The sequence below is a fragment of the Micropterus dolomieu genome, linkage group LG10 (genome assembly GCF_021292245.1).
Source record: "Micropterus dolomieu isolate WLL.071019.BEF.003 ecotype Adirondacks linkage group LG10, ASM2129224v1, whole genome shotgun sequence".
Classification (NCBI taxonomy): domain Eukaryota; kingdom Metazoa; phylum Chordata; class Actinopteri; order Centrarchiformes; family Centrarchidae; genus Micropterus; species Micropterus dolomieu.
In genome coordinates this window covers 27066136-27122534 of record NC_060159.1, presented here as the reverse complement: position 1 = coordinate 27122534, position 56399 = coordinate 27066136, and the positions used below count along the sequence as shown (strand labels likewise).

Genomic DNA, 56399 nt, shown 5'->3' with positions numbered 1-56399 from the left:
AGTTGCTTTCCGATTCTCTTGTTGCCCATCCCAGCCTTGTGCAGATCAACAATCTTGTCCCTGATGTCCGTAGAAAGCTCTTTGGTCTTGCCCATGGTGGTGATGTTGGATGCTGGTTGTTTGGGTGTTGACAGGTGTCTTTTATACAGGTAACGAGGTGAGGCAGGTGTATTTGATGTAGATAATTGGTTGGGATTGGGGCTGTGTCTTAAAGAAAGACTAACTGGCTTGTAGGAGCCAGAATACTTGCTGTTTGGTAGGGGGTCATATACTTGTTTTTCCTCATCAGATGGTTATCAATTTTTATAAATTCATATGATGTGATTTTCTGGAATTTTCTTTGGGATTCTGTCTTTCACTGTTAGAATGTACATATGATTAAAATTGTAGATTGTTGCATTCTTTGTAAGTGGGCAAACCTGCAAAATCAGCAAGGGGTCAAATACTTATTTCCCCCACTGTATATGGTCCAGGAACCCAACCAGTACTTGGTTGTATTTTAGATCTGGTTCCAGGTTTATAAAAGTCTTGGCACAGAACATCTAGCATTTGTCTTCTTTTACTTCTCATGCTCACAGGGTTTAATGCAGACAAGCAACGGTGCGATGAAATGTAATCTCAGGATAAAAGAAGTCTTTAGTCTGCATGTAATTCCTCTGGCTGGTTGTGTTTCGCTGAACGGCTGCTCTGCCAGCTCTGCCAGCTCGACTCGGTGTGAGACACAATCCAGCTGTGTGTGTTTGTTTTCAGCCCTGTGCTACTGTACCAGTGGTTTTATAGATACGCTCTGGAGGTGGCTGATCTCCGCTTCATCAGCCAATGAAAACAATCATGGAAATCCGTGTGAATGCAGCTCTCTGCCTTTTACATTTGAACCCGTTCTGTTACGGTCACCCACACGCCCACGGTCAGCCTCCACTCTCACAATTTAGTGAAACGAGAAAAATGTTTTTAAATGCAAATGCCTATGCATGACGGGTGAGAGAAAAGCCTCCCCCTCCAGGGAGGAATTAGCTGGTAGAGATGCCATCAGCAACAGGAAATAGTTTCACATTGAAACAGAAATGAAATGGCTTTTTTTTGACCACAAGAACCTTTCCAGGAACCAGGGGCCTTTTTTGGAACCTGCATTAAATGAATATGAACCATTTTTTTAATTAAACTTCTTCCAAAGTGAAGAAAGTAAAAGGTTTGTGCACAAGGTCTTTTTTTGAGGCACATTTTATTCTTGGTGCACACTAGAGGATTTTCAAACCTCAACATATTTTAAAAACATGGGATACCATAGACATAACGACAGAATTAACTTTTTAATATTTTAATCTTAAAAATGCACACACCAGACGGTTCAGTCCAGACGCAGGATCGCGCACACTTGGGGCCCAATTTACTAACATCCCGAATAAAGAGCACTAAATTGCGTGTGCATTCTAAAATATTGCACGTGCAGTTTTAGTACCTGTTATGGATGATTTACTAAAAATTACTGTGTTGATGACAACAGGAGCAAACACAATGGAGGTGGCAGTATTTAAATGAGGGTGTGTTATAATGGTTTCCGCCATGGAGAGTCGGGAGGGAAAGCAGCCACTGCGTAAAAACCTTGGTTTGTTTCGTTCAGTGCGTCCCGAGTATGTGGAAATCGTCAGCCTGTCCGCCTCCCATAGCCGAGGTCGCTGGTTCGGGTCAGGGCCGTGCGGTCCGTTCTCAGGAGCAACTGTTACATTTATACTAAATGGTGTCAGAGTGGCGGTTCCGGGGACTTGATCAAACATGACTTAAGACTAGGGCTGGGCGATTTGGCCAAAAATGTTATCACGATAAAAACATTTCATATCGTGCAATATTGATAATTATCACAATATATGTCAAATCATTATTTCTTTCGAGTTTAAAGGCTGATTTTTGCTCCTGACTGAAAATTGAAGAAACCAGATGGTTTATTATGTGGTTAAATTATTCATTATGGTCAGAATGGGACAAACACTTGATGCCAAACAGTGGATCACTGAACAAATCTGAGAGAGAACATTCAAAACTATTATGATAAAATTTCTTTAACAAATATGATTAGTAAATCTTTTTTCAGTCCCATTTTTTCTCATCAAAATAAATATTTTAATATAAAAATTAAGTGCTAATTTGATTCAAGCGAATTAAACCAAATATTTATTGACGATATATTGAACATTTATTATATTGATATTTAAGAAAATTATATTGCGATAATTGGGCCAATAATCTATTCTGATCAGCCTCGGCTTGGGAACGCCCCTTTGATTGTCGAGACGGCGAATCCGACTCAAAATTAGCCCAGTTATCCTCTAGTGTGCGGCCAGCATTAGCCAGTTGTTGAAAAGGTGATGTCTGATCCCTGTTTTTTTTCCAAAACAAACAAAAATTCCCAATTTTGTTCTTTAAAAAAAAAAAAGACAAGCTCTGTAATGCTTTCTTTTTCACATCTGTCAGGATTAGTTCACTGGGTGTGAGAGAGAGCAGAGTGTGTGTGTTAGCTGAACTTGCTGATACAGCAGAGACACCAGGTGTAATAGAGCGAGTGCCCTTTTACAGAAGTCATTCTCTAATGTGCTGCAGAAGAACGCACACACACTCACACACACACTCGTCTAGCTGGCATGTTTTCTGCTCGCTGATGCCAGACGAGCTTCCACGCATGGCTGAGAAGTCGAATGTGTGTGTGAGGAAAATGAACGGAGGGGTGAAGAGGATAAATAAAAGAAGGATGTGAAGGGTTAAAACCGTTATAAAAGGAATCTATACAGAAGTGGAAGAACGTGGCCTGGTAGAGGCTGACGCTAGGAGGGCGCGTTGGTTGATTTTCATCCATCATTTGGGATTAAAGAGGCGGAGGAAGGGAAGAGGATGAGGAGGAAATGTAAACGGGAGGAGGAGGAGGAGGAAGCGTGCTGACGGTGGGAGAGGATTAATGTGCTGGTCAGTAAACATGAAGTGAAGCCAGGAAGAAACTCCCTCGGTGTGCTCCTTAATCTGTTCCCCGCAACAAAAAGTTGTTCAAACTGTTTCCCACCGAGCTCAGATTCCAAAATATACGTTTTAGTTTAGTTTACCCCTCGTGTTAGCCTTAAAGAGACTTCAGGAGGTGTTCTTTCAGCAGAGTCCCAGTCATATAATCATATTAAGCAAATGTATTTTCCAGACTGCGACCTTCATCCGTCCTCCTTTGTTTCAAGCATCATTATTAAAGTTCCAGTAAATGTTGTGACTGTAACTCCTGTCCCCTGAAGGAGAGCATCGAGATGCAGTTTATACCATGTACACTTATAAAACTAAGCCCTGAGATAATTTAATAAAGATCTGCGTGAAGTGGCTAAAATGTCACTATCTCACCAGTTAAAATGAATAAATATCAAAGTATAAATAGTCAGTATTTGTGTTGAGCTTAAAGATTCCTTTGAGTTTAACACGTAAGGGTCAGTAGATTCACTACATGAACAATTATCAGCGACTGAAAATTACTGTAAAGGATTAAAAATGTTCAGAATATTGACAAAATGCAAATGTGTGCTCGTCTCCACGCAACAACGAGATGACGTTACAGCCTCCTCATCGCTCCACACACGCCTGATGTTTTCAGCGCTTTACCTTGAGTCACTGCTTCATGCATATGTCAGCATTTGTTCCCTCAGTCTGTTTCCACTTGTTTTTTATTGATACATTTCCACCTCAACGAAAGCATAAAAACTTTTTTTGTGATAATCCCACTCTTAAAAATTTGCGTAAACAGACGGATGATAACGCGCTGTTTGACGGCAGGTTTTCCCACACATTAGTTCTCTCTGACTTTGGCATCTAATAAATAAATTAACCTCTCAGAAGCTGCTGGCTGTGAAATGAATGAGGAGGAGGAGGAACAGGGAGGAGGAGAAGGGAGGAGAACAGTTTAAAAGTTCTGCTGATTGTCGCAGTGTGTTGGCAGAACCTCTTCCCAGAAACACACCCACACACAGCAGAATGAAATAAAACCTTAACGTCTGAAGGAAGCCGTGTTCCTCTCTATTAAACTCTTCCTTCTTTCTCTCTCTCCACATGCCTCCACTCATCTTTGCTACTCTCTCCCTCTCTGGTTGTTTCAGGTGTTCTTAACCTTTCTGAAACGCCTTTTTGAGGTTAAAAATATTTAATCAGCAATCAGCGGCTTGGAAATCACGCATACGAGGTCGCATATCAAAAACCTTAAATCCACGTCACGCATACGAGGTCGCATATCAAAAACCTTAAATCCACATCACGCATGCGAGGTCGCATATCAAAAACCTTAAATCCACATCACGCATACGAGGTCGCATATCAAAAACCTTAAATCCACGTCACGCATACGAGGTCGCATATCAAAAACCTTAAATCCACGTCACGCATGCGAGGTCGCATATCAAAAACCTTAAATCCACGTCACGCATGCGAGGTCGCATATCAAAAACCTTAAATCCACGTCACGCATGCGAGGTCGCATATCAAAAACCTTAAATCCACGTCACGCATGCGAGGTCGCATATCAAAAACCTTAAATCCACGTCACGCATGCGAGGTCGCATATCAAAAACCTTAAATCCACATCACGCATACGAGGTCGCATATCAAAAACCTTAAATCCACATCACGCATACGAGGTCGCGTATCAAAAACCTTAAATCCACATCACGCATGCGAGGTCGCGTATCAAAAACCTTAAATCCACATCATGCATGCGAGGTCGCGTATCAAAAACCTTAAATCCACATCACGCATACGAGGTCGCATATCAAAAACCTTAAATCCACATCACGCATACGAGGTCGCATATCAAAAACCTTAAATCCACATCACGCATGCGAGGTCGCATATCAAAAACCTTAAATCCACATCACGCATGCGAGGTCGCATTAAAAAACCTTAAATCCAGATCACGCATGCGAGGTCGCATATCAAAAACCTTAAATCCACGTCACGCATGCGAGGTCGCATATCAAAAACCTTAAATCCACATCACGCATACGAGGTCGCATATCAAAAACCTTAAATCCACATCACGCATGCGAGGTCGCATATCAAAAACCTTAAATCCACATCACGCATGCGAGGTCGCATATCAAAAACCTTAAATCCACGCGTTCGGGGGATCGAGCTGAATCAAATGGTATAGGCCACGCCCATTTTCGCCTAGACTTTTTTCTTTCTTGCAAAATGGCGAAAACTGAAAAACCTATTTTAATTGATTCCTCTGAACCGGCAAGAACCGGCACCAAACTAGCCACCGACAATCTCTGGACCAAGCTGATAAAAGTTTGTAGAGGAAATTATGATCCGCGAAATAATGTCCCAATTTAAGCTAACAAATAATTGCGAAAAATGCAAAAAAACAGGAAGTGATGTCATATCTTAGGTTAGGAATAGCCGATCAACACCAAACTTGGGGAACTTATGTGACATGGCTTGCTGAGTGGCACTCGCCCTTAGTTAGTCGGATTGACATGAAAGTTGAGCCAAATTGTTCAGGATGCTCTCTTGACTCCAGGCACCAAAGTTGACCCTAATATGCCCATAGGTGGCGCTGTTTTTGCAGATTAAAGACGTTTTTAAAAATCCCATTGACTTACATTCATTTCAAGTCTGCTTGACACCAAATTTGGGGCTGTCTCTGGACCAAGCTGATAAGTTTGTAGAAGAAATTTTGATCTGCCACAAAATGTCCCAATTATAAGCTAACAAATGTTTGCGAAAAATGCTAAAAACAGGAAGTGATGTCATATCTTAGGTTTGCAATGGCCGATCTAAACCAAACTTGGGGACCTTATCTGGCACGCCCTCCCAAGGGGCTGTGTGAAATCAATCGGCCTCTAGCTGGCTCTAGCTTTCTCTTTCTATCTCCATAACTAAATGAATCACACTTTACAGCTTGGTGCAGAATAACACATTTGGGAATTTGGTATTAATATTGGATTTTCATGAAGTTTGGTTCAGACTTTTATGTTCCCTAAAGGATGAAGCTCACTGATGTTGGTGATTCCTGAATGTCCTCCCATCGCCGCCTGCAGGTTCACATCTGTGGAGTGAAAAATGTCAATGATTATTGAATGGATTCTCATTATATTTGTTTCAGGTTGAATTGTAGTCACTTTGGTGATCCCTTTACTTTCCTTATTGCACCACCATCATATCCTGATTTCAATTTCTCCAGTGTTTATGACCAAATTCCTGCAAAGCTAATGACATTACCACGTTACCAACTGTATTCTTATGTTTGACGCTAATTAGCAAATGTTTTCATGCTAACAGACTAAACTAAGATCTGGTATGGGTAGGTACAAGAAATGGAAATTAATTTGTTTTTTTTGAGGAACGCTAACTTTTCCCTTATCTTTTTAAAACTTTACTTTTACTTTTTAATCGAGTGTTTTGTAATCTCCGTTTAAAGCAACATTATGTAGTTTTTAATCTTAAAATACAGCTTTAAAATCATTTTGATGATGCACTGACTTGTAATAGGGTGAACAGCGTCTCTTATTATTGCCGCTCTGGGCCGTCATTGTGAGCACGTTAGCTCACATTAGCATTTAGCTGAAAGCACTGCTGTGCACATTCTCAGGTAGCAACTATGGCTGCAGTCTCTTCTTGTTCCGGAGTTCAGTTGCTCATAACAACATGTGTTAGGACGTGGTTTCAGTTTTTTAACACGGTTTAACGAGCTGCTTTTGACAGCTTGCGAGCTTGTTGTTCAATGGGTTGGAATAAATATAGAATTGATAATAGATCGGGTGTTTTAACAGTCCATATCGATCAATAAAAATGTTTTTATTTCAGATTTGGTTGAGGGATTATTAATATACATGCATGCACACATCCTCATCCTTTCTCTCAGTCTTACTCTCCCTTTTTCTTTCACTTCTATTACCTCTATATCTACTGAGACTTTTTGCACACAACCTCATTGTTTGCAGTTGAAGTGCCGACGAGCACAGCTGCTCAGAGGTCACCTGTGCGGGCTGTGGTTGCACTGGGCATGCTGGGTAAATCTCCGCCGCATCTGTCTCTGTCTACTTTTTAGGTGACGGCACGCTCAGAGTTTGGGATGTCAAGGGCGCCGTGTGTCGATTGGCGATTCCTGCACACAAGGCTGAGATCCTTAGCTGTGATTGGTGCAAATATGACCAGGTAATTGCTCACCTGATTTTGGCTTCAACAGGTTTATTTGAGTTTGAAAGGCATTTGGATTATTTTAGTTCACCACATGCATTCAACAAGCTGCATTCTTGATTTATTTCTGTTTAAAACGCTTTATTTTGGTTGTAAAACATTTAATTGGGTGTAAAAATAGTTACTGAGTATTCTAAATATAACTAACATGTAACAAACTGTATTCTGTGGTTTATTTATGTATTGATGGAACTATATTTAAGTATTATTTTATTTTTATAAAAGTGAATTGTGTTCTGTCTGCAGAATATTGTGGCCACAGGCTCAGTAGACTGCAGTGTGTGTGTGTGGGACATGAGGAATGTCCGGCAGCCTGTCAATCAACTGCTAGGCCACACCTATGCCATCCGCAGAGTTAAGGTACGCACACACACGACCTGGTTTCACATACGCCGCCAAATGTATTGTGACAACACAAAATGTGTGTGTGTTGGCAGAGATGCAGTGCATTGTCTGACAGCATCAAAACACCCACTTAAATGGACCTAATAAGACCACATGCACACGCACACACACACACGCACGCACACACGCACACATTAGACTTGTGAGCGTGTACAGCTGCAGAGGAGTCCCCAGACACATCACGCTTACTCAGATGAAACGCGTCACTTCACGCACACACAGACGTCACGAATACGCACGATTACAGACGTGCCCACACACAACCCCCACGCTGCCACACACACACACACACACACACACACACACACAATCAAGATCGAGGAACTGTCTTGCTCAAGCTGTGTTTTCCCGGGCAGCTGTCACTCTGTGTGTGTTTTGTTAGTGTTTGCCGATCTGTCTGCCCGTATCGATTTACCGGACGGAGCAGAGAGGAGGTGAACGGATTCATGATCAGCGGAAGAAGAAGAAATAAGCTGACTTTCCGTCCATACTGCCGAGTCGATTTTAAGATTTTAAGTTTTGGTCAATTATTACTCAAATTGTCACACCACAGTTTACAACTTTGATCTGCTGCACTGTGCACAAAGTGTTCCAGTGCAACCTGTGTACCGACGTTTCCTCTCCAGACAGAGTGGTTTAGATCAGTGGTTCTCAATCTGTGTCACGTCACGGACCCTAAACTGACACAAATTAGACCACGGACCTCCAGTTGATAAGATTTAGCTTTTTTTATATGCTTTATTACAGAAAGTGTAAGAAACCCAAGACCAAATTGGTCATATGTTTGGTCACTGTGTTACATTTAGATGGAATTATAGTGAAAATAAAACTTTCCCCCGTTTGCTGGGGACCCCCTGGAACCTCCTCAAGGACCCCTGGGGGTCCCTGCTTACTAATAATTTGGATAAACTGGAGGGATAGATTGTCAGACTGCTCATGTGGCTGCTCAACAAATGACCAGCTCCAACCTAGAAATGATGGACAAAAAAATAAAATATGGGATTTTACCTTTAAAGAAATACATATTCGATTTAATAACTTTATTTGTAAAGCACTTTTCAAAACCAAGTTACAAAGTGCTTACAGTAAAAACAAACATTTAGTTTATTAGTTACACCTAGCTTAAATCTAAATGTTTAAAGTTAAGCCAGACAGGGATCCAAAGAAAGATAAACTCGATATATTAGAGGGAAAATACTAAAAAATAAAGTCAGTGTTGAACTTTCCCAGTGTCAGACAGACGGCATTGACAGAAAGACGCAGTTAGTTCACCACAGCTGCTCAGACTCGTGTTATAGTTGTTGTTTTTGCTTCTGTAACAAAAGGTTTTTGCTGATGATACATAAAGCAGCTGCACGTTTGACTGAGAGACGGATAGAAAGAGAAGACAAGAGGCAGCACCAGAGTGGAACGGTGTTAAACGAGCCAGAGACTTGGCGTGAATCTGCCTGATAAGAGAGGTGAAACTGTCAGAAAGCAGAGAGCGGGAACAAATGAACGAATAAATTAATTTTAAGAGTGCTTAGCCGACAGCCAGTGAAATTACTCTCTGTGGACTCTTTTCAGTCTCTCTTTGTCTGCACAATCCTGTAACTGCTGAGCACAAAAAAACTCCTGCCTGAAGCTCTTTGTCACGTCACGTTTTTGAACATTCACACCTTTTTTACAAGATGAGGGAAAACCTCCAGCTCCAAACATGAAAGTGTTACTCAGCCAAAACATTTAGTCTTCTTTTTTCACTAGAATAATCAGTAAACAACGCCACAGGCCTTCTGCTTTGTAATTTCTCTCTTTACTGTGTAAAGTCTTTATTTCCATTTGCACTGTTTACTGTGGCTACTGTGTTATAAGTTAATTTTAGTTTTATTTTAATATAGGTTTAATGTATGTTTAATGTATGCATGTTTCGTATGCTACTGGATACTTGAATTTCCCTCGGGATAAATAAAGCATCTATCTGTAGTATCTATTTGTTATTTTATTTTGAAAGAATAGCTTGCTCGACATGAACAATTTTTACCTGTTTATTAAAGAGTTATGTGACGGTTTCTATGAGGTCATACGTTAACAACCAGGAAAATTACAGTTTTTATCAATGGAGTCTGGTGGCTTTGACGAGAGCAATGTAGTGACTGGTTTCTGGTTAAACAAAAAGGATCTTACTCTTTAAAAAAAGGTCCCTCTCTGCAGCGACCCTTTCCATTATGTTGTCAGACAGTTATTATAACAATCTGAGCCTGTCAGCCGCAAAAAACAAGCGCTTTAGTGGAGGTACTTTGCCCGCAAGCATGACGTGATAGCCCTGTTTCACTGCTGCCAACTGCAGCGTGCTCGATCAATACTGGACTAATTTCAAACCCAGACAGAAAAACATGGGAAAATGCCCTTAAATTGCAGCTCAACAGAAAACTCTTTAAGTGGGATGTTTTTTTGTGTGAACATCCCTGGATTTGTGAGGAACTTTGTTTTGTCTCATAATTTCATTTTTTATTTTTTATTTTTTTTCTAAACATGTCACAGTGTCCTATTCATGATGCTCTGTGTAAATTGTTCCTCACGTAATAAGGACAGAAGTTTTGTTAATGTTTGGTGAAAATGTAAATTACAAACATTCAGTATTATCTCATGAAAAGCAAGTGCAAAGTCGAGTCTGAAGCAGAATTGGACCAGAAGTCAAAGATGTCACCATTAGCTATAGAAACAGGCAGGTTAGCTTAGCGAAGACTGTAGCTGCTCTGCTTTAAATCCCTCCTTCATATCTTATAATCAGTTTTTGTTGCTTTAGGGAAGTCTCGATTCATATTAATATGAATATGCAATAACACTATGCTTTAATACATGTGCACAGGACTTCCTGGAAAGCAGTGTTGATGCTGAGTGGATCAGCCTGGTGAAATTAAGGAATTGAACCACATAGTTCAGCAAAGCAGCTTCTCTATTGGTTGACAGCTTCAGTGCAATTGTCAGAGTTTTAAAAAGCTTAACTTGGCGCGGTCGATCCGCTCATGCAGTGGTGAAAAGTCACCAAATACATTTACTCACGTCTCTCACACCACTGCTCCATCACCACTGCACATACAAGGAATGTGTTTTGGCGACTTGCACAACCTATATAAATATAAAGATCATTAAGTATTTACATGTGCAATAAAAGAATTGGTTGTGTGTTGGATTATTTTTACAGTATATTGCAGTATTTCTACTTTCACTTGAGTTCAGGATCTGAATACTTCCTCTGCTGCATTATTGAAAATGAAAAATGAATGACGCACAAACAAGTGACCCTCATATTGTTTTAAAAATTTGGAAATGTGAATGACTCTAAGAAACAATTTAAAAAATAATAAATTTAGCAATTCTAATCTTTCTTTCTTCCTCCTGCAGTTTTCTCCGTTCAGTAAAACGTTGTTGGCGTCCTGCTCGTACGACTTTACTGTCAGGTAAGGTCAACTCTGACACTTCTTTTTTGCATGTGTAGTGTTGCTCTAAATCTTTTTCATCCGGATCAAGAAGCACATTGTGAACCATATTTTTACAGGCGAATGTGTTTGCACAAAATAATTTATAGTAAACATTAGAGGAGAAACTCAAACAGTGTGGTCCAGGCAGGAACCCCGGGGGGCTTATTCAGACGTCTCTCGAGGGAAAATGAAGATGACATGCATGAACAAATATTCCTCATATTGATCTTGCTCTACAGCACTTCATTTATCTTGTAACTTTCAAAGGTCGTGACCTTTCTCTCACCTTCTTATGTGCATGATTAAATTAAAATGATCAGAATTCACTTAACACACTACTTTTCTGAACTGCAATACATAAAGTGAGAGTTAATAACAATCTGTGATCAATAATAATTTAGAAGAATTAATATCAAATAATTAATTTAATAGTAGACAATTAATTAATCGCCAGCTATTATGATAATCGATTAATTGGTTTGAGTCAATTTTAAAGAATTTAGTAAATTTTTTTATTCCAGCTTCTTAAATGTGAATATTTTCTGGTTTAATTTCTTCTCTATGCCAAGGACGTCTTCTTGGGCTTTGGAAAACATTGGCCGTGTTTCCATCCAATTGTCATGCGAATTTTAAGTGGACTTTTGAAATGTCGCTAAAAATAAAAAACGAAGAAAGAAATATGTGCGTTTCCATCTGCTGGTTCGGAGTGAATAAACCAGGCTGCGGCGAGCGTAGTTACGTCAGTAGTTGACGTTACACATGGCTGCAATAAACAAGACGTCTGGGTTCCAAACCAGAAACTGGAGAAAATGGAGAGAGGTCCTCAGGAATGTGTTTGACGCGGGCAAACTGCTACCAGCCATGTCTCCGCACGTTATGAGAATATCCGGTGTTACGCCAAGTTTCGCATGCCGGCCGAGAATTGCATGCACCTCCAAATAATGCTTTTAAACGCTATAATATCCTTTGTAGGGTTCATCAATGGTGATAAATGATTCCAAGTATGTATTTTATGAAAGTTTAGAGTCATTAATTCTTTATTACACTCAGTAGAAGCAGCATTCAGTGAGATGCAGCTAAAATATGCGGTGATAACCGCGTTTGATCAGTGTGCAGAGCAAAGTCTATGAAAAGGACATTTAAGAGGGGAATGCATAATTCAGCAGAACAGATGATGAAGGCTACCTGCCCAGATCTGCATCCACCTCTTTACTCAGCACAAATGAGCGTTAACAGCCGCAAGGTGCAGGAAATTCTCAGCAGGCGTGCAGAACTCTGCACAACTGGGCAAGACAGCAGAAACAGCTGATCAGACGTGACTTACAAGTTCGCTACATCAAAACTTATTTGTAAAAAGTGTTTCCATCTCCCATTTAGCGCATTTACTCTATTTTTTTTTTTTTTTGCAAAATTAAGGATTTTTTTCAGAGAATGTTGCCGTTTCCATCAACCTAACCCCCTAACCCTAACATATGTAATGATTCTGACAAAGACTAAACAACTAATCAATTAATTGAGAAAAGATTCGTCGACAATGAAAATCATCGTTAGTTGCAGCCCTACATATACACACTGCATTATCGAAATCAACATGTGAAGAATTAAAGGACCATGCCAGAGGATTTCACGTGTTGTAGACAGTTGTGTAAACATTGTGCAGACCATTGTGCAGAGTTTTCAAATCAAACTGCATCACGAAAGGCAGCAGCTAAAGGGTTCAGTATGCTTTAGACCAAATTTCAAATTCTGTTGGGCCTGATTTTAAAGCATTTTCTCACGAGTTGGGATCATTAGGATTTTACTGACACGCTTGTATTGGTAATCCTTGTTGATTCAGTTCTTCATCTATTGTCTTATCAGTCCTATTTATTACTAAATACTTTGCCTAAAAAAAGAATGTACTATTTTTTATTAACTAAATGTTGTTTCTAGAGCAGCAACAGGAGAATCGGTACAGCGGATGTGAAACTCGACAAAGTCGAGAAGGAAACGATACAGCTCACTCTTTAGCTACTTCCATACACTATATGTAGTATACTTTTGTTGTGATATATTTTAGATTATGTGCTGGACCACGTGGAGGTTGCTTCGGGGCCGGTTGTGGCCCACGGGCCGCCAGTTGACTAGGGCTGCTTTAGACAAACTGCTTTTGTAAGACGTGTTGTACAAATAGGGATAAAAAATGCACAAATTCAGACTGTCTCTCTTCAAAGAGGTTTAGTGTTGCACTCATTCATTCATTCACATGAAAAGTGACAGAAATGGTTAAAGAATGAAAACAGAGAGCTTAATACTGCAGAATACTGCATGACGTGGGCGTGACTTTCACATAATTTAATTTAGTCTATGGAATGTCAGGAAGTAGTGAAAAATGCCCTGCGCGTCGTCTTGAAATGGCTTCTTTTGTCAGACCAAGCGTTCAAAACTCAAAGATATTCATTTTACAATAATGTAAAAAGAGAGAACAGCATTGAATCCTTGTATTTGAGAAGTATTTGGCATTTATAGACACATTTGACTGTTTGAAACCAACTTTTCCTGCTGGTTAAAAGACAGTAGCGGCGCATGTGGTCTCCAGCACCGAGTCGTATTTCTGCTTACGCTCCTTTTCTTTCAATTAGCAAGCAAAGTGGATGGATGGTGTCATGAGTAAGGACACTGTGATAATGTGCGATAAAGTTAACTGGTGTGCGAGGCGGAAAGACAGAAAGATGGAGACGAGATGAGCTGTTTCTTTATTGAGCTGCAGAGGATGAGTCAATAAAATCTGTAATATCCAGCAAGACTGCCTCTCTCTCTCTCTCTCTCTCTCTCTCTCTCTCTCTCTCTCTCTCTCTCTGTGTGTTTCAGTTTTATTTAACATAAAGTTTAGTCTCTAAAACTGCTGACGATTCATTTTTCCCTGTCTGTTTGTCTCAGAGGTTTCAATGATAGATGAATACATTTACAGATTACAGATAGATGAATGATAGAGAGAGACGGTCACTGAGAAATTGAGCAGCGCTAAAATAACTAACTGATTAATTGATTAGTCAATCAACAAGAATATCAATCATTCCAGATCCTTTCTCTGTAAATTTAATATCTTTGGTTGGTCAGGCTTCGTCTTTAAACTTAATTTAAAGACGTGACTTTAGGCTCTGGGAAAAACGTGATCGACATTTTTCTCTACTTTATGGTCAATAAAGAAAATAATCATTATCGCAGACCTTCTATGGAGTAATAATGGGTGGAGTTGGGGCTTCTGGAAGTTTTATCCTAATTGAAAATTTGCATTTGCTGAGGGGGATCACGAAATGATTAGAGATGAACGCAAAGAAAACATTTCTGCAACACAAGATTACATTTACTTTTTCAGACTTTCAGACTTTAATCTTTGCTTTTTCCTTCCGAATTACTGGATTGTTTTACTTTAAATTAATCAAATTAAACAAGAGAAAAAACTGCTCATTTGGCTGAAGTGATCAGAGCTGGTAGACATATGGAACATCGCAAAAACATGTTGTAACGTCTTTAACTTACTCAATTCAACGTCCACTGCAGCTGATGTGACACTTTACGAATGAAGATTGGTGGCAATCTAAAAGACGGGTGACGCTAAAATAAACGAGAGAGGGAGAGAAGGAAGGCTGAAAGATAAATGTGGTGAGAGCTGGCTCTGTGCCCAAAGCTTGTGTTTTATTGATCCGTGCTTTCATTGGCTGAAATACTCTATGCTGAGTACTGATTTCATTATAGGCTGCCCTGACACACACACACAGGCAGACTTTTCCCTGAGGCTGCTAAAATCGCCTTTTTAAGGTAAGAAAATAGCCTTTATAATAATAATCCATTGAAAGAAGCCCGGAGGCTGCAAACAAAGTCAAAAGTTTGCGAGAATAAAACTAATACATAAAAATAATTCATGACAATACACTTTTGGAGGTTTGCTGAATACAAATGTTATTTTTCAGCTCTCCCTCTCACCGACACAGTTAAACACATTCTCAACTGTTACCTGTCCGTCACAGAGAAGTCTGAACTCGAGGTGAAGGTCTGGAGGATGAAGCTACCGATGCCCCCATAAGTCCACGGCTCTCTGTGCAACGTACGATTATCCGCCAGTCTCATTAACTGAACAGTGGTCAGAATCAAAACAGCATAGGTCGAGATATCTTGTCTGTAGTACGGGTCAAGATCTCACGAAAGCTGGACACTGCCTTTCCTATAATGCAAAAGCACATTTAAAAACAACAAAGTGCTGTACAAAGTAATGCTGTTAGAACAACAAGAAATAAAGAAGCAGACCAATCAGATAAAAAGCAAAGACATATACAGCAATAAATAGAAATATGAAGCAACCAGGACAGAATAGCATAACTGTCCCTACACTGACTTGAATGCCAAAGAGTATATATGCATTTTAAGACGAAACTTGAAAATCTCAGTGGTTGGGGATGATGTAATGAAAACGGGAAGTTTATTGCACTTGTCTTGGGGCCACAACTGAAAAGGCACGATCACCCTTTTCAATAAAGCCTGTGGAAGAGCTAAGAGGAGCTAGCTTGACGATCTAAGAGGACCGGAAGATACAGAGTGAGCGGGTCTAAAATATACGATGTAGTCAGTCCATGCAAGGCCTTAAAAACAATTAAAAGCACTAGTAACCAGGGAAAAAGAGCCAGTATAGGAGAGATGTGGTCCCTTTTCCTTGTGCAAGTCAGCAATCTAGCAGCCGCATTCTGAACAAGCTGCTAACGTGATAATGATGCCTGAATACAAAGAATTGCAATACTAAAACAAAAGATTTTAGTTTTGCAGTAGTTATTTAAATGAAAAACCTTTTGACAACAGAACTAATTTGTTTGTCAAATTATAACACCGAGTCAAAGATTTTGGACAAGGGCCCCAAATGCCATAGCAAGGTGACGACTTGTTCTCAGCGGGTTTAATCAGGAAATCGCCACATCATGTCGGTGCAGAGGAACTCTTTACAGCGTTCTTCAAACACTGAGAAGTTGCTGTTTCTTTAATTTAATCTTACACTCTGTCTTCTCCTTTATTGAGTTGCCTGCTGTACATCAGAGATAATCCTTAATGCATTCATTACTGCTGTGATAACACGGTTTCAGAGGGTTTACTGCATCTGATGTTATCTTATTTAAACATTGTTAATTTGAGTCAGAGCTACAAATGATCCTGTAGTTGTTTGTGTGTATGTGGGTGTGCTTTCTTCTGTTGTAACAGCACATAGATTTGTTTTGTGAAATTCTTTTTCTCGGGTAAAATATATAAAGCAGTTAAAGTGTGTGTTTGTGTGTGTTAAAATAAAATAAAAAATATTTAAAAAAAACATTTAACAGTAAGCCTATGTGTGTTGTGAATTTAATTCATATGGTTCATCAAATAAATAAAATAAATAAAACAGTAAAAGTGTGTGTTTGTATGTGTATATGTTAAAATACATATATATTATAAATAAAATAAATAAATAAAACAGTAAAAGTGTGTATGTGTTAAAAAAATATATTTTAAATTAAATAAATAAATAAAACAGTAAAAGTGTGTTTGTGTGTGTGTGTTAAAAAATAAAATAAATAAAACAGGAAACGTGTGTGTTTTTGTGTTAAAAAATATAAAAAAATAAAATAAATAAATTAAACAATAAACGTGTGTTTTTGTGTTAAAAAAATATAAAAAATAAAATAAATGAATTAAACAGTAAACGTATGTGTGTGCCATAGGTCAGTAGTATGTAGAATTATTTTAACATAAAAAATACATAACTAAATAATAATTTGAGCGTACACTGTGAATGGCATACATGATTATGGATCTTTCATAGTGATTTGGCGTAACATTATAATTTATTGTCTGTTTTCTGTAGTTACTCGTAGTTGGGATTTCCTGTTTAAAGCTGAGATGGTCCATCTTTCCTGAAACAAAGATGCGAAGGTCAATTATATCTTAAATCTGAGCCCCCACCACATCCACCTGTTGGTGTATTTAGCTTGTCACACCTTCCACTGTGTAGACTCACACACACACCTGCAGGCCTTCATGTGTGTTTACAGACTGGTTGTAACATGTGCAAACACTGATCTAATCCACCTGCACATGCAAAGAACAAAACGGGAATGCACACAGCACATGGAAAATACATCTGAGCACACGCTCTTCCATAGCCACATATTCAGTACATGTAAACAAAGAGTGCTGTTAATCTGTTTTATACCTCATTTCCGCTCACCACCTCCTGTGTCCTGTCCTCGTTGTTTATTTAGTCATAGTCTCGACAATATCAGTTTTGAGTGGAGCAATCTCAGGGAACCCAGCCATCTGTCTCTGACTGGGGGCCACAATAAATACACTAATGTTAAAAGACCGCAGTTAAGGTAAAACAATAAAACAATAGGATGGAATTACAGTGAATAATTTAAAAGCCCAATGGCAGCTGGGACAAATGAATTCCTAAATCTGTTTGTTCTGAATGTTGGTGTCTTGGATCTATGACCCAAAGGAAGCAACCAGAACTTCTCAAACAGAGGGTGGCTAGGATCCGCCAGGATTCATTTTTAAAAAAGTGTTTTCAACATTAAAACTCCGAAGCTTAAAATGTTATATTTGATGTTACATTGCAGTTAGCAGCATTTTTCCAGAGAAATCTCACATTTAATCAACTGGTAAATGTGAAGAACACACACCTCTGCTAAGACCTCACAATCCACTTACATTTTTTCCAATAATGAAGAAGTTATAACATTATTATGACTTAGACATGGCCACCAGACTGAAATATACCAAATAAAAAAAACATTTGTGCACATATTCGTGTTCCTCAGATGACAAATCCTAAGAACTTTGGGGACCTCTTGACTTTTTATGCAGCCTCAGCAGAACTTAGCATGCTAACACAGTAAATTTTGTATGCTGACGTGAACATTCAGCTCAAAGCAGTGCTGTGCCAAAGGACAGCCTCACAGAGCGACTTATTAGCGGCCTTTTTACATCCCAATGCATGCCTGTCCTCGCCAGAAAAACACTGCCATAAGCCGACATTGTCTACGTGTGAATAATTTTTTAGCCCGTGTTATGTTATGTTGTCCCAACAGGTCCTCATACTTAAATGACAAAATAGGTCGATTGTCAGGTGTCCCAAAACGACATACGTATATGTCCGTTGGAAACAGCAAATACCACCGTTCCCCAAAAAAGACACATATAAGCGTTTCTTTTACCGGACCTGGTTAGGTTTTGGAAAAGACAAGTCATCTACAAAACCTTCTTTAACTTTCTTCGTTTGGTCCGGACTTTCGGACTTTTCAGTTTGGTTTGAACCAAAATTGCAGGTGTGACACCTCCCACGGACCACAGTCCGGACCAAACAGAGGAAATTTGGTCCGACGAAAAGAGGCAGTCTCGGTCCGGATCAAACTGAACCATGGTTCGGTTTGTTTCTGGTGTGAAAGCATTTTTTGGAAGGTTCGGACTTTCGGACTATTTATAGGAAGTTTGGCGGTTGCCTTGTGAACCGGAAACAAACAAATGCACGGAGAAATGCATTGAAATAAGGACACGATTATAGATTTCCCGTGACAGCTTTTCAAACAGACGGCCACTATAGAAGCACACTGCCACCCATCTCTCTGGTCTCTCCTCAAACGGAGGTGCAGAAGGATCGCTTGGGGTCTTCACCTCCTTTCCTGTCGGCGACGTTATAATGTTCGCACAACGGGGACGTTTAATTGTGAATTTGAACTAGCCTAACTTGCAGTGTGAAACCAAACCAAAACTAACAGTATCAAAACATGAACTTTGATAAGGACCTTGGTGCGGACTTTCAGGTATGAAAGCCCCCTAAAACATGTTACCTTTGACTTTCTGAGCTTACTTGTCCCATCCAGCCACACCTCCACCTCCCTTACACAGACTTTGTCCCTCTTTAGACGACGTCACCTGACTTCTTCTACCACTAGAGGTCGCGGCGTAACAAAAACAAGTGTAAGAAGCTGCCTATACGGACGTTTTTTTAGCGAGGACGGGCTGGTTGTCCGGCAGATCCGGAAACAGCATCAAGATCAGAAAACGCTCAATAAATTAATTTAGAAGGCCATGACCAACCACACAGAGCAGTTAGCCGGCTTTTTAGATTTCAGTACTGAAAGAAGAATTAGAAGAAGTATTTTGTTTCTTTCTTATTTGCTACCCAGGAAATCATCTCATATCCCTGTGAGGTCCCGAACGACGTATGTACAGATGCACAGGTTGAAAGCGTTTTGTTGTAATTCGAATGAAAGCGAGACTCACGTTTTCCTTTTTTTAACAGCAGGTTAGCTGTGTCATGTTTGCTTTAGATAACATGTTCTCTGATCCTCTGGCTCACAGCAGTCTGTGTGACTCTTAATTTCCTGTTTAGATTAAAAGCACCAGTGACATCAACTCATGGGAGGATCAAATTACACTCTCTTTCTTTCTATTGTCTTCTTTCACTTCTCTCTCTTAAATGTTTTTTTTTAGCTCGTGTCCCTCCCCCTCTTTTTCTCTCTGTCCGCTGTGACTTAATGAGTTTCATAGTAAAGGCTTTGCATGTGTGTCTCACTGACAGGTGAATGGACGGTTCCACAGAATGAAATACAATAGAAGCGAAATAATTTCCTACTATGGAAACTCTGGACAAAAGACAGCGTGTGGCTCATTTATACAAATAACACGGTGTATTTGTCTAACCTGGACAGTCATCTGGTCCTATACACCCTCACACGTGGACGTCATCTGAACCTATAATTAGAATCACACATTAATCTGCTTTTTGTGGAAAAGAAGTCATAACAGATCCCACTTTCTCTCCCACAAGGTTAATGTAAATGCTTAGGATCTCAACTAGTCGATTAATCAGCTCTATTTTCCGCCATGCTTCTGAATATCAGTCGTTGAACCTCAGCGCACCCGCTAGCGTCTGTGAGGTGCTTTCCTTGGTCGTAAATCAGAAACAATTTTAACTCTGGTACTTCTTCTGCTAATTCTTCTTTCAGTCTTGAAATCTTAAAAGCCGTCTAACTGCAGTCGGCGTAAATCATTGCTGTTGCTTATTTTATGAAGCCAATCAAGGCTGCGGTGGCTCTTAGCTGCAGGATTATTACTCCTGCCTCTTAATGCATTGAATGGGAGCGCTGGGACATAAATGCAGTCATTAAGCTGAAGATGTAATGCCCTGCACTACGGGTGATGAATGTGTTATATTTGTGTATGGCGGAGCACATAAACCGCTCTCACTGTGGTTATATGTACTTACATTTAGATATTAGATCATAGATCTGGAGAAGATGGTGGAACTGGGTTGAGATCTGGTGACTGTAAAGGCCGCAGCATTTTATTCACATCATTTTCAAACTCACCAAACCGTTCAGTGAGCGCTGGTGCACGAAAGCATCTGCATTTGATTAGTGTCACCTCTCTTTTATTCAGGGTTTTCCTTTCATTTGTCACCATCTGGATGGTTTGTTTGTTTGTTTGTTTAAAAGGGACGGTGCACATTAATGAACATAAGGACAGTGTCCAAAATGTAAATGAGCCAAAGTTAGCCGTGCAGAAGAATTTTCATCTGGAGTCCCTGGCAGGTTGATGTCATAAGAAAAAAAAACATTAAAACATGGCATACAGAAACACACAGCAAAGTTGGCCCAGTTTAAAAAGCCATTCTTTAATTTAAAATATTACAATGATTATATGAATTTGACTTATTATCCATTGTGTTCAAAGCTTATAAACTGCTTCTTTCCTGTCTGTGTACAGCTGGTAGTTCATATGTGAGAGTATCATGGCATTGATGTACAACTTTGAGGCCTCTGTAGTTAAATTATTCCTTATGTGTCTACATGTTTTCATGATTACACTGTGGACTGTCGCTCTCCTCAAGCAGCGACTTTATCGCATTTTGATTTGTTAGTCTCTGTTCCAGCAGGACTAAAAACACAAACACACCACCCTCTCCTTGATGCTTTGATGTTCATTAGTAAACTTAAAACTTTGCTCGTTTGAAATCTGAACCAATAAGGCAAGAATGCGAAGTTTGTCCTGAGGGTGGCACCAGAGGAAGGGTCATGTTGATTGCGTTCAAAAGCCATGCCAAGGGGTCTTGACCAAGCGTCCATATGTGACCAGTTGGGAGTGAGAATGTGTTGAGCCTTTAGACGATAACTCGCTGCCTCTCCAAACGACACTGACAACTGAGCAATTAACGTTTATTCCTGACATCGGAAACAAACATAAAACAAACTCACGGTCCACCTACCAGCTTTTACCTGAGCTTTCGACTGCATCTTGCAGTCTTCTTCAGCAGGTGGAGTTTGCTCAGGTTCCATTCATAGGTCATGTGATGACAAGTGGAGTTTTTGTTTGTCGCACTACCCGGGTCATGAATGACTAAATGATTGTTGTAGATATAAAACAAAGCAGGATTCAACAACTCTTTTTGTTGGATAGTTTGGAAATGTTACCAGATTTCCGGTTTTTACAGATTAAAAGCGGGGAAAAAGACCAGCGAAGGTCCAGAGAGGAGTACATTTGATCAGTCAGTAAGGGTTTAGGCTGATGTTACAGTTAAAATACACCTGTCAGTCACCTGATGAGCAGCATACGAGACATAAAGTCCGTCTCAGAGAAGGAGCAGGGAGACGTCTGTACCTGAGAATTTTCTTTTCTCATTTGCAACCTGACTTCCCCATTAAGGATAAGTAAAGTTGGACCATCTCAAAGTGCTGCTTCGTATTAACATTTCCACTCTGAAGCATCTTGATGCTGATCGGCCAACATGTTTACTTTCCCCTTTAACTCTCTGAGTGAAAAGTTTGTTTACTTCTACGTCAGTTTTGAGTTCTCAATCGGTGCCAAAGTCTGGAAACCAACTCATTCTGCTCATTAGGAATGAACGTTAACCAGTCTGTACTGCAGTACTGTCGCACACACACAAACACACACACACACACACTTACTTCAGATGTACACGTGCACGCAGGGAAAAGTGAGTGTGGGCAGTGATTTACACTAACAACTCACTCAATATATAATAGCTCTCAATGCATGCCTCTCCCCAGACACCCATCGCTCATTGTGTGTGTGTGTGTGTGTGTGTGTGTGTGTGTGTGTGTTAAAGCCCTGACGCAGCAAACACTCCCTCCAGACTCATCCACTTTGCAAATGTAATTAAATCATTTTCAGAGCAAACACTGCAGCTCCCATTGGGCTCCATTAGGCCTGAACACACACACACACACACACACACACACACACACACACACACCAGGAAGAGAAACAGCCTTTCAATTAGTCTGATTGGCCGCTGCTGCCTGAAGTCTGGAGGCAGTGTTTTATTGGCTCTCTCTTCCCATCTCTCTCTCGGTCTCCTGCTCGTCTCTCTCCTTTACTTCTTTTTCATCTTTATTTTTCTTAATCTCATTTTCTAGATTGCTTTCCTTTTTTTTATATACCTTCCTCGTTATATCTTTTAATCTTTCTCTCTGCATATCTCTCCTTCCTATTCTCTTACTCGTCTCCCTCCCTTCTTTTCTGTATTTCTGTATTTTTTTTAATAGCAGGAGGTATAAGCAGGTGTGTGTGCTTTGCTACTAATATTTTTTCTTTATAAGAAACATGTACATGGACTTTTTAAATCTTACGCGATTTTAAAAACTCGTGTGATCAAACGTTACTTCAGACAGAAACAAACATGGAGGCAGACTGTCATCGTCAGCTGGTTGACCTTCTGTGTTTTGCACAGAAAAACAATTTTATAGCGTGAGCAGATACACAACACGCCGGTGACGCTGTCATTGGCAGTTGTGGGTTTCTGATCGGAGGCTCCTCGATTTCAAATCTTTACAGTTTGGGATTGGCAAGCCTCTGGTGCAGTCGGCTATGTCTGTAAACCCCTGATTCTACAGGATCATTTGGGCCGATAATCGGTCCTGACCAACCTCGGTTCGGGAACGCCCCTGCGAATCTGATCCAAAATTGGCCCAAATCCTTTAGTATGCGGCCAGCATTACTGGTTATGGCAGTTTTTCCAGATCGTGCCATTATAGAAAAGGCATTATCAAAATCACAGCGGGTCTTCCTCTTATTAGCATGAATGCGCTCAGGAAATTTCAGTCCGTGTTTCAGATTATGAGATATCTTTTGTGTAAATGTGCTTGTAGTACAGTCCAGCTTAAGGATGGTTTCCAAAAGGAGAAGCTGTCATCCTCTGGGGAGCATAAATGTGCAGCGAAGTTCGTTCGTTAGTAGTAGTGAAAGTCTTTGCCTCAATATGTAGGAAATCAGGTGTTTGATATTAAAAAAAGCTTTAGGATACATCTTCTGGGCAGCATGAATATCCACAGTAGATTTAATAGAATATTAATAATAATAGGCTATTATATACTTCTACATCAAATCTACGCTGTAGCCGAGCCGTAGCCTGACGCTCACCTCCCCAAAGATGTGACTACATGTTGCAGGCCTGATCCTCTGAGGACCAAAAATAATATCCACAGCGACTTTTATAGAAATCCATCCACACTGTTAAAGATAACTTGCCATGCACCAATGTGTGGACAAAAAGTCAAAAAGTTACCCAAATCTTTGGTTTTCATTCCCTTTGGACCATGAAATATCCACCTCAGCTGCCATGGCAGTTTGGCCTATAGTCATAGAGATATCTTTCTCTGGATAAAACAGAATGACCGGGATTGCTTTTCTTAGTCTTCTCTGCTTGCAATGTTGGTGTCTGATGGCATGAAATGTTTTCTGTGAGAACACTTCTGTTAGAAACTTTAAGTTGGAGTAAATTGTGTTGTAAAGCATCAGTTATGAAACGTCAACATTTTCTGCTCAAAGAATCTACATTTAAATTTTAAGGAACTTTACGTGCTGATCTTTTGGAAAGCTTTTTGTTTGCTGTTTGTAAATAAGATATCTGTGTGTGTGTTGTGTGTGTGTGTAGGTTCTGGGATTACAGTAGGAACCAGCCTCTTCTGGACACTGTGGAGCATCACTCAGAGTTTGTCTGTGGACTGGACTTTAACCTGCACATCCCCAACCAGGTAACACACACACACATACACACATATACATTCACTTGTCCTGAGTGTAGTTCAAACATCCTGAAGTTGTCAGACCTTTAAGGTGAGCGGACATTGTAGAAACATAACTCTGAGAATTACCTTTGGAGCTGTGTTGTTGGAAGTCCTGTTTTGGTTTCCAGCAGCAAAGTGGTCTCACCTGAGGGGCAGATTGGTGTCTTTGGGCAGGTGCAAAACTTATGTTATGTTCACATAATTAAAACATGGATACAAGCAGATAAATAAGTTTCCTTTTCAGGATGTCTTGGCTCACTTTTAGGGACATGGAGAGGAGCTCACATATGTGGGTGGAACCTGTAGAGATGGTTAATGAGCCTGGGATGATGGATGGATTGCAGGTTTAGAAAGACATTTTGAAAATCCCCCAATTTTAGTAGCATTAACGTCACTAACAAAGACGGAGAGTGACAATTTTAAAGTCACAGAAAATTTGTGCCAACCCACTGAAAAGATCTAGAAAATTAACCTGAAGAAACTTTTTTTCTGAATTCTGAATTTGCATCCTTAATAGAGTAAAATGTAATGAACATCCGAATCGAAAAAACACAGAAGGAAATATGTATTTTCCCAATTAGTTTTTCAGATTTAGGAACATCTCTGTCTCCCTTTACTCACCCTTTTGTCTTTCTGTGGAGTATGAGGGTAACCTTCGAATCACCGTGTCCACATCCAGTCTGTATCTGTTTGCTCTGGTTCTTGAAATGGGGCTATCCGTCACTCTGTGTGCACATGAGCAGGCCGAGGTTAACTCACACAGTAACACAGGGCTGTCAGGGAGCTGTGTGTTCGAATGTGTCGGGGGTAAAGAAGCAGTGAATTGAAAAGGCCACTCGTGTCTCATCCAGTTTTTCGGCTAATTTGGACTCACACAGCAAAGTTTAACTTAATGTCACTGGAATTATGTGTGGGAAAAAGTGACCAACAAAACAACACACAGGGATCAATGTTTGGGAAATGAGTGTTGAAATCAGCTCCAGTTGTTTGATGCAGAAGGAAACACCAAAGCTTGAGGTTATCACTCGTACGTTACTGCGTCATTTTTAAGCTCATGTACTCAAAAGTGGTTCAAGGAAAGTTTATCTTCACGTGTTTTAGCCCATTAGCTGTAAATGGTGCGTCCATCACTTCTGACCATTTTCCAAAGTGTACCATTAGTTTTGAGATGGATTTCCTTCCTTCAGGGTAGCCATCAGATTCAGTTCATTTCAGTAACGCTTTGAATATCAACTTGCAGAACCATGTGTGAAAACTGGACTGCCAAAACCTTTTAAATGGGAAAACAATCATTCATATTATTCTTTACACATTGTACATAACTTCCCACCTTTGTCTTATTTATCAGGACGTCAGCATTAAAAAACATTAGGATTATACAAAGGAATATCCTGGGCAAATTTAGCAACCAATTGACCCTTCGCTAAGCCACACCCCCTTAGTTACTGTTGCTAAGTCAGACAATCTGTCAGACTGGTCGTACTTTTAGCACAGCGCTGCCCCTGTCTATAACTGCACTCCCTGGAGAAATATTTCTGGAAAAAGAAGCAGACAGTTTTGCAGTTGCATTGTGCATTTGCAGGTTGTATTCAGGCTGTCAAACTGACATGAAAAAAATAAAGATAGAAGCTAAAGCCTACCGAGTAAAAGTGAACAAACGCATCACCTGACAATTGAGACAAAGGACAACAATATTAACAGTGTTCCTGTACAGCTGAGTAGGTTAAAAAGCAGAACATTAGGGCTTTATTACGTTACTTTCAGTAGTAAGTTTGCTAGCGTTAGCTAACTAACATTACATTAGGAACAACCCACTGCTGACATATTTCTGTTTTAGGTTTTGGAAAGTAGTGTTGTAGTCAAGACCGCCCAAACCGAGACCAAGTCAAGAGTTTAACGAGACCGAGACTTTTAGAGGCTGAGATCAAGTCGAGGCCAAGACCGTGGGAGAGCGAGACCGAGTCAAGACCGAGACCAGTTCCCCACATTACATGACACACAATAAAATGTGGAACGACATCACAGGTGCTTCTCAAACCGATCTGAAAGATCCACAACACCCACAATCAAACACTAAGAGCTGAAATCAACATAAGCATGTTTATTCAACACTCCTTTTCCACATGGGACAGCCAATAACAATAACAACACATTTTTAATCAGTGTTATTGGTTGCATTTGAAGCAATACGTTTTACATCCAATCAAAGTTAGGATGTTAACAAATAAATCAGGCGATGCAAAAGCAATTTATTGATAATCCCAAAGTTATGGTCTTGACTGGTCTTGAGGTAAAATCCACAATGTCCGAGACAAGACCGAGTACAAATGCGGTCGAGTCCGAGACGAGACCATCAAAAATTGGTCTCAAGACCGGTCTCGAGTACTACAACACTATTGGAAAGAGAATAAATCGTACCTCTCCTTTCAGCCTCTCTAGGTAGTGACTGTAATTATTACATTAAGAGCCCCAGGAACAGCGTTTGACCAGATCTTGGAAAAATACAGCAAAAAAATCTAGAAAATGAATCCTTTTAAATACGAGTCAATGAAGCCATGAAGGTGTCGTGTTAGAGCGAGGCCTATACTGCGCTGTGATTGGCTATCTACGCATTAGAGGCGTGGCTTAGCGAAGGGTCATTAAAGAAAAATGTGAAATCAGCTTCTGGGTACTGTGAATATTAACATTTAATGTCAATTTGACTTATTTTTTCCCGAAGATATTTGTCTCTGGACCCAAGCATGTGAGACAAAATAACCATCTGTTGGTTCTACTTGAGTGGAAGCAAAAACTAAAGCAATCAAGTCTCTGCAGGTTGATTTTTATGGCACACTGAGAAAACCAGGAATCTAAAATATTAATCTGATCTAATCTAAACACTTGTGGTAGACTTTATAGTTTTGTGGTTTAAAACTGTAGACAGGAACCCTCTGCAAGTGTCTGCAAGGTAAATCTGAGAGGTTGTGAGATGATTGACCAGATAGTGGAGAAAAGAAGGAATGCTACACACAGTCTTTATTTTCCTAACTTTACCCCTTCGAGCCTTAAACCATTTAAACAATCTAAGACAAGATCAGTCTTTAGTTAAAGTGCTCACCACTCATAGAGTAGACATCACTTTGCCCTAAAGTCAAACTACTTTATTAATGAAAACCTGGGGAAAAAAGTGTCCGTGACCGCACTGCTGTGAAAAAGCGCTGCAATTAATAGACAATTTCTTTTGTTTTCAGATCATCGTTGTGATATTTTGGACTAATTTGGCGTTTGAAAACAGCAGGCCTGATATGTTGCATTGACCAACGGAGAAATAAGCGGATTGGAAATTCTTTATTGCTTTGAAAATTGTGCTTCGGCAGCTGTGGTGGCTGTGGCTCAGGAGTTGGAGTGAGGTAGAGGGGTTGCCCGTTAATCGGAAGGTCGGCAGTTAAATCCCCGGCTCCTCCATGCTGGACTAAGTAATATTACAAAGAATAAGGTCTACGTCGGCTTTATATGAAAAGTGCAATGAGATAACCTGTTATGAATTGGCTCTATTTTAATAAAACTGAATTGAACTGAACTATGGACTGAAGAAAGGGTGAGTAGATAATGCATTTTCCCACCATGTGGAATTTAATGCGAGGATTCACAGTTAAAATAATTATATTTGGTTCAAATTAAAAAAATCCTTTATTAATCCCACAGATTCTCGAAGTTGAGCCTTAGAGCTCCATTGTTGTCCAGAAACTGTTAAAACCCATCAGTGAGCCTCACTGCTGCACTGGGTGACATATTCCTTCATCTACACGAACACAGAAACATTATTCTGACTTGGTTTCACATACACGGTCCTGCACCACATGTGGATTCATCCGCCGCTGAAAATAGTCCCCAACAAATGCACTATTTCCTGTTTGTTTGTTAAAAACCAGCTGAAATTACCAAGCTATTTTTAAGAATTAAAATTAAGTATTTAAGTAATTAAGTATTTTTTTTAAATAATGGACGTCTTCAGTAGGAACCAGTGGGGTTTGTGGACTATGACAAAACTATGTAATTGAACCAAACAGGCTTTTTGCTGCAGAATTACTTTTCCATGAAGCTTTCTGCCTTTGCTTTACACTTTCACTACACAAGTTGATTTCCTTAACATGCACCTTTTTATCGAGAGTTTTCACTCTGAACCAAAAATAGCCTGCTGGAAAATCAGAGTGAGCACTTTTCCAGGACACAGACAATGACAAAGTGGATGTGCGTACGTGATAACGCCTCTCAAGCCGGAGCGTGAGCCCACAACGTCACGGTAAACAGTCAGTTTCCCACAGCAACCAATCACAGAGGGCAAGCTGTCCCGACTCCGAGTTCCCCCCTTTTTCTTTCTGACCGTGTTCGAGCTGTACGTACGTGTTTGTGTCTGTGACAGAGATACAGTAATGAGATGTATTGTCCCTGCTGTCGATGTTTGAGTGTGGGAGGAGGCAACAGCAGTAATGAGCTGTATTGTTGGTGTATGTTGTTATCAGACTTGTCAGCAGGCTGTAAAATAACACACTTACACAAATAGCTAGTGACAGGGTTAAGGACAATTATGTGAACACCAAGCAGACCAGATCTCAGCCCACCTTCTCCATCTTTGTTTCACTCCGGTTTATTTTTTTCCCAACTATATAATTTTTAGGTCTACAAATCATCTTCTCTGAGAATCTGTCCTAGTGAAGTGAAATTAAAGTGAAATTAAAGATTCTAATATAACACATTCTCAGGTAATTCCCAGTGGTATTGGGATGATTAACAAGAATGTTACATCTATTTTTATGTAATAATTCATGGTTAATAATAATGTAAACTGTCATTATCAGGAATAATTCAAGTTTGAATACTTGAATTATTCCTAATTGAAGCATCGATTTAGAGAAGGCTTATGTACTTTATTATAATTGGAAATTATATTACACTGTTCTTTTCTATAATTAAATATCTTAATAGCTAGTTTTCTCAATGGCAATGATTCATTCATTCACATTGAATTTGGAGATTTGGGAGAGCTTCTGTGTGCTCTGACTAATTTTAAAACACTTTTACACTTTAAGTGATTCTTTAAGTATTTTGCAGTGGAGACGAAGGCTAAAAGCCAAATCTGCAGTCACATTGTCCTTTTCAGCTGTCTTTTTTTTAAGCCTGGCTGTTATTAATTACTTGAACTCTACTGAATCTAAAGGAACCGCTTGTTGTTCCTAAAAGATTCAACACTCATTTATTTGTATATATGTCTTTTGCTTCAGCTAGTATATGCACAGTGTGCATATATGTGCAATGTGAAAATGTAAAACTTTGTCTATACTGTACAAGTGTGCGCTTGTTTCTTTGTTGGGTGTAATGTATATTAGGGCTGCAACTAATGATTATTTTCTCGGTCGACTAATCTGATAATTATTTATTTGATTAGTCGACTAGTCACAATTATTTTTGTCAACCCCTAACCCTAATTAAACCATTTAACTTATTAAATATCTTTCAAGTGAATTACTGATCTCCAACACACAGCCTAACTAGCTAACGTGACCATTAAGTGAACGAGGTTTACTATTCAGAATGAACACTAGTATCAATGCCAGGGGGAAACCAGGGAGGCAGCGTAGGCTACTTCTATAATTGACTGATTTATACAAACTTTTAACTTTTTAAGAAAGATTTTTGCTTTGGAATTATATAAAATAAAATAAAATTAAAAGCAAGTACTATAACCACAACTGTACATTAACAATGTGTATTCAGAGTAATAAAGCAACAGTCCTCTTTCGTACTACTTCTGTAGTTTATTTTTCAAAAGTGCTTATAAGTTTTATAAGTAGAGAATGTTCCCCAAGCTACATTAGGAGCCAGATGTTCCTCGATTTACTTTAAAATGTTAAACACAGAATAACAGGTATGCACATTGAAACTATCTTACAGTTGTGGGCTTTGTTGCTGCTGCAGTGGTCTAACTGGGACCACAGGGCCCCGGGGGCGCGACTGGCCAGCCGGCCGGCATCACTAACCTCGCGGGCGCTTGTGGAGCTTCTCAAACCCGAAAACGTTAGAGCACATTTTTGATTTGCCATCAACTCTGGTAAAACTGCTGGCGTTAGCCTCTTTCTCCGTTGCATTCCGCTTCTCACATGAATGCTTCTTCTTTGTGAGTAGTCTTACAGTCAAGCAGTCATGGCAGACAGTGGAAGCGATACTGCCCCCAGCACTTCCTGTAGTGCATTGCAGTTAGAAATAAGCAGCCAGAAATGTTCTTAATAAGAAGATTGTTTGCAGAGATGTAGCGAAGCGTCGATAATGAAATTTCACGTCGACAAATTTTTATTATCGACATCGTCGATTACTTGGACAAATCGTTGCAGCCCTATGTGTTGGCAAAAAGTATTCTAGGCTGAAATGAAAGTTGTGTTAAATTGTGTCAGTTGTCAATATTATTGATCACAGCTGGTCCTTATTTATGAGCGTAAAGTCACAGTGCAGTTACTCTCCAGTTCATGGTGTGTGTGTGAGACATTGACAGCTGTGATCTGTTTCGTCCTCATCACTGTGATTCGCTGAGTCGGCTCTCTTTGTTCTCCACGTAGACCACATGTAGACAGAGCTGCCATGTCTCTCTCTCCCACGTGGGTGGTTATGTGTTCATGTGTGGGTCATCTTAAACAAGACAAACCTAAAGCGGGAAAACTCCTTTTTGTTTCTTGTAGACGTGTGTAACAGAAATTCTTCACTGGCTGCAGTAGAGGGGAGGAGTTTTTAGAAAGGGCCCAGCCATCTCCTTTCCATCTGGATAAAATGGCCTAGAAGAATTTAGAAACTCTTCAATCATTAGCATTTGGATAGCCATTTCATTATTTAGATTTGCGAATAAAGCATTAACAACCAAAAGTGTAATAAAAATTAAGTTGTTTTGCTTCTTTTGGAAGTAGTTTTGCTTTTGAATGCTTATTTTGTTTTAATGTTTCACCATCATCAACATCGGAAGCTATTAAAACCCATTCAACAGAGTTTCTACCAGATTGTTTGCAATTAGTAACAGTTGGATTTGCTCAAAAAAGTATTATACAGAGATATTTAGGTCAAGTTAGAGAACCACAGTTTTATGAAATATACCAAAGTATCATCTGCATATGTATTTATATCAGCTCTGTCACCAACCACAGCATTTCCTGTTTATTGCAACTTAAATCTTATTTTATCAAAGCTTTGGTCATTATTTCTGTCACTAAAAATAACATCATACTCAAGTTAAGTAAATTTCTGAGACCACGATGACATCACTGGTGCAATTAGTCCAACGAGTCAAGAAAGACGGAAACACGAGCAGTCAGACGATCAGACAGATTGCAATCAAACCAGCAACCAACAGTTTGTCCAGATGATCAAAACCACTTAATTGAACTGATAGCACAAATGCAGAGTTTGTATTGGCTAGGGTTGTGAATCAAGAAATGGTTGTACCTACTTTCCAAGAACTGTGGATTAGTTAAGACCTGTGTATTGTGTATTTGGAGATTGGTTCCTAACTTCCTGCATATTTCATCTCCTGATTGACCTGCAGTGAGCGACAGTCCATAAATCTGCCAGGAGCTGCTACGCCTACCTAATGTCACCTCATTTGTTACGTCAACAAAGCACGAGGAAGAGAATCCTCCTGTTTCCGTTTCTGGACCGTGGCAGGCCGCAGCAAATGCTCCAAACTTTGGCTTACCTTCACTAAAAAGGAGAATGACACAGCAAAATGCAACAGCTGCAGTAAGGAGGTTTGGTGTGAGGGAGGAAGCAACTCCAACATGACAAAGCGTTTACTTCAACACGCCGTGCATCTGGAGGAACGCACTGTGTTCAACGTGTTTCTTTTGCGTTACCAGAATGCTGGATGGATGTTGTGCTTTCAGATGCACTAATCGAGGAGGAGACAAGCCTGGGCTGTGTTAGGTGAGGGTAAACGCAAACATTACCGCAGTCGGCAGAGACCTGGCGGTTTTTAACGGTAGAAATGCGGCAGCGGATGCTGTAACGTTATATGGATCGGAAGTGCGCAACACTTGCAGTTTGGGTTCATATCTTTCTTTTTCTTAAGTTGAAAGGTGAAGCAAATAAAATTTGACAGCGTTTACTGCGTCTCTGCGGGGTCTGTTGTTTTGCACTCGTGGTCACCGCGCATGTCACGTGACTGAAAATGAATGAATTGCACCTGGTAAGAGTAGTGCATCCCTAGAAGTCAGTCTCTAAGATGTGATAATAATAATTTTACAAATTTGTTCCCAGATATCAGGAATTAACTTGGTTATTACAGTGTTTTCTTCTTCAACAATAAGACCCAGAATGCTGAAATATGTCAGTGGGGAAACCATAAATTATTCAGTCCTTTTGAATCAGCTGAACTTTAATGAAATTTCAGAGAATTTAATTCTTAAAAATTCTCAGGTCCTCCAACGTGGCCGCCACGAGGACGTGAAAAGCCTGGCACAGTTTTAAGTTCCGTGGTGCGAGAGGCAGCTTCCAGTACAGTTAGTATTAGTTTTTATTTTGTCTGACTGCACTAATCTGAAATGCAGTTAAACATTTTAAGGGAAATGTCACGCTGCATTAGCATTTTGTTGTAAGAACTCAAAATGAACTCATCATTTCCATAAACATGACTGCCTGGTCTAATAATTCTGACATCAGGCTAATCTGCTGGAAACTTCACTACATTATCCGTCCCGCTGTGAGATATGAAACTCCTCAGCTATTCTTCTTTTTCACTACTAGTTTTGTCTCTACTCCCACCACTGTTCTCCCCTTTAGACTCTTTATTTCTCAATATCAGTGCTAACGTGCTCTTATCTCCTCTCTCTTCACGTACTATTTCTTCCCTCTCTCTCTTGCGCTCTCTCTCTCTCTCTCATGCACACTCTACCTGACTGGTGTGATCTCTGGTCTTATCACGGCGAAGCCACACGAGTCTGATGGATCGCCCTCCTTACAGCACTGCAGGCCAAATCACACACACACACACTTACACACAAATGAGGCATAGCTTTGCTTTGTGGGTGGGTATTGTGTGTGTGTGAGAAAAAGGATGAGGTGATACATCATAAAGAACCGCAGGATGACAGCCATTCACAGGTCTGTTGGTCACTTTGTAAAAATTCCTTCTTACATACATGATGCTGTGGTACTAGTATGTTGTGGTACTAATACAGTAGCATTAACGCCCTTTTACATAGAGTGTGATTTGAAGTGTGTTGAATTGGTATTTAAATCCTTACTTTAACTAATTACTGTATTTGATAGGGACAAAGATGAAAACATGTAAAAGATGTAAACGTGCCGGAGTTTAGCAAGATTGCTAATTCACATCTGTAGTCCCTAGACAGGTAACAAAAATATTACAAGTGATTGTACAATTGCAAATATACAATACACAAGTAGAAAGGTGGTGTTGTTGTTGAAAATGATCTGCTGTTATTCTGTATTGTTCTTACTGTGAACAAATCGTTCAGACAGGGAATTTGAAGAGGTAATCTTTGGCTCTGGTTTGCACTACTTTCTGACAATTTAAAGACTAAACAGTTATTTGAAAATGATTAGCAAATGAAATATAATCGTTGGTACTATACACTAGTTGCAAGTTTGGATTTTCAAAAGAAAAGCACTGAAAAACTTTGGTTTAGGTCTGCTGCTAACCTGAGCAGATGACGACACCTCTTTCACGTTGTTACTGGGGAATTGTCACTCAGAGCAGCGTTACCATGACAGCTCGGCAGAGGTATGTGTGCCTTTTCCCTAAGAGCTCGTATCTGCCACAAGCTTATTAGAGTTTTAATTATTCTTTCATCATCTAATTACAGGAAAATAAAAAAGACATTTAATACTAGTCAGACTTTGAACTTTGTCTTGCTTTTATTTTCCCTTTAGTCTTCTGGCCTTTTTCTTGTGTTCCTCCCCCTCCCTGCTGCTCGTCTCCTCCCCCGTTATGCATCTCGTCATTTCCCTCACTCTCTCTTTGTGCTTTGCTGCAGTCTTGGCCGGTGTGTGTTCCTTCCCATTACGGCCGGCTGTTAAAGTTAATTAAAGAAGGGCATTCCTCTTCTCAGTGGCTGACTCACTGCATGACTACTTTGCTTACTCATGCCCAGAAAGACTGTTGAGTCACTGATCCAAAGATCCGATCAGGAGCACCAAACGAGCAGATTGGAAGCCTGATGGCAGATCATCATTATGTCAGAAAAGAAAACGCTTAAATGTTGTTTGTGACCTTTCAACGGTCAGAACAAACGATTTCGAGAGCTTCAGTCTGTGAGTCAGCTCACACCTAACAGACCAGGGACGTTCGTTCAGAAGTAGCTTTGCTGTCACGCCTTAGTGCAGCAGCAACGGGGGGGGCGATGTGGTTACCACCCGCATGAACAAGCACAGTTTCTGCTGCAGTTTGACCTTTTCAAACTTTAGCTGCTCAGCACTGTGGTGAAAACTGCGTGGGATCAGTAACAGCTGCTGCGCCTGATTGTCACAAACTTTAAATGGCCTGCCATCAAATTTGGTGCAGTCAGTTTCCTTATTTTATTCACAAAGATGGTACGCAGATGTTATTCCAGCATGAATAAAGTAAATGTTTTTAAATCTTTCTATTACTTTTTGTCAACCTTTTTGTGGAGCGCAACCATCGTGAAACAGCCCGTAGTGCAACAGCAAACACGTCAATATAAAACCAGTAAACAAATACGCCAAATACGCTGTGACAGATTTGAAACGACCCCTGTCTGTCACGGTGATGGACTCTAATTAATTATTGCACAAACCCTGCTGACATGTTAATACATTTCCATAGACTGAGCTTATTTCTGATTGGCTGTGCTGCCTGCAAGCTTTCAAGATCGTCACACTCGAAATGCGACCAGCTAAGTAAGAACCAACGAGAGCAGGATGACCGTATTGGACCAGGATTTCAAACCATCCATCATGTATTTATAATCCCCCCCTCCCCCCCGTTCGCTGTTTAACGAAACACAAAGTGACTTCTAACACCTGTGGCGACCTGAATAATAAAGTGGCTTTAGTTTCCTCATGGTGGAAGTGAAGTGGAGCCAGGGTTTTACTTTGAAAGCTGTGAGCAAAAGCCAGACTCATCAGCCGCTGTGTGTTCTGCAGCCAGGAGAGACAACAGAGAGGCAGTGTGTCATTCAGATGATAGCCACGTCCCCGCAGACGCTCTTCATTCAGCTACGTCTCGCTTGATTACAGAGTTAGGAGATGGAAGTGGACACACAGCTGTATTTTATTCTCCACTGTGAAGGGAAAAGCTGCAGAACAAGCTTGTGAAAACAATCTGTTGTCTGAGAGATTATCTTGTGTTTACTCTTTTATTTGTTTTCGCTTATATTTGCGTGGGTTTGTAATTGTGTCGCCTTGTGAGTACTGCTTCTAATGACAATTAATTCACCTGCATTTGATAAGTGGTCTCTAAATTATCAGAAAATAATGTGTCCAACCAACCGTCCAACACTTTTAAAACATCAGCTATGACAAAGAAAATCCACACATCCTCATAATCCAGAAGCTGGAATACATTCACAAGCAGGTCAATTATAGAAATAAATAAATAAATAAATGAAAGCTTGTTTTTGAGAGAACTTGAACTTGTTGCAGTCTATTCATGCTGCAGTTTCCTGATTACTTTATGCTGGTTTTTAATTAAAGTAGGTAGTTAGTATTTCAGGTTTGTAGTCTTCTTCCAGTGGTATTGCAGGGCTTTTCTCCAGACAATAAAGCTATCTTTGATCATGACTATATTTTGCTGTTTTTCCGATCCCTGTCACACGGTGACCGAGCTCCTGCAGCTAGCGCCGGGCTTTAGCAAAGTTGGTGGTGTTCTGCAGGTGTGCAAAGTCATGGAGAATATGGTTCAGGAATACGAGAAGGGAAATGTGCACTTAGAATAAGATTTGTATTATGTGATTTAAAGCAACAGTCTGCTCATTGCAAATAGAAATTTTGTTATAGTTTTTATTTTTAAATTCACCTAAATAGTCAAAATAGAGTTTATAACAATTCTTGCATTTGAGTAACACGATGTCCTTGTTAATACAGTGCATTTTTACTAAACTGAATACCCTCCACCACACGTTATATTACTCAGCCTGGCCTTTACATTTTATTTTTTTTTACAAAAACATAAATGAAGGAAATAGACAATCTTTTTCTTTTGAGGCAGAAAAGTCACACTAAATGGGGTTTGTCTGATGCAAATGATCTGGTCATTGTAGAGAACCAGAGCCATATAGAGTATGTTCTTTTGCTTTTGTGGCCACTCCTAGAAAGGAAGAAATTAGAAAGAGAAGTAAAAACAATTTTACCAGCAGCCCTCTCTCTGAAAGCCTTTGTCCCAGACCTGATAATGGAGGGTAATTTAAGTAGAACACTTTGATGTCAGCGAGCGCCAGAGGAGATGGACAGTTGAACGTCTCGTCTCTCAGTCTTCCTAAGTGTCCACACTTCACCTGAAGCACAGAGGGAGCACAGAGGGAGCACAGAGGAGTTCAGGTTATTTCAGCTAGAAGCTCGAGTGCTATTGCACTACAAGATAAACAAGGACACACTGTGGTCTGCAGAGAATCTGTGTGTGTCCTCCCTGTGTCCGTTTTATTCTCCTACAGTAGAGAACCGTCAGTCCATGTGGTCCAGAAGCAGATTTTCACTGGGTTCTGGTGTGTTTTCACCTTCTCTAACTCACACACAATGTGCTGGAAGATAAAGTCAGACGGGGGGTTTCACATTAGTGGGCTTCACATGCTTGTTCACAGATCATCTACCTTTTGGTTCAGGCATGATGTCCCTCTGTTTCTCCTCCCAACACACAAATAAGCCCTTATATCAAGTTAGAAAATGGCAGAGAGAGAAGAGAGAACACGGGTGTCTCTACAACATTTCATGATAATCCATCCAAGCACGATGACCTACTGGTTTCCTCGGTGCTGATGACCGACTGTAGGTACAAATCTCTGCATTGTTGTTGGTGGCGTAATAGGAAGTGATGAGGAACTCACTGTTATCGCTGCAAAAATAAAGCAAATATAACTTCAACTGGTTATACTGTTGTTTGTCTGGGAATATGTGTTAGGTGTCCTGGTGTAGGATTTTAACAGACGCCTGTCAGCCAGTAAGAAAAGAGTAATTTCAGGATCAAATCCCAGATTGCTGTCTAGTAACAGAGCCACATTTAGTGGTGACGTGCTCTCGAGCAAAACCCCTCCATTGTCTAACAGTGTGTGTTGTGTTGTGTTGGCTGCAGGTGGTGGACTGTTCCTGGGATGAGACGGTGAAGATCTACACGCCTGCCTGTCTGTCTGCAGCAACACACAGCACAGCACCGTAAAACTCACGCATGAGTCCTACTATAGTTCTTACATTGCATTGAGTTCTGTTCATCGCCTTGAGGCTTACTTTAACCCAGTGGTTCCCAAACTATTTCTGTCAGGCCCTAAAATTATTTCTCCCCACACAAAGACGCATCACCACACACACATGCACATCTTTGGTTATTAAATTCCAATACAGTCTGAAATAATTTATTAATTTTACTGAAAAAAGGATGAACAAACCTTTAATGAAGTTTGTTCACAATTTCACTGGAGTCCCTTTGTCTTCAAAGAGTCAGTCACATCTTACTGTGAACTTTAAACTTTGTTACTGTCCGCCCTTCCTGCAACGTATCATAACAGATAAGTCCAGTCCCCCTATCATAAAATAGATTTCTGCATCCATCCAGAAATGTTTACCTGGTTTGGTCCCCAGGTGGAAGTCCCCAGATAGGGTCCCCACAAAGGGATAAATACCCAAACACACACACACACACACACACACACACACCTATACATAAACATTATCAGCAGCAGGAGTTGTGAAAGTTCCACCCAATCTAATCTAGTACACTGAGAACCCAAACACATGTTTGTAACAAGGAGATAAAGAGTGAAACAGAAAGAAGTTCCTCCATTTTGTCATAAATCTTGCTTTTAAATTCTTATGAAGAATAACAAGGAATACGATAAGTTACTGTTAGAGCTGCATTTTATTTGATTAATCAGAAGCCACTTTTGTATCTCAATAATCCTGTACTTTGATTATGGCACAACAGCGCCACCTAAAAAAGTATCTGATCATGATTTTATTTAATAAGCATCCTTTATGTTTCGGGCTTGATTAACAACTTGTGTTGACTTTAATGTAAATAAATTATGTAAATCAGTGAGTGTGCATAATATCTGTCATTTTCTGCTTCTCTTTCATCTCAGTGATATTCTGATAAACTGTGACTGATTTCACTGCTGAGGTGTAGATTAATGGTTGTCGACGATGTTGTCAGTGATGATCTGTATGTGCAGTGCCTTCAATAAAGATGCAAATATCGCATGAAGATGTTGATATCAAAACAAATCCTCTTTCTGTACATTCATTATAGCTTTATCGAGTCAGAATCACTACAATCCTGTCACTAAAAGAGCATTTTAATTCAGACATTTTGGAATGGAATTAAACTACTGATTTGAAAATATTAATTACCACAGTGGGAACAAATATTTACAAAGAGCAGCACTCTGTCTTCGCATATCTAGCAGCAGTGTTGGGCAAATTACTCAGAAATTATGAGTTACTTATTACTCATTTAAAAAGTAACAATATTACTTTACTTATTAGTGGGTATTAAAAGTAATTAGTTGCGTTAGTCGTCGTCATTAAAAGTGACGGACAACCTGTTCAACAGCGCATTTTAGATGTGGATCCACTTTACTGGAACAATAATTAACCTGAGGAGTCAACAAGAAGCCGAACTGAAGACACCGCAGCCTCTGTGAACTCAGAACGACTTCAGAACTAACGTTACTGTTTTCACATGCGTTTATAAGAGAAGTATTCAGGCTTTTACAGAACACGAAATGTTGATTAACGCCACTCTCTCCTGCCGAGTGGATGCTTCACTGGCAGCGGCTGACTTGAACAACATTACGTCCGGTGTTGCTGACCTGCAGCGAGATCACACATCTTATATTAATATGTGAAATGAAACACAACTCTGAAATGGCAGTTTATTATTGAGTCAACAAGAATTTCCAAACAATGCACAATCTACGTTGATTACAGTGGTTGACTACAGTCTTCTTACTGGCTACCAAAGTGCTTTTGCTCCCTGGCTGCACACATCCAGTAGTGTTTGTATACAAGAAAACCCGTCTATAAAATCAAACCCAGGAGCTTAAAGAGGCAAAAAGTCTTTTAAGACTTATGGTGCTGCTGATAAATTTTCTTTATGACCCCTTTTACATTACATAGGCATTTGATCAATATAAAAAATATTGATTAGTGGAGCTTTAACAGGCACAAAGATGAACCAAAGCTGATGAGCGTCAGGTGTTTCTATTATTTTGTCCACCCTGATCCAAGAGCCCAGTTGTGCCATGAGGATCCTCTGGAATGGGCCAGGCTGAAAATATCCCATATGATGATGATGATGATGATGAGTGTCCTGCCTGCAGCCAATCACAGCTCTCCTGGTGATGATGTATGAGGGGTTCCTCTCTGCCCTGCAGCCAATCTCTTCCTCTGCAGGGAAAACCCAGCCGCTCTCTCACTGGGAACAAAACACCGCACCTCCTCCTCCTCCTCCTCCTCCTCCTCCACTCGTTTCTTTCCTTACTTTTTTTTATCTCCCAACGTCTTCTCTCTGTCACGATCTTTGTCCACTTCACGTCCTCTCATCTGTCTTCACCTTCTCTCCTGACGTGGCTTTCACTTCTTCTTTCCTCTCCTTCACACTTTTATTTTATCCTCTTCATCTTCCTCTTTTTTTTGTTTTCCCTCTTTTCATCCCTTTTCGTTCCTTCCCTTTCTTTTCCCCCTCTTTCCCTTTTCTTTCCTTCATGTCCTTTCCTCTCCTTTCTTTATCATTCCTGTCCCGTCCTTTTACTCTCCTCTCCTGTCCTCCCCTGTCCATTTCTCTCTTTACTTTATCTTTCTTTTCTTCATTTTTCATCCCCTCTTCCCTTTCTTTCCTCCATCTCTCATTTCCTCTTTACTCCATCTGTCTCCCGGTTTTTCCTCCCCCTCTTCCTCTCCTCCTCCTCCTCCTCCTCCACTTCCCTACAGACTTTAAATGACTCTGCACCAAAGAAACCGGCTGCGCTGCAAAAGGTTTAGTACTTTATCGATTAATGTAATTGGACTGTTGTAATCGTCTCAGAAGACCTGCGTTCAGCTGCAGTCAGAGATCCTTAAACGAGATGATGAACCTTTCAGTCCGAATGTGTGCCAGGGGGGAAAACTATGATCAGGACTGATGGAATTTAAATGATTTCCTTTTAGCTGCAAATAGTAGTACATTATGATGTTTTCTACAGGTTACATACAGAAGGATTATGTGACAAACAGCATGATGAGGAAATGCAGTTCACATGTTTCCATTACACAGACATGTTTGATGGCAGGTTAGGGTTTTTGGGTTAATAATTGTGATAGTAAAATAATAATAATAAACTTCAAAGCCTTGCTGCAACCTGTCCTCATACCTAAACGACAAAATAGGTAGTTTGTCCATGCCTCCCAAAAAGACGCACACGAGTGGCAACAAAACTACTTGGTTAGGTTTAGGAAAACATCATGGTTTGGGTTAAAGTAAGGATATTACGTAACTTATGTGACGGAAGTCAGTAACGCTAACCAACTTAAAACTCACACGGGACTCAAACACCGTTCTCCTGTTCTCCCCTAGAGGTCGCAGCCACAATAAACGTAAATATAGGTCTCAATAACATGCTTTGACAGATTTGTGAACAATATTTTAGAGAAATAGGCTTTTTGTGTACATAGAGAAAGTCTTAGATCTTTGAGTTCAGCTCATGATGATTGGGAGCAAAAACAAAAGTGTTGCCTTTATAATTTTGTTAAGTGTAGATATATATACACACACACACACACACACACATATTGAATTCTAAGATAAGTTATTGTCAAATAAACTCAAATTGCCTAGAAAAAAACAGACAAAATAAGAAAATTGAAACCTGACAAATGCATGTGCACACTCAGTTAATAAACCAAGAGAAAAATGAACAAATATGCCACGTATGCACATTTTAATGGCACATTTGCAGATATGCGATTTACTGACTGCACTATACATGTCTTCTAATTTATTCACCATGATTGTATGCTACATATTAATTTAGAAATCCATATTTAAATGGATTTAGGCCTGTTCCAATCTGTGTTTTAAGTGAAATTACTCAGCTTAATCTACATTAGCTATAGTTTGTGGAATAATGGATGCTTGCATTTGGGTTTATTTCCCTGCAGAGAACAGTCCCAGTCTAAATCCAGGCCTGGTCATAATCTCCACACGTTTGAAAGCGTCTCCGTCCTCTTCTGTCTCCGCGTGTTAATTGGAAGCTAATGGTCTGTGCTCGATAAGGGCGGATCTTCCTCCCTTGTGGCCTGGAAACTGATTTTCTGATGAAATATTTCAATTAAAATATTGTCCAAGCCATTTCCACGCCTGCTATGAGTGATGGTGATGTCTCTGTTTCTGATAAGGAGGGGGAGGAGGAGTAACGAGGAACAAAGAGACATAGAAAAATATAAAAATAAAAAGATGTCCAGCTCTCCACCAAGTTGGCAAACGTCCAAACATTTTACTAACAGGAAGAAAAGCTGCAGGTGTTCGATTACTTTATTGTTTTACATTTTCTTAAATCTTAATGCTGCAGGATACAATGATATTTATTGGAAAACAGTGTTTCTGTCAAAAGCTTTTGTCCCTTTCCTGTTTCAACATGACCACACCCCACAATGCACGAAGCAGCTCCATACAGAAATGTTTTTTCCAGTTTGGTGAGAAAGAATTTGACTGACCTGCACCTGAGTCCTGACCTCAACTTCATCCAGCACGAGCCAGACCTGGCCACCGACAACAGTTTTGGGCCTGGTGTCTGAATGGAAGCAGCTGGTTCAACATCTGCTGGAAATACTGAAACCAGCTGCAAGTTGCAATGTTCAGGTAATAATAATAGCCTTCTTTATATAGAACTTTATAGTACAGGTAACAAAGTGCTGCGTCCTGGCTCACAGGGGGATAAAAGCTCAGAGATGTAGGTGCCACCCTTTTAAGAATTTTGGAAGAAGCCGGCAGCCAGTGCATGGTTGCTAACACTGGGGTGATAATGGTCGCAACAACTTTAAAGCTGAGAAGCAGCATTTTGGACTAATTGTAGGCGATAAATACATTTCTGACTGAGACAGCCTATAGAAAGTTACAATAGGTGGTACGAGCGTAGATGAGTTTCTCCAGATCTGTGATAGAAATACTTAATACATGGACTTAACCATGGCTATATTTCTCAAATGATAAAAACAAAGCTGAACAACTTTCTTTATGTGGGGTTCAAAACACAAGTCCAGGTCAAAAAACTACCCCAAGATTTCTGGCTGAGGGCTTAGCATAAGTTGCTAGCTCGTCTATGTTTGCCTTGATTTCCGTTAGCAGGGAGCTGCAGAGTACAATGACGTCAGATTTTGTTTAATTGTGGAAAGTATTTTCTTTTTTGGAATACAAATTTTTATTGAATTTTACACAGGCTTGATACATGGCTGACATATTTTACGTCAACATACAGGAACATGTAAGATACAGGAACATACAATTGTCCTGGAGACAAACTCCAGCATTATATCCATTATCCATTTAATGAAATTTGAATTAAAGCCGAAATGGGACAGGGTGGAAAGCAAGAACTGCCACTCCACCCTGTCAAAGGCCTTCTCCGCATCCAGGGAAACTGGGGCGTTTTGAAATCGGCTCAGCCACATTAAGTGTAATAAAAGTCTGACATTCAGTTGAAGTTCTATTTTTCATAAAGCCTACTTGATTGGGGTGAATAATACTCTGCAATACCTCCTGTAGACGTGTAGCTAAGATTTTAGTCAGACTTTTACAGTCGAGATTGAGCAAACTTATAGGCATATAATTGGAGGGGTCCGTTACATCCGGAATCAGTGAAATCACAGCTTCATTAAACGTTGGGGCTACACAACCTTTGTCCAACATCTCCTGATATACCTTACGTAACACCGGAGCGAGGATATCTATGAAAGCTTTGTAATATTCCACAGGGAGTCCGTCATAGCCGGACGCCTTCTCATTTTTCATTGAGGAAATTGCCGTCCTTATTTCGGCTTCCGTTATAGGGGTCTCTAGTCCAGCCGCATCCTGAGGTTGCAACTTGGGTACCTCTATGTTTAGGAGAAACTGTTCTATATCCTCTAATGAAGTGTTAGGAGATGTAGATGATGTATATAGTCTTTCATAGTAGTGTTGAAAAGTCCTATTTATATCTTTAGCTGCAAAAGATTGTTTATCCCCCTGTATTATAACTGGTATAGTATTAGTAGAAATCTTTTCCTTTAGCTGTCTAGCGAGCAATTTCCCAGTTTTTTCTCCCCCTTCATAAGAGCTTGTTTTCAACCTGTAAAGCGCATATTCTGCCTTTTTGTTATATATCTCATGCAAAGTATATTTAAGCTTGCAGAGCTCTTGAAATTTTTCATTAGAGAATATTATTTTGACAAGTCTAGTTCCTTCCCCTTAATATCTTTTTCTAATTCTTTAGTCGTGTCAAGATTCTCTCTTTTCTTTTTAGTGGCTTGGGCTATAAATTTCCCCCTTATGTATGCTTTTGAAACTTCCCACGCTGTTGTTATGCTTTCTGTACTGCCAGTGTTAATTTCAAAGACAGTTTTTAAGTCTTCTTCTATAGTTTTTATGAAGGTTGGGTCTGATATTAACGTGGTATTCAACTTCCACCTGCCTCTCCTTACAGTATTTAAATTTGCCTTTATGAGGAGTTCGACCGGTGCATGATCTGTGTTATAACACAGTTGGCGACACTGTCTGCAAGAGAAGAACTTATCAGAAAAAAAAATCAATGTATGTTTTGTGACAGTGGAAAAAGAAAGTATAGTCCCTCATTGTCGGGTTGGTCAGCCTCCATATATCTGTTAGTCCTACATCTCTGCTGCTCTGCCTCTCTTTCCTTGGTCATGAGAGGGGACCTAAATGCACTCTTATCCAGGACGGGGTCAATAACTTCATCAAACCTCCGCTTTTCTTTAGCTGCGCTGACCACCTTATCCCTCGCTGACTGCCTTAGAAAGCGGATCAAAACAGGTCTCGGTGGCTGGTCCATATTCAGCATTGGTGCAGGCTGCCTGTGGACCCTTTCAATCTCCAATTCCTCATCCATTTCGACACCAAGCCCCTCTGATAGAATCTGTTGTATACAGCCATGCAGCGTCCCGTTGGTACCAAAGGTCTCCTTCAGTCCCACAAGTATTCCGCCTGCATTGGTTTTCAAGAGCCTGCATTCGGTTCCACATAGCCTCTGTAAGTTCATCTTTACTCCACTTATTGTTCAGTAGCTGGTCCGATTTCTCCTCCAGGTGTGCAATGCGTGCCTCGGCCTCTCCCAGCCGCTCCTGCATAGCTGTTACCGTTGTGTTCAACTCCGCTGTTGCTTGTTTAATGGACAAAACATCTCTGGCAACACCTTGCAGAGTGTCATTCATCTTCGAAATTTATCCAGCCTATCTGGCGACATTGGGGAGGCCGTGGGCGCGTCGGTATGCCCATCCTCTTGCAGCGGGCTTTTCCGGGGAGCTGTGCGAGTTGGGTTTCTGAAGTATTTCGACGTCGCCATCTTATCCAGGCCTTTCTTCCACTGCAATTGTCAAGTATGGACGGTTACAGTTATCAGAGTGAGCACAAAATTACTATTAAGTGTGCGTCTTCACATTGTAAACTCAGAAATAACTTGTGCAGGGCGAGACCTCCTCTACGTGGCGGCTATCTTGGTTGCTGCACCCACGTGACTCTGCAGAAAGTATTTTGACAATTTGTGAAGGGTTGCGATGTTAGACTGGTCACGGTTTCTAAATGGGATATAGAGCTGTGTGTCATCAGCATAACAGCGGAATTGTACATTTGTAATTTGCAGGTATCCACGTACTTTAATTATTTTTATTGATTTGAAAAAACTGTCTCACCACAAGGTCCATTTAGTAGCTTCTTCCTGACATTTTATACACTATTTCATACTGAGAGGGAAATTAATTGACAAATGAATCGATAATGAAAAATCGAGTCTGCAAACTTCCTCCTCAAGTTCTGTCTTGATGGGCACCGATTTCACTTGTGCTGAGTGTGGTCTCTGAGTCTTTTACATGCTGATGTGTTTTTGCAGAATCTGTTGATTATTTTATCATCTTCTGATTTATTTCATCCCTGAAAGGTTTTGGTAAGATATAAATTCTTTATCTATTATGCCAATAAAGCACATTCGAACTGAACTAAATTGGACTGTGACAAGAGAGAAAGGGGTACATTGAGGTACAGACGACTAGTGGGAAACAAAAGAGCCTTAGTTCCCTGCTGATTTTTTCTTCTATAATAAAGTGTTTGCGTTTGTGCCTGTTTAGTCAGTTTGTGGCTTTGTACATACTGGTTTGCATCAAGGTGAGAAAAAGAGAGAGAGAGTCCTAACCTTTCCTCTCATTTTTCCATCCAGCGGCAATGTGTTGCCACTGTGCGTAAAAACCAAACCCTCCTTCTCCTCTCCAAGACTGAACCTCCCCAAACCGGGCTATAAAAGGGACCACTGATACCATCAGTACTTTCTGCCTAGTTCAACTTTCTTTAAAGCGACCAGCAAACCACCATGGATACGTTCAAGAGGCGGTTGGTGGGGATTTCTGTGGCGGTTGCACACGGCATTTTCTCCGGTTCTCTGAACATCTTGATGAAGCTCCTCATCAGTAATTATCACTTTAACTTCTTGATGCTCCTCCAGCTCCTGACCAACAGCACCACGGCGCTCACTCTCGAGATCCTCAGGCGGCTGGGGAAGGTCAAGATCCCCCCATTCAGCATCCAGCTATCCAAGGTAAAAAGTGACTAAAACTGTCGGAAATTTTCATTTGGTGATTCCTAAACAGAGATCCCGGGGGGGCTGCAGTTTAGAAATATTAATTCAGTAATTAATATTATGAAAGTTATTAATAAATACAGATTAAGGGACCTAATACCAAACTCTGTCAACAATGGAGGGGGGCTCATCAAAGGGGTTAGGAACCAAAATTGCAGACACACTACCTGCCCTCACCAAGACGGTATAGATATACAGCAAGGCTACACGCCATGGGTTCCAGATATGCATGTGTGTGGATATGTTAAAGCATGTGAGGGTGTGTGTATGTGTTAGTATGAGAAAAGGCACACAGAGCCAGACAAATAAGGTCCTGGTTACCGCAGCTGGATAGAATGTAACTAACACACTGCCCAGCAGTGAACTTGCCCTGGACACAGTTGCAGGAACTAACACAGGAAATAGCAGAAATCCTAATTTCTGGGGTAAAACACAATAGTTATGACTCTATTAACTAAGTATTTTTAGTCAGGTACTTTATTTATTTATTTTTTTACTTCACTACATTTATCTGACACCTTTAGTTACTAGTTACTCTACAATGTAAGTTTTTTTCCACATAAAACATATGTATAGAATAAAATATGTTTTGTTATAAATGAAACTCCCCAGCTATTACATGACTTGATTGACAGAAATTTTATTGGCAACTCATTTTGATGATTGTTTAAGTAATTTTTCATGTAAAAGCTTTTCATGGTTCCAGGTTCACAAATGTGAAGATTTGCTACTTTTCCAAAACAAGCATTGTGACGGTGTCACTCTGAACTCTGACAACATTTCTCACTATTTTCAGAATTTTTACAATCGATTAGTGGAGAAGATAATCAGCCGATTAATCCAAAATGAAAATAACAAGATGGCAGGGTATAAGAACCGGTTCAGATGACAATGGGAAACAGGTGTGTAAGGAGTAATTGCCTGCAGCTGGAGGAAGACGTCCAGCTCTCGGGGACCCGGCCCACAACTCCGCCCTGAAGGAGAGGGAGAGAGGGGGGGGGGACACCACAGGAAGACAGACAAAACCAAAACCCACCAAGCACCTTTCACACACTCCAAAAAGGGAAAAAATAACTCAAAACAAGCACACAACACACAGCTGTCACCTCCCTGCTTGGGGCGGCGTGACACAGTTTTGTTTTTATTACCTTAGAATGAGCCATTTCTATCTACATACAGACACATAAAAAAAAAAGAGTGGTGGGGTGGTGATGGAACAGTGGATAAAACGCATGCCTTTGGTGGGAGAGACCCGGGTTCAATTCCCCACTGTGACCCATCCACCAGTGTGTCCCTGAGCAAGACACTTAATCCCTAGTTGCTCCAGAGACGTGCAACCTCTGACATAAATAGCAATTGTAAGTCGCTTTGGATAAAATGAATAAATGTAAAATGTTTAAGAGAAATTTGGACAAATGGAGGACCACACGTATTATTTAGCACAAGAGCAGACAGAGCGTGTCGGCCACTGTAGCTTCTCCTGTGATCTTGGAGAGGGATGAGTGAGTGGGGACTGATGGTGCTTTCATGTGGTGTTGGAATAATCTGATTTTTTATTTAGAATTAAGTGTACATGGGACATAAAGAAGTATAGAGAACAATATTAGCGATAAGATATTATTAAAAGACGACCACATGTTGACTGTTTTCAAAGCCATTTTGTTCTTGGATATTTGAAATTAACTTGATATAAGGTACAACCTCATGGAGAAAAAGGACATGGTTAGTTTTTTTTACTGCTGAATTGCCATTATAATTAATACATTTATTATAAAGTACTTATTTCTTCTGAGGAGCATGTGAGTGCTCAGTGAGCCATTTCTTGCAATCTGCAACCCTCACCACTAGATGCCACTAAAACTTACACACTGAACCTTAAACATTTTCAATGTTGTACTTTTACTTGTAAAAACATATTTTTATAGTGAGGTGTTAGTACTTTAACTTAAGTAGCCATCACTGTTCAGTGGTCGTGTTGCTGAATTTTGGTCCTGACAAAGGACCAAAATTTTGTCTGCACACAGTGTTAGGAAAACGTAAAACAAAATTAACAAAGATAAACTGTCTGCTCTGCACCAGCAAATTAGGTCTGTACTTAGGAGAATAAAGTTAAACGTTGAAAGTGGAACACCTCTAGAGGTGTTCAGTCATCGCCACCGGCCTCCACCTGGTCGCCCTCCAACCATGCTCAGTCCTTCCTTCCTGCATTGTGGTCGCACTCCGGACCTGTCCGTTCTTCGGCCCTGAAGTTAAGGCTTAGTTTGTGGTTAAGGTTAGGGGTCGATTAGGATTATGATATGGGTTGCGCTGGCAGTAGTCGTCGTGGTTAAGGTCAGCCTCCAGAGTGACTATAAGCCATTTTAATGTGTGCGTCCCTCCCTCTCTGTGCAGGAGTTTGGCCCGGTTTGTATCCTCTGTACGCTGCAGTCCACTCTCACTCTGTGGTCTCTGCGTGGCCTCAGCCTGCCCATGTATGTCGTGTTCAAACGCTGCCTGCCGCTCTTCACGCTTGGCATCGGCGTGTGCGTGCTGAGGAACGGCATGCCGTCCATCGGCGTGGTAATCTCTGTGATCATCACCACTGCTGGAGCTGCACTGGCTGGTAAACACACATCATCATCCACATATAATACACACACTCACATATCACTGAAGTTTAAATTTGCATTTATTCTTGTGTAGATGGCCAGTAAATTCCTGGAGGGAATGTCTTTCTCTTGTTTTTACCTTCTTTTCATACACTTTCTTAATTTGAATTTACTCTTGCTTACTTCTTTCTTTGTCCCTTTCTTTTTCTCAAACTCTTTAGGCATGAATCCGGGTATTTTATGATATAACTTCATCTGTCTATGGTAAAGAGAATCTAGGCTCAAAGGTCAGACCTCTCATTTGCCTCTCACCATTTTCATCAGTAGGCTGAACTCGTCTTCCTCTTTATCTCTCTGTTGTTACTTCTCCTGCTCTTTCTCTCCCGGTGACAACTCTAAGCAAACGGTCATTTTCCAATCATTTCTTAATAACAGAAGCTAGGCATGGCTGTCCTGTCTCTGGATTTCTCCACATACCCAAACAGCATGCTTTTAACCACTTTTAAAAGGCCTGGTGTGTGAAAACATATGACATAAACATATTTCTCTCAATATACATAAACAAATATAAACAAACAGGATGACAACCTCAGCAAAAACAGACAGAAGCTACTGTGTGCAAATCATCGGCAGTCACCCGAATCAAGGATGACTGTGCTCTCTGTCTACTTCTGGGTCTTCAGCTGGCTGTAGAGATCAATCCGCAATCCACATATTTTGGTGCAGTGTGGGCAGGGAAAAGTGGAGGTGGTTTTTGGTTGTGGAGCTTTTTTCTCTCCTTCCTTAGGGTGCTGTTGCTTTGTTTCTGTGACACGGCGGAGTTCCTTTTTATGATCTGCAGCTCCTTCCTGCACGGATTTCCTCGAGCAGTGCCTGTCCAATACGATGTGCTCCATGTCGCTTCATGCAATGTGAAATTTCTTCAGACTGGTCTTGGTTGTCTTTGAATTGTTTCTTTTGCCCGCCAGGGGCTCGCTGACCTTCCTTCATCATCTCAGAGTACAGGATCTGTTCGGGCAGACGTGAGTTGGACTTGCGAATGACAAGGCCAGTCCATCTGAGTTAATCTTGTGCCAGAATCTTTCACAAGGATCGTTGTTGATGTTGTTCGAGGGCTCTTAGGTGCCAGCTGTAGGTGGTCCCCTGCTCTGTACAGCAGGGTGAGAAAGACCACCGCAGAGTCTGGTATATGCTCCACTGGCACAGCTCAGGCGATGGTCGATCTTAAAGTCTATGTCAGCTTTAGAGCAGAGGACGCTTTCAAGGTAGGGGAAGTGGTCAACATATTCAAGAGGGGTGTTGTTCACTTTTATGATGGGTTGAGTTGATGATTGATTGTGTGGAGATCGATGTAGGACCTGGGTCTTTTTGATGTTTAAGGCTAGACCAGGGCTTTGTATGCCTTTGCAAAGGTTTTCAAAATGTCCTGGAGGTCTTCTGCAGAGTGTACTGCGATGGCGTTGTCGTCCGCATACTGAAGCTCTGTAATGTCAGTGTTTCTGACCTTGCTCTTGATATTTAACCTTTTAAAGTTGAGAGCCTGCCATCAGTTCTATACAGGATTAGAATCCCCTTGTGGTAGCTCTCCCCTCTTTAGTGCCTAGCAGAGGGGAGAAGTTGGAACAGGTTCTTTCCTGGGTGTGATGGATCTGCAGTGATGTTTCCCACTCGTTTACTGACACTGAACATGTATAAGTCCTGAATAGAGGGCAGGTTGGCACCAATTTTTATGCAGTCCTGACTGTTAATTGTAGTCCTGTTTGGATCTAGAGAGTGATGGACGTGCAGAGAACAGTCTGAATAATTTCTGTGAAGAAATGGGTTAGCAGCTCCTTAGGCAGGTTGAGCTTCCTGAGCTGGCGCAGGAAGTACATCCTATGCCTTTTTGATGATGGTGACTGTGTTGGGCTACCAATTTAGGTGCTCAGAGATTGTGGATCCCAGATACCTGGAGTTTCAACAGCAGACACAGGGCTTTTGAGGATGGTGATGGTGGTCAGAGTTTGGGGGCCCATTCTAAAGTCCACTGTCATCTCCACAGTTTTGAACGTGTTAAGTTCCAGGTTGTTGTGACTGCACCAGAGAGCCAGCTAATCAGCCTCCCGACCTATATGCAGACTCATCACCGTCCCAGATGAGGCCGATAACCGTTGTGTCGTCTGAAAACTACAGGAATTTGACAGATGGGTCTCTTGAGGTACAGTCTTTTTTGTAGCGTGAGAAGAGCAGTGGGGAGAGCACACACCCCTGGGGGTTGCCAGTTCTAATTGTCTAGGTGTTAGATCAGATGTTCCCCAGTCTCACCTGCTGCCTCCTATCTATCAGGAGGCTGACACAGTAAGCTTTAGTAAGTGAGATACTCGACATATATAAAACACATATAAGTGCAAAAGTGGAAGCAATGGATTAAATGATGTTATACATTAATTTGACCTTCAGTCTATTGCATGAATGTGGCCATCAAGTGCATATTATTGACCATTTTACATAGTTCCTGTTATCAAATATATCAGCACGGAAAGTTAGCCAGAGAAAACTTTTCATCAAAATTTTTTTGATTAGCATCAGCCTACACTACCTACAGCAGACCGGCGTCATTTCAGGCAACAAAATCCAGATATCCTGTTATTTCCAATGTCCAAATACACAAGAGGCTCCACAGATACAACAAATCACAAAACTGGGGAAACAATTTTTTTTTTTGCAATCTCAATTTTAATTTTCACTTGCTTTTCACCCCAGGTGCTGGTGATGTCCAAGGCGATCCCTTTGGTTACATCACTGGCGTGTTGGTGGTCATCATCCACGCCTCCTACCTGGTCCTGATCCAGAAAACCAGTCTGGACAGCAAGTACGGACCGCTCACAGCACAATATGCAATTGCTGTCATAGCCTCACCTGTAAGGACTGACGTGCAAGGAATTAACAATGCATGGGTTTTTGTTTCTCCTCCTTTTCCTCTCTTTCTCTCTCTCTCTCTCTCCTTGTCCATTTATTTTGTCTCTAATTTTCTTACTAACCTTTTCTCTGTGTGACTCGTTGTCTCTTTGTCGCACTTTTAGGTGCTTCTTGTATGCTCTGTCATCTCCAAGGACACCATCAACATGTGGTCTTACGAGGGCTGGAAGGATCCCCACATCGCCGTTATCTTTGTCTTCTGCATTGTTTTCGTCTGCATCATGAACTTCACCACGCTGCAGTGCACCTACATCAATTCCGCAGTCACCACCAGCTTTGTTGGCGTGGTCAAAAGCATCGTCACCATCACTGTTGGCATGGTGTCATTTAGTAACGTTGTGCCAACGGGGCTGTTCATCGGAGGCGTAGTGGTCAACACCATTGGATCAATTATCTACTGCATCGTCAAATACTTTGAGACGAAGAAGAAGAGAATGTATAAGGACCTGGAGGAGGCTGGGAAGGATGGTGCGTTTCCTTGCGAGCCTTACCAAGAGAAACCAAAACTAAATGGCATCGGGCCTGCTGCTGGCATCAGGTCTCATCCAGGAAATTTGAAGTTAAAGGGAGCATTGAGCAGTGACAGGATGGAGGAGTCAGCATCTGCTGCCTTGGCAAATAAAGAATTGTGGACAGGAAATGGTGGAAAAGGAGACGGAGAGGCAGCTGTGAATTCCCACGTCATGACAGAAAAGGAAATACAGGAGATGCAGAGGGAGCACCACCAAAAGCTGAACACCACATCCAGTCAGTCGGTTATTGACAGCTATGTTGGAGTGTGGAGGTCCATCAGACATCTGCAGTTTAAGAAAGACCCTTTGATTCAGAAGCTATAAATTAAAACTTTTAATGCACAAGTGGATCAGATCAAGTTACTAGTAAAAGCGTGTGCTGACCACTAAATCATAACCAATCTCTGTCTATGGTCACACTGGGTTTGTTTATTTGAGTCTGAAAATGAATTTGATTGATTGACTTTCTTTAACCCTTCACCGTCACACATGGTCACAATTGGTTTGGCATGTATGTGCTTGCTTACCATCATTACCGGTGGGGGGTGGTTTCTTTTTTTGTCTAAAAAAGACAAAACACTGAGGCCCTGTATTGATTACCAGGGTTAAACAGCATCACCATTAAGAATAAATACCCTCTGCCTTTAATCAGTACACCGTTTTCTCAAAGTTAGACACCTGGTTTGCATAAGGACAGGGCATGAATGGAAGACTGCCTTCAACACTCTGATGGGTCAATTTGAGTATCTAGTTATGCCTTTTGGTTTGTCGAGTGCCTCTGCAGTGTTCCAGGCCATGGTGAATGATGTCCTACGGGACATGCTAAACAGATTTGTATTGGTATATATGAATGATATAGATTTTTTCTAGGTCCCTCTAGTCTAATACTACTTTCGTTGATTACAACATTGCCCAGGGAGAATTGAGGATGGACCACACTAACATTTCCGCCATCATAGACTGGCCCACTCCCTCCACCCGCAAGCAGCTTCAGTGTTTCCTGGGATTTGCTAACTTTTCTAGGAGATTTATCAGACACTACAGTCGGCCCCCATCCCGGTCCCAACCAACCCCAGCCGTCATCGTAGATGTGGATGCATCAGACACACGGGTAGGTGCTGTTTTTTCTCTGCGGTCCGCCGCAGATAACAAGCTTCACCCATGTGCTTATCTCTCCCCCAAGCTCTCTTTGGCAGAGAGAAATTACGACGTAGGAAACCGGGAGCTTCTCGCAGTAAAGCTGGCCTTGGAGGAGTGGCAGCTCTGGCTAGAGGGAGCTGAACAGCCATTATTTGTTTGAAATGACTGATCTTGCCTATATCCAATCTGTTAAGTGTCTGAACTCTTGACAAGTTAAACAGGCCCAGCTCCAACCAGCTGACCCAGCTAACCGTTTCTTTGTGCCCAAGTCTGCTCTATCACAGGTTCTCCAGTGGGCTCACTCATCACCATTTACCTGTCACCCCGGCGTCAGTCGAAGGTTTGACCTCCGTCGCCGGCGGTTCTGGTGGCCCACAATGGAGGCAGATACCCTCTTGTTCTTTGCAGCCTGCTCTGTCTGTGCTCGGAACCAGACCCTAACCCAGCCCGGTGCAGGTTTATTATGTCCGCCACTGATACCCAGCTGGTCCCACATAACTGTGGACTTCGTCACTGGTCTTCCTCTGTCCTTGGCTAACTCAGTCATCCTCATTTTTATTAATCACTTTTCCAAGTTTGCACACTTTTTGGCTCTAACTAAATTCCCCATAGCTAAGGAGACAGCAGTCCTCCTGGCAGAGCATGTGTTCCGCCCTCATGGTCTGCCTTCTGACATTGTTTTAGACAGGGGGCTTCAGTTCACCTCCCAAGTCTGGAGAGCCTTCTGTTCCACCCTGGGCATCTCTTGAAGTCTTTTCTCCGGGTACCATACCTAAACCAATGGCCAGACTGATAGAGCTAATCTGGACTGTGCCATGCTGCATTACCACTGCCTATCCAGCATCCTGGAGCTCCCTTGGGTCAAATATGCGCACAACACCATTACCAACATGTCTACCGGTATGTCTCCCAGTCCTAGCAGTCCACCCCGTTCAGGCACACACGCTGCTTCGAGTTACATTGTGGATCCATCCCTTATTATGGAGTTCCATCGGCTACATCCTGACAAAGCCAGACGGATGCCAAGTGGTGCCCATAGAGGGGGAGAACTATCAGGTCTGCTGCCTCTGTAGCCCTGTGAATATGCTTCTCTCTCTCTCCCTCTCCACTTCCTGTGTATCTCTCTGTGTGTGTTTCTGTCCTTAGTTGCAGGAGTGGAGCCAGGTGCACGGGAGTCAGGTTCCAGCTGCTTTTCATCATCACAATCGAGTCTGCCCATATATTATAATAATAATAATAATAATATATAATATAATAATAATATTATTATAATATTTGTAGAGCACTTTTCAAAAACAACTTACAAAGTGCTTTAACAAGTGTAAAGACAATAAAAGTATGTTTTCAGAAGGGACTTAAAAGAGTTCACTGACTCAGCCGACCTGATTTCCTCGGGCAGGCTGTTCCAGAGCCTCGGGGCCCTGACAGCAAACGCAATCTGTCCCCTTTAGTTTTCAGTTGAGACTCTGGAACAGACGGCAGACCTCTGCCCAAGGATCTCAAGGTATGTGCTGGTGTGTATGGGACTAAAAGATCAGAAATATAACAAGACGAGAGGCCTCGAAGAGTTTTAAAATAAAATAAAATTTTAAAGTCAATTCTAAAACATACTGGGAGCCAGTGTAATGAAGCTAAAATAGGAGTAATGTGGTCATATTTCTTTGTTCTGGTTAAAAGCCTGGCAGCTGAGTTCTGGACAGTCTGGAGTCGATCAGTAGATTTTTGGGTTAAACAAGTGAAAAGGCTGTTCCAATAATCCAGGCGTGATGAGATGAAGGCGTGTAAAATGGTCTCAGTATCCTTAAAAGTTAACATAGATCGAATATTTGCTATATTTATAAGCTGATAAAAACATGATTGAACAAGCTTTGTGGTGTGCTGCTCAAAATTTAAATTACTATCAAACCAAACACCAAGGTTCTTTGCAACAGGCTTAATCTGCTGGGACCCAATGACCAGGATTCATTGTTGTTCAGTTCAGCTGGAAGAAATTATTTGACATCCATTTTTTAACTTCACAAAGGCAGTTGTTAAGTGAACTCAGCATTCCAGGGTCTGTGGATCTGATGGGCAAGTACATGTGTGAGTCATCAGCATAAATATGAAAATAAATACCATGTTTATGGATAATATGTCCAACAGGAAGCAGATACAAGAAAAACAAAATTGGTCCTAAGATCGACCCCTGAGGCACACCATATGTAACTGGACAGAACGAAGAGACATAGTTGTTTACAGACACACAAAACTTCCTATTTGACAGGTAGGATGAAAACCATTCTAGGGCAGTACCAGGATCCCCACCCAGTGCCTAAGTCTGTCTAACATGATGTTGTGATCGATGGTGTCAAAAGCAGCGCAAAGGTACAGGAGTACAAGGACTGAGCACATGCCTTCATCAGCAGACATTAAAAGGTCATTGGTGACTTTAAGCAGGGCAGTCTCAGTGCTGTGGTACTTCCTGAAACCAGACTGAAACTTTTCAAATAATTTGTTATTTTCCAGTACAGTGAGCAGCTGTTTGGACACAATGCTTTCTAGAATCTTTGCAATAAAAGGCAGTTTTGAAATTGGTCTAAAATTATGTGGGAGGGAGGGATCTAAACCAGGTTTCTTTAAAAGTGGGTTCACACAAGCCGTTTTAAAATAATCAGGGACACAACCAGTAGATAGGGAGCTGTTGAAAACAGAGATCAAATGGGGCCCAACAGAATCTATTACTTTCAGTAAAAACTTTGTAGGTGTTACATCAAGTGGGCTGGAGGACACTCTCATTCGTGATACTGTTTTTAAAAGCTCAGTCAAGTCGATGGGATAAAACTGGTTAAAACTCTCTTGTTGCTGGTGAGGAACCTCTGAGTAAGAGGCAGTGGGGGTAATAGAGGCTCTGATTGACACCACCTTATTGGTAAAATAAGATAAAAACAATTCACAGTCATCATTACTTCCAGCTGAGGCACAAGGAGGGGTTGGGTTTACCAGCTGATCCACAGTCTTAAACAGAAACCTGGGA

General features: G+C 40.8%; 2 protein-coding genes across 2 annotated transcripts; both read left to right on the top strand.

The window, feature by feature from the left end:
• The first annotated feature begins 6312 nt into the window (after window positions 1-6312).
• pex7 (peroxisomal biogenesis factor 7) lies at window positions 6313-38596 on the top strand. Its single transcript, XM_046061438.1, has 6 exons — window positions 6313-6316; window positions 7064-7170; window positions 7459-7572; window positions 11002-11057; window positions 24037-24136; window positions 37452-38596. The coding sequence occupies exons 1-6, from the start codon at window positions 6313-6315 to the stop codon at window positions 37533-37535; spliced, it is 465 nt and encodes a 154-aa protein (XP_045917394.1). The 3' UTR covers window positions 37536-38596.
• A 1035-nt stretch (window positions 38597-39631) lies between these two features.
• LOC123978267 (solute carrier family 35 member D3-like) lies at window positions 39632-52570 on the top strand. Its single transcript, XM_046061437.1, has 6 exons — window positions 39632-39711; window positions 42098-42209; window positions 46054-46146; window positions 48580-48790; window positions 51519-51676; window positions 51839-52570. Exons 1-6 carry the CDS (start codon window positions 39632-39634, stop codon window positions 52568-52570), a joined length of 1386 nt encoding a protein of 461 aa, XP_045917393.1.
• The last annotated feature ends 3829 nt before the right edge of the window (window positions 52571-56399 follow it).

What these genes read in the sequence shown, in the direction of transcription:
- pex7 (XM_046061438.1), top strand. An exon ending in ATGCCATCCGCAGAGTTAAG is followed by an intron (nt 7,573 to 11,001) that starts GTACGCACACAC and finishes TTCCTCCTGCAG; the next exon opens with TTTTCTCCGTTCAGTAAAAC. An exon ending in TCGTACGACTTTACTGTCAG is followed by an intron (nt 11,058 to 24,036) that starts GTAAGGTCAACT and finishes GTGTGTGTGTAG; the next exon opens with GTTCTGGGATTACAGTAGGA.
- LOC123978267 (XM_046061437.1), top strand. Translation starts at nt 39,632, where the DNA reads ATGGGCCAGGCTGAAAATATCCCATATGATGATGATGATGATGATGAG. An exon ending in TCAGCATCCAGCTATCCAAG is followed by an intron (nt 46,147 to 48,579) that starts GTAAAAAGTGAC and finishes CTCTCTGTGCAG; the next exon opens with GAGTTTGGCCCGGTTTGTAT. An exon ending in TGCTGGAGCTGCACTGGCTG is followed by an intron (nt 48,791 to 51,518) that starts GTAAACACACAT and finishes TTTTCACCCCAG; the next exon opens with GTGCTGGTGATGTCCAAGGC.